General features: G+C 37.9%; 3 protein-coding genes across 8 annotated transcripts in view; 1 reads left to right on the top strand and 2 right to left on the bottom strand.

Moving 5' to 3' along the window:
* The window catches only part of EBAG9 (estrogen receptor binding site associated antigen 9), a 19,642-nt gene extending 9,521 nt beyond the window's left edge, over nucleotides 1–10,121 (bottom strand). The window contains exons 1-3 of one of the 3 annotated variants that reach the window (XM_069854537.1): nucleotides 9,945–10,121; nucleotides 3,201–3,376; nucleotides 2,255–2,352 (exon numbers count right to left, since the gene is read on the bottom strand). In XM_069854537.1, coding sequence (XP_069710638.1) covers nucleotides 2,255–2,337 — 83 coding nt within the window. In that variant the 5' untranslated portion in view covers nucleotides 2,338–2,352; nucleotides 3,201–3,376; nucleotides 9,945–10,121. Of the gene's footprint in view, nucleotides 1–2,254; nucleotides 2,353–3,200; nucleotides 3,377–9,944 lie in introns of those variants that run through there. The other 2 variants (XM_069854538.1, XM_069854539.1) reach the window with 2 other exon arrangements.
* Nucleotides 10,122–16,273: 6,152 nt separating this feature from the next.
* ENY2 (ENY2 transcription and export complex 2 subunit) lies at nucleotides 16,274–21,716 on the bottom strand. Of its 2 annotated transcripts, XM_069854553.1 has the most exons (5): nucleotides 21,609–21,716; nucleotides 21,388–21,481; nucleotides 19,408–19,478; nucleotides 17,380–17,454; nucleotides 16,274–16,541 (listed from the first exon to the last, which is right to left on the bottom strand). In XM_069854553.1, exons 2-5 carry the CDS (start codon nucleotides 21,453–21,455, stop codon nucleotides 16,465–16,467), a joined length of 291 nt encoding a protein of 96 aa, XP_069710654.1. In that variant the 5' UTR covers nucleotides 21,456–21,481; nucleotides 21,609–21,716; the 3' UTR covers nucleotides 16,274–16,464. The 2 variants fall into 2 exon arrangements, with proteins under 2 accessions (XP_069710654.1, XP_069710652.1); XM_069854551.1 differs by lacking the exon at nucleotides 21,609–21,716 and having other exon boundaries at nucleotides 21,388–21,602.
* A 589-nt stretch (nucleotides 21,717–22,305) lies between these two features.
* Nucleotides 22,306–68,425, top strand: NUDCD1 (NudC domain containing 1). Of its 3 annotated transcripts, none has more exons than XM_069854545.1 (11): nucleotides 22,327–22,455; nucleotides 29,273–29,366; nucleotides 33,446–33,600; nucleotides 41,831–42,016; nucleotides 44,209–44,392; nucleotides 47,623–47,805; nucleotides 50,296–50,503; nucleotides 57,021–57,165; nucleotides 59,305–59,430; nucleotides 61,651–61,810; nucleotides 65,475–68,425. In XM_069854545.1, the coding sequence occupies exons 3-11, from the start codon at nucleotides 33,493–33,495 to the stop codon at nucleotides 65,765–65,767; spliced, it is 1,593 nt and encodes a 530-aa protein (XP_069710646.1). In that variant the 5' UTR covers nucleotides 22,327–22,455; nucleotides 29,273–29,366; nucleotides 33,446–33,492; the 3' UTR covers nucleotides 65,768–68,425. The 3 variants fall into 3 exon arrangements, with proteins under 3 accessions (XP_069710645.1, XP_069710646.1, XP_069710647.1); XM_069854546.1 differs by lacking the exon at nucleotides 22,327–22,455 and adding an exon at nucleotides 28,483–28,499; XM_069854544.1 differs by lacking the exon at nucleotides 29,273–29,366 and having other exon boundaries at nucleotides 22,306–22,455.
* The last annotated feature ends 3,055 nt before the right edge of the window (nucleotides 68,426–71,480 follow it).

The raw sequence follows: 71,480 nt of genomic DNA, 5'->3' as shown, positions 1-71,480 counted from the left end.
AGAATACAACTGGAAAAATGCTATTTGGAGCTAGCACCTATTAGTTTTACTATTAGAGAACATTCCACCATCAACTCAGAATAGCTGAATTGCTTGCAGTACCACCTCTGCTGCATGCTGGTGAGTGTTTAGATATATTTTTCCTACCTTAAGCCAAATAGATTTTTTTCTTAAGATCAGGCACTATCAATAAACTTTAAAGTCTTATATAATTAACTCTAGACACTTTAGAAGCTGGCCCTTGAAGCTGAAAAGCAACACAGTTTAGGGGGAAAGGAAGGTGAAAACACTGTACCCTCAAACACGTTTGAGACTTCTGGTTCTGCCTGACTAGAGGCTTAACATCTGGCTGATGTCCCTAAAGGAAACCAAAGCTTTGAAACAACTTCCTTGAGGCCTGTACAACATACCTATATTTAACACTATTCTAAAACATCACTTATAATTACATCTATTTTCCTATTTATATGAAGAAGACTCCAGCAAGTGGGTTATAGCAAGCATTCATCTAGCCAAAATGATTACACTGATAAAGGTGAAGGTGGGAGGAAACAGCTTCTGTCATACAACATAGGAAAGAATATGCCACACTCTGCAGCACTGAGGAAGGCAACATACCTCCACTTTTTCTACAAAGGGAACAAGATACTTATAGAAACAGCTGCTTCACAACCATCCTCAGATATGGATTGCTGCTCCAAATGCCAAATGCCTCAATGAGTTTGTTTCTCCTTACTTATTAGCAGCATCCACATTTCTCAGCTGGAGAAGACAACCAGAGTTTTTGAACAAAATGAAGTTTCATCTCTTTATATATTTGTTCCTGAAAACAGTGGAGTCAGGCAGGCTTTTGCTTATGAAAAACAGTTTTAACTACTTAAAGAGATGACTAGCACTATATGTAGGCTTTACACCAACTAGGAAGATGTATGACCTCTACAGGCACTTGTTTAAATGAAAAGCTATTGAAAACTATATAATCTAAATAAGTACTAGATCATACCCATTGAATTAAAATGCACACTTAATTAAATCACATTTGCTGATTATCAGGAATACTCATATGCCAGGGTGCATAACAGGAAAATAAAATTTACCAACCTATAATTTGCAGCTGACATCAAACAGGAGAAACATCTGTAGTTAAGGGACTGAACCAATTTGATCCACTGACTTGTTTATATGAAAGATTTTAAATTTTCATTCTTTCAACTAATTGTTATTCACATAAGTTCTCCTACTTTTTACTACCAAACAGTTCCTCAATTGTTCATTTCAAGGATTTGGTTCATTCTAAAGTTGAAGACTGGAAGAAAATACTATGATTACACCTACTAAGCAATTATCTGCTTATAAAAGCTATCTTAGCATTTAGAGACATGAAGGCTCCGGACAATATAGAAGCTATCATCAATTCAATGTTCTGACTTCTTTTAGAACTTAAACAGCAGTACTCCTAATTTAATTTGGAATTCAAATCACAGAATCAAGGACAACATCTACATAGTTGTATGCAGCATTAAAATATATCTTTTTAAAGGTTCAACAGATCTACCCCCTCTGCTCCTGTACTATTGAACTCTAATATTAAACAACCATAACTCGAGGTTTTTTGAATGATTGTAGGTACTCCATCGCTGCATTCATGGGTCTACAACTCAAACACTAAGCATGGCTTGCAATAGTAAGCAAAATAAGTCTTGTTCAGTAAAAAAACAGCAGTTCCCTTGAACTTCAGTCACTGTTATCCAAACTTTTGAAGGAATATTCAATAGGCAGAAGAATCTGAAGTTTCAGGCAACTGTTTCTTGACAAAGCAGGATAAGAATCATTTACATTTATTATAAAAGCTTACTGACTGATGACTATGTGGATGCTGCCATTAAGTGAACCTCTTAAAAAACAACATATTGCTTGCCAAGTACTTCCAGAAAATGTGGAGAACAATTTTCCTGGAAGTTTGTCACAGCATAATTTTAAATGGCAATTTTAAAACCCTGTAATAGCTGCTTAGAAAACACTTTTAGAGCTATCATAACTCAAAGTATACTCACAACTGCACTACACAGACATTTTGAACTCTGAAGGAATATGCAGATTAAGGAATGAATTTGACTTTGTTTTTATCCATCTTGATTGTTTTGCAGTTAGTAAAATCAGAACTGGGAAAAGTGGTGGGTGGGTGCTGGGAGAAGGAAAGAAGTGCAAGAATCTGTAATTAAAAAGGTAATCAAATCAAATAAGGCATGTTTACCTGCATATTAACTTTTTAATGAAAGATAACACTGCTGCCAGGCAAGTACAGATTTTAAAAAGTCGAAACTGTGTTATGGCCATGGTGAAAAAACCTTCCTGCAAGAGAAAAAAAGTTAAGATGTAGAGGATTATACATCTTTACATAATTCTTGAAGTCAATTTCCTTAGTTGCTGATAAGCAAGGAGCATTCTGTGAAACTATTAATGCAAGAAAAGAGATGAGGTACCTGCAGCAAAGACGCTACCTTCCTATTATCAAGACATTTCACTGATATAAATAACACAAATACCTAATGCATATATCCTCTAAAGAAACAGCAGATAAGCACAGGTAAAGTCACAGTTAAAGATACTTTTAAAGGACAAGTGCAGGCAATCAATTGCCATGTTTTAGACACTAAAAATGGCACCAATCATCACAACGTAAGGAGAACAGAGTAATCATCAATAAAAAGCTCACACTTGCTTGAGTAAGTCTTGCATATGCAAATTACAAATTTAGTTAAATCAAAACCCCAAATTGGCCATTGGAATTTAGTTTCCATTTTAATGGAAATGTACAATGAGAACAAACACTTATTTTAGAACCAATGTCACTAAAAAATTATGAGCAAAGAAAGACACTGTTCAACCTGTGTACACTATTATGAGTTAACCACTAGATCTATCAATGATCCTATCAATCTCTGGCTGAAGCCACTTATGTTGGAAGCTATTTTCAGCTTTAGTTTGATAATCTGGAGAATTTATACTCAGTATAGCACATTATTCCAACAGATCCCCTCAAATAAGTACAGATTGGCTCAGAATAATCTGCTGTAATTCAAGGAGTCCTTTTCAGTCTTCTACAGGTAAAAGTAAAGAAGAGGTTAGGCTTCATAAATAGCTTTTCATTAGATACATCTACACTTGTAACAAGATTTTATGTTGCAAGTTTAACATACCTCCTGGTGAGAAGAGAAGGCAGCCCTGTGACATTTTCCTCAGGCCATGAGTATTCCATGGAAGGACAGCTTGATTTCAAATACGCTATGGCATTTAAATCACTTTTTATATTCCAGGCTTTAAGTTAGGAAGAGTCAGGAAGGTGGATCATTAGGTAGGCTGCTCCAATACTGCCCTGAGGATTTTATTAAAAAGTACATCATGGGATTTGTAAGCTTTATGGAGCTTAGACTTATTTTTTTAATTGGTGCTCATTTGCTAGATAAAGTAACTAGTATTAAACACTGTAGTAACACAGTACTGGAAATACTGCTTCACACATAGTCCAGATAAGAAATATCTGCTACTGAAAAAACATACGGGGAGCTATTAAACAAATATGCTGTTTTACTGTAATATGGAAGGCTTAAGTCAATAAGTAACCACCAAATTAGAGACCACAATACCAAGGTGGAGCTCAGGAGAAAGGTCTCGCAAGACACATTAACTCCTCCTTTAACACTAGTGGTGTCTTAAATTCATTTCATGGGAGACTTAGAAATGTAGAGAACCTTATACAAGAGAGGGTATTAAAACAGCTTTTCATCTAACAGTAACAGGGAACAGTCAAACTTCCCACAAAGAAGCAAGAATAGCAAACACCATCCAACACATTTAGCTTTTAGCTTTAAAGACAGGACTATCATTTTCTATTGTGCTCAAGCAGTTCCTCACCTTCCAAAATAAGCAATTTTGACAATAACTAGGTGACAGAAGAATGTATCAGTCAAGAATTGGAAAAATTCAGAAACCGTGGAAGTTAGTGAAAAAAGAATGGATACCAACTAGATAGACAGTTCTCTATTCTAAAGGTAGAAATTATTACAAACCAACAGTGAATTGGTGAAAGAAATTGTTACTTTTAAAAGAGGCAGCTAGAAGCCATCTACCTGGGATTTGAGGTATGAAGAGCAGGTGAACTGCTGAAATGAGAATAAAAGTACGTCTTTTCTGAAAGGAAGCTTGTTTAGAAGCTCACTCCACTCTTCTCTATCAGAATGCACTCTTCTATTGGCGTGGAAGGCGGGAAGGAAGGAGCAGAAAAGTACCCAACATTAGAAAGAGTAAAGCCATTTCCCCCACTATACAACCACCACACTGGACAGCCAAGACAGACAGTAAATTAAAAAGCAAACTACTGATTGAAAAGGTTAGGAAGCAGCCATTACTCAAAAACTTCTGCAGACTCTATACTATTTGTGCCCAAGTTCAAAAGACTGGGAAGTTTATAAGCTAAATGCAAAACTAAAACCAAAAAAACATTCAAGTGTGTCACATACATGTGCACAGATACATGTACATATAACCCCAGATTTTAAATTTATCTCCATTCTTTAATATATCAAACTGTATACTGTATTGATTTCACAAATAGAAGTTAAGCAACTGAAAAAAACATAATCTACATGGTCTGGCTGACAAGCTTGCGAAGTACCCTGCTGACAAGATTAGTAACCAGAAGCTGATCCATTTTTCCTAGGTCATTCCTGTACATGGGTGACTACACTTCCAATATTATCAGTGTGCCTGCTTGGCAGAGTTCAATAGTTACTGTCATTCCCATGACAATCAGATAACTTGTGCCTCTCCACTTTGTGTATGTCATTTAAAAATTGCAGAGTTCTAAGTCACACACAGAATCCCATATCATATTTGTGTTAGAGCTTAGCTTCACTTCAACTATGGCAGCACTAGGTTCCTTCAAGGCAGTAAGTACTGCCTCTTCTCTGAACTTTGATTGTAGTCTTCCCAAGTAAGTTAAGCTTTGTGCATTGTCAGATGCACAACCAGAGCTTTAGCAACAATATACTATCAGCTAGCCAAAGTAGCATTAGCAATCCTCCATCTTTGAAAAGTACTTTAATCAGTCTATCTGTGCTAATTAAGAAATGAAGCAGTATATATACACATTAATTTTGGCAATATGCTAAAAGCTGTTTAAAATAGAATACTGAACCAATTATTGGCTCAAGATTAGGACAAGTCAAACGTTCACGTGAGTGCCTGAAACAGCAACAATGCAAATGCTTCAAGTGCTAAGGACTACACTACCCAAAAAGAAAAGTTAAAGGAAAGCTAAAGGTTTTAAGTTTTATTTGGTGCCTTTTGCTGCTGTTTTTGTGTGCCCTTAAGGGTTGTTTTCATTAGGTTGGTTTCTTTCTTTTTTCTCAAAAGAAAAATTATATTCTGAAGCAGTTGTATGAATATAAATGTATATTAATGGAACCATAATATTTCTTGAGTTCACTGCAAACTCAATTCACCTGATACCATTATACTAAACTTTTTAATTGAAACATTCTGTTCTTGTCTTCTGTCTTTCTCATACACCGGAAGGAAGCGCAGGCATATATCTTCCTTATCTCACAAACGGAACAAATACTGAACAGTGTAATGCTAGATGGCAGGGCCACAACTTTCTTCTTTTCCTTTTCTTAAGCTTTTTCCTGCTAATCAGGCCCAGAAGGAATTACAATTATATCAGAAGCTGACTACAACAAAGGACAGCACGAAGACGTAACACAAAATGTCAATGCTCCAGCAAGAATCCTAGAACATTTGTTAACCGATGGAGGCAAAGGTGAAACACTGGACCAGAATTCAGAAAACATGATAGAGTTGTCCTTCAACCCTTATGCTTATCACGCCACACCTTTCCACTTTTAAATGGAATAGAACCTTCTTTCTCCCATACTGACACAGAATCATAAAATGGCTTGGGTTGGAAATAAGCTTTACAGGTCATCAAATCCAACCCCTCTGCAGTGAGCAGGAACATCTTCAACTACCAGGTTTTTGAGCCCCATCCAACCTGACCCTGAATATTCCCAGAGATGGGGCATCTACCACCTCCAAGCAACCTGTTGCATGTTTCACCACCCTCAGTGTAAAAAACTTCTTCCTAACTTCTTCCTTCTAGTCTAAACTTCTCCTCTTTTAGATTAAAACCGCTACCCTCATCCTATTGGTACAGGCCCTGCTAAAAAGTTTCTCCCCATCTTTCTTATAAGCCCTGTTTAAGTATTGAAAGGCCTGTAAGTTCTCATCAGAGCCTTCTCCAAGCTGAACAACCCCAACTCTCTCAGCCTCTCTTCGCAGGGGATGAATTCCAGGCCTTTGATCATTTTCGTGGCCCTCCTCTGGACCCACTGCAACAGGTCCATGTCTTTCCTGTGCTAGGGATCCAGAGCTGGATGCAGTATTCCAGGTGTGATCTCACCACAGTATAGCTTCTAATGCATTACATTTATCAGACTTACTGTCAACTGAGCCTTGAAGTTCCATTACAACACATAAATAAGCAAATAAAGCAGTACGTGAACCCTAATTAATTCTAGCAGTCCCTGCAACTGTTTTGTAACAGACACCAAGTTTTGTTTGAGTTTGACTTGCATAGCTCATACTGCCTTCCACTGGTAAAAAGTCACAGCAATTGCTCACATGAAGATGAACACACAGAAGGCATTAAATTATGGCAGCAGCAAACACCTTGGAGCCAAGACAGAAGAATGAGGCAACTTACTCCCAAAAACGTTTTATGGATCCATAAAGGAAATACAGAGAAGAGAGGGAAATTTCAGAAGTTTAACTGACATATTTTTACACTGCTTTCAGCTTGCAGCAGTGGCCTGGTTAAAACTCCTGGCATCTCTGACTTCACTGATGCTAGCCAGCAAATCATCTGTGCAGCACACATAGTCCAGCTGAGTCAGTCAAACAATGGTGCAACAAGCAGGACTCTCACTAGCCTCCATTGTAGCATGTTGTCATCTGGAGAAGCACTTCCTCTTTCACACTTAACCGCACTCACAGACACCACTTATGCAATATTTCATGAGACAAAGACAATCCTAAAGTAAAGTTGCCTTGTGACATTAAAACTGCTTTACAGACTTGTTTTTTCCTAGCGAAGTCACCTCCTACTGACATTGAAAAACATCAAAATACTCATAAAACACTTATCCTGTGCTCCTCTGGTCTGTTACAAAGATGAGTGATTTGTATCATGTAGTTTTCTTTAGATATCACCATCATCTGAATGGAATTTCTGTGTTGAATTATCAGTGTTTTGTGAATTGATACATTTTCTTTCACATCAGCTCATCTGTGACTCTGGAATGAGTACATGAAGACATCTTGGAGACAGTGACTTTAACTTATATTAAACACAGCTAGCTAAACAGCCAAAGGATGGCATCTAAATAAAGACTAAAAATAACTTGTCTGAAACTGAAAGGCTTCCTGCCAACTACATATTTACATAAGTAGCCACAAAGAAAGCCTCACCCTCCTAAAGTGAAATGAGAAGTCCACTTCCTAGTACAAAAGACTAACGTGTCCTTAAGTGCTTACACGTGTCAGCAGTAAAACTCCACAAAAGCACCACTGAACCACTATGCTTTCACTAGAAAAGCTGACAAAAACCTACCAAGTACCATATGTTTAGTCCAAAGTTTCAGTGGCAAGGATAGGATTACTTACAAGTTCATTTTGGGTGGAATTTTACAGTAGAATGGCCACAACAATTTTAAAATACCCAAGAAAGTTTATAGGGAAATGGAGCCTTATGAAGTCTAGAAGACAGAGTAAAAGAACTGTCTATTTTCAAGCACACAACCCTTCCTCCAAATTGCACACGTTACAAGATGTGCAAAGACATTCTGCATTTTAAAAGTCAAAATAATGGTTCAGAACAGCATTCAGTCAGGTACTGAAAGACACGAGCAGCATCTCCTGCATTCTGAAGAGAAAAATGACTCTATAACAAGGAGGTTCCACTCCTCTCTTCCCAACTGATTTATGTGTTCGTTTTTCATTTGGTTAGGGTTTTTTTAACCACTCTATATAGAAACATACATGGATAGATTAAATGGCAGCAAGACTGAACCTTGAAGCCATGCTACTATGGCATTAGAGAGAGGAGTGGAATCCAAGGGAAGATTTGGAGACATCTCCTTTATCTGACTATAGGTAGGTGGTCAGAAACGTTCATAAGAGGTACTGGAGTTTCAGCACTAATGCTCCAGTGTAAGCAACCTATCTAGGCAGTTGTAGGGTAGCTAGGAGAGAAGACTACTGGGCCTGTGATGTACAGGAGTTGAATCATCCAAGGTGTTCAAACCTAGGAGGATATTTCACAACTACTGGGAGCTGCAGAAGATTCAAGAAGGAATGTTCATCTCTAACTAAAGACAGTAAAAACAGGGGCATGCTGGGGATTCCTAAGTTCACCCAACACACTGTTATACAATACGTAGAGTTTCAGCTTTTTTTAAAACACGCTACTCCTAGAACCATAAAACTTCTATAGTAATATCACCTCATCTCACTCCTTCCTCCCCATGAAACTGAACACAGCTGCAATCTTGTTAATGTGAACTTGTGAAGTTTTCTGTTCAGAATTAGAGTAAGTTCTATTTCTCAAGGCAAAGTTAATTAAAATAGGAAGTTATATCCACAGACTAATCAGTCATTCTTTGACAATACCGTATCTACAAATGCTATTGCCTTCCAAAAACCAGCATGGAGAACAAAGACTTAAGTCATGCAATCCCATGATACTACAGTACAACGTCGTTCACATTTGCACGAAGCACTTGAGGTAATGCACTAATTCACGCACCTGATTTTGCACACCGAAGAAGTTGTCAGACACAGAACTGGAATTTAAGAGACCCCAGTTCTGTCCCAGTCCCTACTAGCCACCCTGGACTTAAAGTTACCTGTATCTACACAGATATCCAGAGGTGGTAAATTAACACTCTCACTGTTACGACCACAAAATCATCTTGCAATATCTGCTGTCTCCACAAGCACCAGCTGTTTACAATCAAGACAGACAACAAGACATGCTGTGCAAGACAGCTTAAAGATATCTCTACAGGGCACATTTGTATTTCTAGACTATTCAAAGCACGATAAAGCAGCAAGCTATACTGTTTTTCATTACATGTGCAACTGAGGCACTTACATTGTGAATTCATGACCATGAAATACTGTCCCACCATTCTACAAGCACAACTCAGGCTCCAGTGTTGTTAGAGACAACATGGAAGCAAGATGGTAGCACTTAAGTTTTCTGTGACCTGTTAAGCCATTCTCAAATCTCTAAGGATATACAAATCAACTTTCATGTTAACCGTTACACGATTTGTCAGTCAGTATGAACAAGAAAATATTTCAGACTATATAACCCAAAACAGCAAGGTCCTACAGAGACCTAGAAACACCGGAAAACAAGCTTCACACCCCACCTGTCCTCCTCCACAGGGTACCAAGCCTCCCAGTCCCCTCAGCGTTTTTCCAGCCCAGGAGATTCCCCCCACCTCCCCTGCCTCCACCCCAGCAGGGGCTGGGGAACGCAGCATTTGAACGAAAATCACAGAATCACCAGATACGAAAAGACTTTTGAAATCATTAAGATCCAACTATACCTGTCCACTACTAAATCAGACCTCTAGCATTTCATCGCCCCATCTTTTAAATCCCTCCAGGGATGGTGACTCCACCACCTCCCTGGACAGCAGTTCCAGTGCCCCATATCCCTTTTGGGTGAACAAGTTTTTCCTAATGTCCAATCAGAACCTCCCCGGGCGCAGACTGAGGCCCGGGGGGGGGGGGGATGATGTCAGGCGCGGCGGCGGCCACAGCGCCCGGGGCGTCCCGAGCGCGCAGGGGAGCGGGGCGAGGCCCCCGCCGCTCACCTGCCCCGAAGGGGAGGAGGGCCGTCCGAGGGGCGCGGGGCGCCAGGGGCCGAGGCGGCCGCTCCCGCAGCCTCCGCCCTCGCCGGCCGCCCCTCATTCAAAGACGGGCGCGCTCCGCCGCGCCGCCACCTCCCGCGCCGCCATCTTGGCCGCCTGTCACCTGGGAGACGGACCCGCCCCTTCCGGCCGCGCCTCTTCCCCTCGCGCCGCCAACCCGCGCTCGCGCCCGTGCCCGCCCCCCGCCCCTCAAGCCCCGCCCCCGGCCCCACGTGACCTTGTCTGTGAGATGCTGGAAGATTGCAGGGAGAGGTGATTGTGAGGGAGGTTGCGGCTGTTCAGCACAGATCACACCTAACATAAGGCATAAAGGTGTCTGGAAGAACAGTATTTGAAAAAAATATGCTATAAAAACATGCTCTCAAGAGTGACTTTCTAAAAGAATACAGTTACGTGGATGAACTTTAGTTTAACCGAAAATATTCCACTTAGAATCATAGGATCATAGAATCACCAGGTTGGAAGAGACCCACCGGATCATCGAGTCCAACCATTCCTATCAAACACTAAACCATGCCCCTTAGCACCTTGTCCGCCTGTGCCTTAAACACCTCCAGGGAAGGTGACTCAACCACCTCCCTGGGCAGCCTGTTCCAGTGCCCAATGTCCCTTTCTGTGGAGAATTTTTTCCTAATGTCCAGCCTAAATCTCCCCTGGCAGAGCTTGAGGCCATATACACTTCTTGTAATAGTAACTACTTTTAGTATCGCATCAGTGTTGTTGGGGTCCTGCTTATGTGGTTGTACTGTTGTTCCCATGTGGCTGGCCAGATGCTGAGCTGTAAACCTGGAAACTACTAAAAAAAAAAATGTGCTGAAGTGGCTTTTGGCAGGGTGCAGCCTTGGCCGACGGCTTGGCAGCAGGTCCGTTCATTCTGCCAGGTGCTTCAAAAAGTGCTTGTGCTGTCAGCTGGCTGGCCTCTGAGTAGATGTATTCATTTACTGTTGATGGGCAGAAGAGAAGGAGGGAGATGTTAAGTAATGTAATGTAACGTTTTCCAGAGCTCTGCGTGCACTCTCAGTTGCGTTACATTCCATGGGCTCAGTAGATGAGGTAAAGGGATGCTCTGTCCCTTTCTCACTGGGAGGCCTAGCCCACTTCTAGGAAGGCACTGACATAAAGTCCCTTCAGCTCCAAACCATACCACCCAGTTCTTCCTTTCCATCCTGTAGTATTTAGCTATGAAATAACCTTGCTTGATTTACAGGCACAGCCTTTCTTCTGTTCCTTAAGTAAAAAAGAATTCTATGCACTAAATTCAAGTTAATAGAAGATGGACCATACCATAGTGTTAACATTCAAATTCAAATCCTCTAAACATTAGGAAAAAAAATTCAAGGAAAGGGTCACTGGGCACTGGAACAGGCTGCCCAGGGAGGTGGTTGATTCACCTGGACAGGTGGATGAGGTGCTAAGGGACATGGTTTAGTGTCTGATAGGAATGGTTGGACTCAATGATCTGATGGGTCTCTTCACACCTGGTTATTCTATGATTCTATGATTCTATGATTCTATGAAATACTTGAGTATCTAGCATGCTGCTTTATAAAAAGAGCTGTATACGTGGACACACTTGTGTGTGCATGTGTGTGTACATGATTTGCATTTAGGAAAACAGGAGAGTGCATTAGCATGGAAAGATAAAGTGATGAAGTTTTCTTGGGGAAAGCATTTAGGAAAGCAAAGGATTTTCCTTCAGTGTTTTTTTTTCTTTTTGAGGCAGGGAGATTAATGAAGCTGTTCTTTGTTCCTTCATACTTCAGCATTTGTTAGAAGAATTTCTTTCTATCAGTAAAATGTGAGTTTGCCAGATCTATTAGTCTCATTTCAGGAAGTATTATTCTAAAATTGAAAAAAGAACTTAGCAGGAAAAAAAAACCCTTCTTAAATTAATCATGAATCCTCCCTTTTCCCATTTTAAAACAAATCAATTCAGAAAAAAGACATTTATTTATAGCTCAGAAACTTCAAAACTCAAGTTCTTATCTGAGCATCTATGTGCCAAGGGTCTGTTGTAAGTGTTGAGAGCTCCGAAAATCTGACTAAAGTCAATGCCAGCTTCTGACAAACTTTATTGTCTCACTAAAATTTGGTTTGGGACACCTAGATCCAGTTTTATTGCAGGGGGACACAACTAGTTTTGATATAATGTAACCTCATATATATATATGTTCTAGAGGAGACAAAATCAAAGAAGGTAAATGAGGAAGTGAAAGAAATAATTTTTTTCATTCTTTTTTCAATTTTTCCTGTTTACCTCATGATAGTGAGGAAGTATTTTAAGTCATCTTTATCATTGCAGCAGTCAGTAGGCAAGAAAAGGCACAGATAATTCTCTTTCTGATCTTTATTCAACAGAGGGAGAATAGTTCTATTTCAGCTGTCGACTATTGGATGAAACATGCCCTTGCAAAAATTGTGTAAGAAGGTATGTTGAAATCTAATACGACGTACTCAAATGTTAGCAAACCGATCCAGGATTTGGGCAGAAGCTTACCTCAGTCTGAAACACACATGAAAAGGTTAAACAGGTTAGCTAGATAGGAGCATTTTTCAATACACAGTTGAAGATTTTGTTATGCTTAACTGTTCCTGCCACTTCTGTTGTAGGTTCCGAGGGCACTGCATGACATCCAGTTACACCTGTACTGGGGTTAATAACTTCTGCTTGTGTTCAACTAAAGCAGATTTTTTTCTTTATGGAAACTGTAGTCCTTATGATTCATTCACCCTGGAAAGTGTTAGAAAATAGCATTTAAGATGCTGCGTAGCATTTCCAGAACAGAAGAGTTAAAAAACAGAGGATGTATACAAGTCAGTGAACAGCTCTGGGCCTTAAACTTTTGGGGATGCCTGTGTTCTTTCTGTAACGGAGCAGAAGTATAAACACAGAGTATTTATTATGGTGTTTCTTTCTGTCTGGAAGAAACCGAGCTGCTGCTGCCAGCTCCAGGGAATACTCATAGGCAAGTACTGTATTTCTGGAAAGTTTGAGTAGCTCCTAGCTAAGGGAGCTCATCCAGAAAAGCATTGAAAAATGAAGAATCTACCATATTGCTTCATAATTTGTTCCAGTGATTAAGCAGCTGTACTTTTTACATATTCCATCTTGTTTAACATTTGAATTTGTCTGAATTCTGTTTTCATCTATTCTTTATGCTTTTCTCTAGCAGATTAAAGCATCCTTTGTTTCCCGTTTTCTCCCTGAGGAGGTTCTCATATACCGCAACCATATTTTCTATCTATCAGATTTCTTTTCAATAAATTAACACTGGGAGATGTTAAAAGCTGAATCAGCATTGCTAGCCCTCAATAACTCTTTTTTCTCTTTTCAGTATTTCATTTTTTCCTTTCTCCTTTCAAAACTGCAAGGTGTATATCATGAGTGTCAGTCTCACCGACACAGTATGCGGTGCTAAGATTGGTGTTACGCTCATCTCTGTTCGTGTACATTTCAAAGGTCCCATGGAAGCAAATGATGAGCCTTTCACTATGAACTCCAGCGTCATTGCTTTCCAGGGAATTATGCATTGCTTTTGCCCTCTGTACTAGATGTAAAAACTCAAACCTGCGCTGACTTTGTTCACAGGCAGTTGATGGGAGCCAGCCAACAGAAGAGGCCACGTTGCTCTGCCCTTGTCAGTACTCACCCACAGGCTGCCAGCCACAGATTTATCAGCAGTACCTTGGTAATTTGCCTCTCAAGCAATGATTGAAATAATAGATAACCTCTTAGCTAGTAACACCAACAAACAGAAATCACCAGGTTTTTTTCTTAGAGGGATATTTTTTATGACCTACTACTGGACTCGATGATCCGGTGGGTCTCTTCCAACCTGGTTATTCTGTGATTCTGTGATTCTGCAAATCACTTCACTAGTTATAAGGTAAGCATAAAAAACACTTTTAAGAATAATACTGTTGGAATGGAAAGCACTATGGTAAATGCAGAATGCACTAAAGCAAGATTAGGTCTTTTTGCATTCTAAGCAGCATGCTGATTAACCTATTCATTACACAAAAGGGGTGAAGTATTAATTATTTATGAGAAAAGGATTTTATTTTTCCTCATTTTGGGCTCCAGTCATTACAAATTTGGCTCTGCAGCCACAGCTGTTTCTTTTAGAAACTGAATAGCTGAGAAAACAGGCCAAATATAAAAAATTCTGATTGCAGTTGCAAACATTTAGAAACTTAAAGAAAGCCAGCAGGTAAAAGCAATGGATATTTTTGATTGCTCTCGTAAGTTAAGTAAGTTAATCTCTAAGTAAGTTAAAGCCAACTATCAAGGTGTCAGAATCACTGCAATTAAACATATTCTGTTATATGAAAGAAAAGATGAGGACACAGGCTAGGGACTGCAGAGCTGTCACCCCAAAGGACCCTCCAGAGAGTAGAACTGAGAAGCAGCAAGGATACTTCAATAACACTGATGGACTCTTACTGGATTTAAACAGACTTCAGACATACTTGCTTTCCAAGTGATAAAGGTACATACTAACAGATTATGGCAGTAAACAAGAATAAAGAATAATGGGAAAAAAAAAGAATGGGAAAAAAAGAATAGAAAAAATAGTAAACCCCTGCATTGATTATAAGGTTCTATCTAATATGCAAGTTTGATATCTCAGCAGAATTTCTTGGTGATCTTATTGTTTTATAACATTTTTTTTTTACTGGACTATGTCAATATGGAGGAGTATTCATGGGGAAATAATTATCGAACAAATTAGAATCTAACCAGTTTCACTTCATTGTGTATTTCAGAGCCCTCAGGGCCTGACTAAGGGGGAGGCTGAGCTTACATTTCTCTGTTGGTCTTTCACTGACGGCAGTAGGACTATTCAATTCACTGTCAGATAAATTTGGATTAGTGTGCATCCAGAGCTATACTGATTTACTCTGGGTGTTATCTGACCCATTATTTCAATATCAATTTACAAAATCCTTTTATTTTATAGTTTGTGATCCTCTGCATCTGAGAACGAAGCCTGCAGTTAAAATTACGACACCACTAAGGAGACCTATTTATTTCTCAAGAAATCATCTCCCATTGCTGATTTCAAGCCAAACCTAACTTCATTCTTTGAAGATCCATCACCTCTGATCAGTCTGCTCCAGTGTAATTTGGATCTGCATATGTTGTCAAACAGGATTTTGTCTTAGATACTGAATGGAGGCTGCACTGGTGTGTTTAACAGAACTTGTTGCAGAAACACGCGGCGATCAGCTGTTGGCATGGGAGAGCCGCGAGTGTGTCTGGAATACAGTCACTCCTCTTCCTGTTGGGCCTCTGACTGCTCTCGCATTTTAATCCAGGTTGGGCAGAACCTTACAACTTATTTTTGGAAGCACGTGAAAGAGCTGTTTGTCAAGCCTTTAACTTCAAATTGGTCAGCACAACTAGAAGGTAATTTCATTTTCCTAAAAGGAACACGCTGCCCAGGGGAGTGATTAAGTCTTAGGCTGAAGGCATTGGGGTTGTTCAGCCTGGAGAAGACAAGGCTCTGGGACAATATTATAGCAACCTTCCAGTACCTGAAGGGGGCTACAGAAAAGCTGGGGAGGGACTTTTTATAAGGGCATGTAGCGATAGGATGAGGGGGAATGGATATAAACTGAAGAGGAACAGATTTAGACTAGACATAAGGAAGAAATTCTTTATGATGAGGGTGGTGAGGCACTGGCACAGGTTGTCCAGGGAAGTTGTGGATGCCCCAACCATGGAGGGTGTTCAAGGCCAGGCAGGATGGGGCTTTAGGCAGCCTGATCTAGTGGGATGCATCCCTGCCCATGGCAGGGGGGTTGGAACTGATGGTCATGAAGATCCCTTCCAACTCAAACCATTGAATAGTTCTGTGATCCCTGGAGTTATTTAAAAGATGTGGTGTTTAAGGGCATTGTTTGGAGGTGAGCTTGGCAGTTAAAGGTTTACAGTTGGACTCAATGGTCTGAAAGGTATTTTCGAGCCGAGACAACTCCATGATGCTCCCCTGCGCAGTGTGGGCAGACAATGCTGCTGAGCCACCCCCAGCCTGGCAGTGGCCAGCACGGCCCCAGCTGCCCCGGGAGCCCTCCCCGAGGTAGCAGTGCCTGTTCTTTTCCTGGTGAAAAGCTGAGGGGCGCAGGGCTGGGGAGCTTGTTAATCACACTTATTTTTTGAAAAGCTGATCAAGTTTGCACAACTGTATAAAATTTGGATTATTAAAAACTACAATAGGTTACATCACACTACAGTGCACTGATAGAGAAAAGAGCCTTAGAACCATAAGTCCGCAAAAATTTTTATTAAAATAACACCAAGTTTAAGAAATTAATGCAGTGCAAAGAAATTTCAACTCATCATACAAAAGAAAAAAAAAGAAAAGATTTTCCATCCTTAAGTATGCAAACTGCATCCCAATCCTGACATAACTATCATAACACAGAAATAGAAACACTGTATGTCAGATGAACATCAAAGTTAAAGACTGGCATGCTGGGCAAGGAAGGTTCTTATTCTTTGCAAGAGTTCTTTCTTTACACTGTCAGGTACCAAGGCTGAAACACAAATAAAGAAGTAAAAAAGATAAAATGGGAAATATACCAATACCAACCTTTTACAACAGCTACTTCTATTCTTTGTTTTTATTCTTGCAATTCTGCTAATACCTAAAGTAAATTAAGGTACTTGATTTTCCTATAGCACATCTAAATTTTTCCCATTTTAAATAGGCTAAAACTGAAGTCTATTGATATTGAGAACACTGCTGTTATTGGTAGTTTACTGAGCCATAGTCAAGAAAATTGGAAAGTTTGAGGGAAAGGATTACTCAACAGTAAACAGGATTGTATCACCAGAAACTAGTTTTGTTATCTTACCTTTTTTTTCTTCGAGAATTTAAGACCAAAAAACATCTCAGCTATGACTTCAGAGTAAGGGTCTTCAGCAAGTTAAATCTTATTAGAGAGTCCAAGAACTTTATAAAGACGACTATGGTATTTTCTTAAGAGATTCCATTTTTCTATATCTGTATGCTATGGCCTTTCCTTTACCCACTTGCCACTACACTAGTAATGTTAGTTCAGATTTTCCATCTTAAAATGAATTAGAATTTTAAAACATCTCTGCTGCATGCCCCAAGTATTCTTGGTACCATTAAGTCAATTATAAAGATTAATACAGACTCATAACTAAATAACGTAACCTGCAAAGATAGTCTACACACAGAGCTCGTGACAGATTTTGAATGGCTGTACAAATTCACGTTTTATTTATAGTCAATATGAAGCTTTTAACATTCTTCCTTGAATCCAACAGACATGTCCAAAATATTAATGAAATACGAGTAGGTATACTTATTGACATACTACCACATCCGTGTTTGCATTCTCTTACCTCTGCCCTTGGGTGTGATTTCTGCCACCAAATCATCAACAGTAACATGCTCTAATCCTTTTTCTTTAATGACATCTGGGAAAGACCAAGACAGATATTTTAGGTTTTTTAATCCATTCATTAGAAGACAAAACCTGTGCCAATGACTAAGAGACAGAACCCTGCGCACATAGGTCATCAGGGAGATGAAGTAGTTTGTGACCTAAATGTGGGTTATTAACTCAGTACCTACACTGCATTGTAGAGTAGATTTAGTCTCCCATTTGTACTATAGGCTTAAGGATTGGAACTTGTCACTACCAATGTATCTTGATCAGCTCCTATTTTAAAAACTAAATTTTAGAATATTTAAGCTTTATCTGCTTTAATATGCACATTACCCGATGTGCATATTACTGGAGTGTTGTAACAGTTCACAGGTCAGTCCACTCATCTCTTCAAACACATTATTGACATAATTGTGAGAAAGAGATGCCATTGGAAAAAGATTTTGTAACATACAACAAGGGAGAGCACAGAGACACTAAATACTTACTACTCTTCCTAACTCTTCCTAAACAACACTGCTATATATAGTCAACAAAGTAAGAGAGATACCTGAAAGAAAGGTATACATCTACAGCAAAATAAATGCTATTATTAATATATACTATATGATTAATAAATACCAGTATTTAAACAATTGTCTACTTAATAGTGCCTTGAAGGCTATTGAAAAATGAAGAAGTTGATGCTAAGAAATGTTAATTCAGTAGCAGAAACCCAAGTATTTTGTCTGAACATAAATGTTTTTAACTGTGTGTCAGTAGATGAGACAGATCATCCCCAAGACACTAAATATGTTTTCTGAACTGACACCACATGAACTATTTGTAAACCGTTTTTCTTGGCAGAATTCCCTGTAAAAATTAATCCTGGATTGCTCAATTATTAGCCCTAATGTACAATGCCAAGAGGCTCTAGAACAAGCTATCAACCCCAAACCACACTCGCCAAAACCACAGAAACAACAAAACCAGCCAGCAAAAAGTCCTCTGTCCTTTCTTTTGGAGGTTATTAGGCCCTTAACAGGGACAAATGAATCTACATTTTGCATTCACAGCAGCTGCAGCTACAGTTCAAAGTAAATAATTTTACAAAACTTTGCCTTAGCAGAGTAGGAAATGCATAGTTGAGAAGGCAGATGAACATCCCTTTTGCTGTCTGTACTGCTGAAATGGGTGATCTCTGGCTCTAGCATCAGGCAAACAATTACAAGCATGAATCATTTTAGCCTTCTCTGCAAATCCACCCATGAAAAAAATTTAACACACTCAGCCCTAAAAAAGAAAAACTGTAATGAATATCCATTTGTCAGGCACAATGGACCAAATCAGAATTAAAACAAAAGCTCAAGGAACTTACTATTTCCTTCAAGGAAATTTCATCACGTTGTAATATTCCTGGATGCTTAAATACTATTTATAATGGTTTGATGTAATTTAAAAGTCAGTAAATTGTAGTCATGCTAAATATTTAACTCAAAACTAAAGATTCTGGGTACTTTGAGGTTCATCTGCTTGTTTTCTCTCATCAAAGTAGATGATCTTATTTTCAGGAATTGTATTCAGAAAGAGTACAAATGCACTTCCTTCTCTCCCATAGGTAGACAACAAAGTTCTCAAGCTTTTAAGTTGTGTACTACTGTATTTGTTCCATTTTCCTTTATCTTGGTTTTTATTCTCCTGTGGCAAAGAAGTACTCTCTCTCAAAACAAAAAGCTGTTACCAGCATGAATATTCAGGCAATCAATTCCAATACATTTCTCAGAATCTTAATAAGGGTAAGATCAGAGAAGGAGTTTCAAGATTTTTTTTGCCAAAGTGGCAAGATGCTTTCTTGCATGAAAAACCAATTGCCAGGGATACTTCCCTTTTGCCCAAGTCTCATTTAAATTGACTCTGAGGGAGAAAAACCTTTATTCAAAACTCTTATTGGGCCAGAACCTCAGCTGATTACAGAGGATATCAATTATTTGACCACTGTTACCTTTGCAATGTGCCTTCAACTGATCCTTCCAGCCGCATTCAATTAATTTGGCTCTCAGCAACTCCTTAAGGCTGTTAAGGCAATAAACAAATGTTAGGAACAGCAAACACTCCTGAAAGCTTAAATATGCATCAGTGTGAAAGTTAAGCCTACTTATAGCAGAACTCCCAGATCAGCAGCAGAACTAGCTGAACAGTATGTGAATCATAACCTAAACAAGTACCAATTTCAGTTTACCATGTTGGACTATGAGGACCCAGCAGCTCATAAGTTAATTCATAGTATTTCTTCGGGCAGCATTGAGGCTACAGCCACAAAGAAAAGACAGAAGTCCTTGGTTCACTAGAATTATCCAAGTCTACTCTGTTTGTAAATGTATACTAACTTTCAATGTTAGAATATTTCACCTGAAACCAGGCCTTCAAAATAAATAAAACCTCCCCCACTCTTCTCTTAAAGGAGAATTCTGTAGTAATGCCTTCAACTTCAGGCTTCTCTCTCCAGTTATGCTTTACCTCATCTTGGGTGAAGACAAAGGGATTGTGTGTCTTATCTTCCTAAGCGTAGTTAACAATTATAAGCATAAGCCACAAGGATTCAAGCATTAAACAGAGAAGACGCACAACAGCCTGCACAATGACACATCTACTCGACACAGCAAAAGAGAATATTGAAAGCTAGATAAAAAAGTGGAAATTAATATTGAAAAATGGAAGGGAAACCAAAAGCAAATTGTGATACAATAAGCTCTAACATCTTATATCCTTTATTCCATCAGCTAGCACGCCTACTTATTTTGTACCATCCTACATAACTAGCAAAATTCTGTTTTCATTTGTGAAAGGACTGCAGGAAAAGGCTGAATTGAGTAGGTCTAATCCTTTTTACTCAGAGAACTGTGTATAGGGAAGATGAACTGATGACAAAAAGGAGAGTAACAATACAGGCGAAATTCACTGCTTCTGGATATTTCTTAATTCAAGAATCATAGAATAGTTTGGGCTGGAAGGAACCTTAAAGATCATCTAGACCCAACCCCAAGCCATGGGCAGGGACACCTCCCACTAGATGGGGCCCAAAACCCATCCAACCCGGCTTTGAACACCTCCAGGGATGGGGCAGCCACAGCTTCCCTGGGCAACCTGTACCAGTGCCTCACCACTCTCATCATTAAGAAATTCCTCCTTATGTCTAGTCTAAATATGCCACTCTTTGGTTTATACCCATTGCCCCTTGTCCTATCACTACAAGTCTTTGTAAACAGCCCCTCCCCAGCTTTCTTGTAGCTCCTTCAAGTACTGGAAGAAATAAGAATGCTCTGTTTCTGCTCATAGTACAGCTTTCAAAGTTTTTTTTATAACACAGCTTTTGACATCCCCTCAATCTCTTCTTACTCTTAAATTAGAAAAAAACAGGTCCCAGTATGATTTCAAGAAACTGCTTTCACTGCTGAAGGTCTGTGCAGTTTCCAAGTCACAGCCAGAAAAGTAGAGCACACACCGTTAGTCTACAAAAGGTTACAGTAGGAACAGGGCTATGTGATGGCCTAGGAAGAAGACTCTTTCTCATGCTGGCCTTGAATGATGAAGTGCACGGCGTTACAAAAATGGAACATACCAGAATAAGAAAAAGCTCTGAGGTTCATAAGCCAACCACCTCATCCTTTGTTTTCCTAGCTTATATTTTCCACAGGCAAAAAAAAAGAGTCCTGAGGGTTTTATATATCTATCTAGAGAATCATAGAAAGGTTTGGACTGGAAAAGGCTTTAAAGATCATCTAGTTCCAACGACCCCGCCACGGCCAGAGGCTTCTTCCACTAGATGAAGTTGCTCTTATAACTTTATAGAACACGTACGATACTTTCACACGCAGATTTCTACGAATTCAGAGTTACCTTTGCCCCATTTCACCTCTCGGTACAGTTCACGTTTGAGAACAGGTAAAGTCCCTCCTCGGCGCGGGGGAGGACACACACTCACCGTTCTCGCTCTCCCGTTTCTATCAGCTTTTGGTTAATGGTGGCTCTCATCTGGGCATCCTTATTCATTTTGGAACACTAGGATCTCGCCGCACCTACGGAGGAGAGCAGAGAGTTTCGGCGCGTACCGGGGCCCCGACACAACACAAGGAGGATTCGGGGGCACCGCGACGCGAGAGGCCGGCGGAGGAGCGAGCGCGCAGCCCGGAGGGGCCGACCCACCGCCGGGAACGGGAGTCGAGGACGGCGCCGCCCCCTCAGCGACGGCGGCTCCCGGGGCTCGGGGCGGGGCTCGGGCCCGGACTGCAGCTCCCAGCGCGCCCCGGAGCTTTGCTGAAGCTTGGACTACAACTCCCAGCGTGCCCCGGGGCTCAGGCCTGTTCTGGGGCCCTGACTGCAGCTCCCAGCGGGCGCCGGGGCTCTGCTAGAGTTTGGACTACAGCTCCCCGCGTGCCCCGGGGCGGTGCTTGAGTGGGACTGCAACTCACAGCGTGCTCCGTGGCGCAGGCCTGTTCTCGTCTCCAGACTGCATGTCCCAGCACGCCCCAGGCTCATGGCGCCATGGACTACAGCTCCCAGCGCTCCTCGGGGCGGTTCCCGAGCCTGAACTACAACTCCCAGCGTGCCCCGAGGCTCAGGCGTGTTCTCGGCCCTGGACTGCAGCTCCCAGCGTGCCTCGGGACGGTTCTCAGGCTTGAATTGTAGCTCCCGGCATGCCCCGGGGCCGTGCTCAGGCCTGGACTACAGCTCCCAGCGAGCCTCGGGGCGGTTCTCGAGCCTGAACTTTAGCTCCCAGCGTACCCCGAGGCTCAGGCCTGTTCTTGGCCCTGGACTACAGCTCCCGGCGTGCCCCGGGGTGCGGCCCTGGCCTGCCCCTCCCATCGCACGCCGGTGGCGCCGTTCCCGTGATGCTGTGCGGGGCCTCCCGCGCGCTTCCCGAGGGGCCGTGTGATGGCGGGGGTTGCCCACTGCTCCCTGCAGGCCAAGCGCCTGCTCTTGGACCCCAAGTTCGAGGGCTACAAGCTGTCCCTGGAGCCGCTGGCCTGCTACCAGCTAGGGCTGGACGCGGGTGAGGAGCTGGGCCGGGGCCGGGTGCGGGGCGCCCGCCGGGCCTCCCTTTGCCCCGCGTAGCCGCCGCTCTCCCGAGGGTCCCCACGGCCCGGCGGGCCCTGAGGCGGGGGAGGCCTCGCTGGGGCCGCGGTGTTGGAAGCGGAGCCTCCTGGAGGCCGGCCTTTCCTCTCGACCTGGCATCTTGGCTTGTATCAGAAACGGCGTGACCAGCAGGTCCAGGGAGGTTATTCTCCCTCTGTACTCGGCACTGGTGAGACCGCTCCTCGAATCCTGTGTTCAGTTCTGGGCCCCTCACCACAAGAAGGATGTTGAGGCTCTGGAGCGAGTCCAGAGAAGAGCAACAAAGCTGGTGAAGGGGCTGGAGAACAGGCCTTATGAGGAATGGCTGAGAGAGCTGGGGTTGTTTAGCCTGGAGAAGAGGAGGCTGAGAGGAGACCTCATTGCTCTCTACAACTACCTGAAAGGAGGTTGTAGAGAGGAGGGTGCTGGCCTCTTCTCCCAGGTGTCGGGCAACAGGACAAGAGGGAATGGCCTCAAGCTCCACCAGGGGAGGTTCAGGCTGGACATTAGGAAAGAATTCTTCACAGAAAGAGTCATTGGGCACTGGAACAGGCTGCCCAGGGAGGTGGTTGATTCACCTTCCTTGGAGGTGTTTAAGGCACGGGTGGACGAGGTGCTAAGGGGCATGGTTTAGTATTTGATAGGAATGGTTGGACTCGATGATCCGGTGGGTCTCTTCCAACCTGGTGATTCTATGATTCAATGATCTTTTTCGTTCTAAGCGACTGCAGGGCGGCTGTTTGTTCCCTAACGCGGCCTTGGGGAGTCACAGGGGGCTTAAAGCCGTATGTCCCCGTGGGTATGAACTTAGTTTCTAAATGTTGGTGCCGTGAAAAAGCCAAACTCAATAATTGATGCCAATTTGATTAGCAGGTATTCCTTTAATGCGATGCTGGGGACACAGGGAATCGTTTCACCTAATGTGTATCCATTGATGCTGGTTGCGGGACTTGTATACTGGTTGAACGTACCTATTCATATAGATTATGGGAAATAGAGGTCGAATTCCGATAAATATTGACTAAACATACATATCCATATAGATTCCAGGAAATGTGTCACATATTCCTTATATTCTGAAAACTCATTATCATATCTTACAACCCACTCTCATATGTACATCACAATTTCTTTGTGTCTTCAGAATCCTCTGGTGCTGTTCCCTCCTTCATCATTGTATCCTCTTGGTGAGCTGAGGTTTGTTCTTTGTTTCCACCTTTTCCTCGCCTTGGAGCATTGGTCAGACATGAGTTTCTTTAAGAAACAATACTTGACTTTTTGCTTGTTTCATCTAGTAGACAAGTGAAACTCCTGTTACACCCGCATTCTTTCTCATTGTAAGCTGGCCAAGATTCACTTAAGTTTATTCATATTATTTTTATTATTGCTTAAGCTAATTCATTACCTTAACATAATGATTTATTCCTTCAATGAGTAAGAAAACGTGTGCTAAATCTGGTGTTGACTTGTGCACATGTGGTGGGGCCAGATGACAGCCAAGGTAGTAGAAAGTGATTGTGTTTAACGTGAATACACCCAATTTAGAGAACTCAATGTGAACTTAGTATCCTTTACAGACTAGCAAATTAAACACCTTTTCTTCTTACTTTGCCCACAGTTCAGAGGTGGATGTTCAGGCTATTCATTCTGTGCTCCACTTTTTCTGTTAAGCATTATTAGCATTTGAGGTATTGATCCATTAATGGATGAATTTGCCACGTTCTCAATTCACTGAGAAAAAATGAACACAAAGTTATGTTGGGAGTGTGCCTACAACCTCAGCCATGCCCCCTGGAATCTCTCAGCGTTCTGCCTTTATTGATTAGTGAAATTTAGACCTTTTGTAAGGTGGATGAACTAGTTTCTTTTTTTTGTAAAGCTGGAGTGGTAGTATACAATTTGAGTGGACTGAGCTCTACCTCTGTGTACTTACGGAACAATATACCTGTCTACAGAGTTATTTGTTATGTGTTAACTTTAGTTTTGTGCTGGATGTAGGAATGGTTGGACTCGATGATCCGGTGGGTCTCTTCCAACCTGGTTATTCTATGATTCTATGTACTGTATTAATAGTGAATCAAAAGCGTATGTTTGCTATAGTAAATTGTCACCAGTAAGATGGAAGTTGTATGTAAATTATGTATTGAAAGATGAGTGAATCACAGAATCACTAGGTTGGAAAAGACCTCCAGGGTCATTGAGTCCAACCATTAATGAGTTAGGTGATACTGTATGTATCTGTGATAGAACTCGGAAAATCTAATAAAAGTAACATTTTCGTTTACATAGTTTGACATTTTTTGCTGTAAGATTGATGTAGTGTCACCTTCTTAAAGACAATCCAACTGTAAGTGAGCGTGTTAGGTGTGTGCTACAGCTGTGACGTAGATGGTAACAGCATAGCAAAGGCACAGTCCCTTATTTTGTCTGTTATTTGATGATCTCCTTATGTTCAAACAAGGTATGCGGATCTTAGATAGTCAATTGTGAAACTATACTGAATGGATGAGGATTACAGTTACAATATTTGAATGATGAAGTTGCTAATGGAGTGATGCATCTGGTTAGTTCTTATCCATCCTGGTCTTTTATGTGATAGTTACAGTAGCTTGTGTGATAGAAGATTGGTGTGTACCTGTGTTCTTTTCTTTGTCCGCTTCCCACAGTACAAAGACCCTGACATCATTCCATTTTATTTGCCCTACTAAATCATTACTACTAAGTCACTCTCTTCCTTTGCTTGTGTGTATATAGAAAGAGATATCAGTCCACTGGAGAGTGGAAAGCCTTATTTTTTGTTGTTTTTTTTTTTAAATCAGTGACCTGAAATATAAACCAAGCCAGGCCCAACATCTGTCTTCTAGATCATAGAATCATAGAATCACCAGGTTGGAAGAGACCCACCGGATCATTGAGTCCAACCGTTCCCACCAATCTCTAAACCATGCCCCTCAGTAACCTCATCCACCCGCACCTTAAACACCTCCAGGGAAGGCGAGACAATCACCTCCCTGGGATGTTTTCTTTGTCCGTATTTCCACCTGCTCTTAAGCCGTACATGTGGCTCACTGCCCTTGCTGCTTTTGTTCTGCTTACTTCAAGGCAGTTTCCTCGCAGCACAGAGGTGTTCTGTACCTGAACTTTGTATTTCCTGGTGTCAGTGGTCTATGTGTTAGACGGAGGCTTTCTTCCATAATTTGACTTTTATATTGTACAGGAGTAATGGGTTGAGCTGTAGAGACCATGGATGGTGTTTAGGCCATGGCTTTTTCAAACCACTGGGCAGGAGAAGGAATTAATACTGTGTGAGAAAGTCAAGGCTGGTTTCCACAACATTTGCGAGCAGCTTAGAAATTTTGAGAATGTGATTAACAGCTTGATACTTTGTGGATTATATTTGTCACTGAGTGAAGAGTTTGATTTTTATTTCCTTGAAGTGGCAGTGAGTAAAGTACAATAGCTGAAAAGAGAGTCAAATGTTTAGGAATGCTATCAGCATGAGTAATTTGTCATTTTTTTTCACTACTGTGTACAAAAATGTGGTAGTAGAACCTGGAAGGTTAATGTACAAATTTTTGTATTGAATTTTTTGTTTGTTTTCCAGGAAGCTATTTCAGGAGTGCTTGTCAAATGACCTGGGATTTGGAGTTCTGCCTGTGTGGCATCCCAAATGTTATGATAGTAAGGTGAACATGTAGAGTTTACAGTACATGGAATACATGACAATAGTAGAAATAGGTACTCATTCCAAAGTAGAACTGAGTTACCTCTGCTGCAGTTGAAGTATTTGTGCAGTCCTATTATAAACTTGTGTATTAAGCATTAGAATATTAATCTTCTTTGTCAGTGTTTTCATCTGGTCTTATATTTATCAATTTTTATGAATTTCATTACTAGCTGTAAAATGACCAAACAAAATTGACACATGGAATTGATGCAGGGTTCTACTACTGGTGGATAGCAGCACAGGGTGTTGTTGGATATCTTGTGGTGGTTGTCATGCTTGTGTGGCCTACAGTGAGCTTAATTTTCTGACCATCTTGTAAAACTTAATAGTCAGTTCTAGTTTGCCTTGAACTGTCAAATGGTGGGTACCAAAAATTTTCTGTGGTCTGATGTGCAGCTGAAGCAGAAAGAAATTTTAAGCATTAGATTTGTAGTTGAGAAGTATTTTCTATTGAATTTCCTAAATGTATGGTCATAGTGAAGGAGAGTGGTGTGAAATTCTGCTATCTTACATTTCCTTTTAAGTACTCTGATTTGCATGTTCTTTTATTTCTTCCTTACTCCTACACATTCTGTCCTGGTTAATTTAAACTTCCACAGTCATTTCTTTTATCTCTCATCCTGGTAACATGTCCCACGCTATTATGTGTTTAATTCCCAAGTCTTCATCCTAAATTATGTCTATCTTTCTCCTTATTTTCCTTAGTTTATTTTATTAACTTATTTTCCAATGCTCCCTTTGTATTGAACTTTCTAATGCCTTTCTTTTAGATCACTGAAGCTTTGGGAGGGAGGAAAGCAACTCGCTTGCTGTCACCTCTTCTTCCCTGCCCTGATCTGATCTCTGCAGAGCCCAAAGCAGTGCTTGTGGGGCAGGTCCTTGTCTCCAGCAAGGACCATGTCTAAGATGCATGACATTTTTAAAGGAATGAGAGCCTTGCTCTTGACTTCCACTGGTCAGATATAACTTCATTCCTTTTTTTTTTTTTTTTCCAGAGGCCTGTATTTATTAAAGTGTGGGTATCCCTCATCATGCCTTTCCTCTCTCTTACCTATTTGGTAGAACCATTATAAACATGATATAATAACATCTCAAAGGCATAGTAAACATTCACTCCATGGAGGTCCTGTTGCAAGATAGAAGAATATGCAGAGAATGCATTCCTTTGATCACACGCATTTATATTTTTTATCAGCTTTCTTGGAAAATAATGTTAATAAATAGCTGTTTAGACTAGAAGGCCTGTACTTCAGTGAAAAGCAGTTGCCCACTTACTGTATTTTAATTAAAAATTAGTCGCCTCTTAGTAATGCTGCATGGAAAACGTGCATTTGTGTCTCTTTATGGAGCCAAAGGCACCGGTATGTTTTGAAGATTTATAGAGAATTCCTTTTGCATTTCCCATTTTTATTTGAAAAACTAAATATGGAAAAAATCTTTGAAGAAATAATATATGGGAAATACTAAAACTGTGAGCCACAGCTTTTTCAGGCATTTACTGCTGTAGCTCATAAATCTAGGTTTAGGTCTCAGGTACACGTGTCTTTGTTCTTGGGTTTTACTTACTTTCTCAGGAATGAAAATTGTAAGGTAGAGGTGAGTTGTGCCTTGTAACTGTTGCTAAACAAAATAGTTGTTGCAGCTACCTCAAGGCAGCTTATAAATCAAGGCATTGCTTTAGTGATACTTTCACAAACACCTTGCTAGTTTTTGTATGTTGTTTGTATGGTATCTGTCAACCTGTGTTTTTAGCAAGCTATGCGTTTATTAAATAGTCAATTTTTGTGTTTGGTCTATTAACATATTTACTGCAGTGAAATAAACAAGTTTTGTACTTTTACTCAACAACAGTGATGAGATGATGCTGCCATTAACAATAAAACATATTTGTTAATATTAAAAGAAGATAATGAATTAATGGAGAGTTATAAGACTCTTTGAATGTTGATTCTGGAAGACAAATTAATGTAATTTCTTCAACTAGTAGATAAATGTGTATGAAATACTAAATTGCTTCCACTGGGTGGCATTGCATAACAACATATGACATACAAGCATGTAGCATTCAATGCCCCAAACTAATATGTTGATAAAACTATATTACATATTTTCCAGTATTGTAAGTTTATTTTGGTGTATTCAGTAAAATATTTAAAAATTGTGGGTTTCTCACCCTTTTTTCTCTACCCCTCTTCCCCAGTTTTGCTTTATAGTGTCTGATGGCAGAAGTTAAGACTTCGCTTTTCCTTTAAGGTGTAATTCCCTTGATTGTGCTCTTTATTCAGGGGAGATTTTTTTTTTAATGTGCCATATAATAAGATCCAATTAGATTAGTGACATCTTACTCCTGTTCTTGCCTTTGAGTTGCTTTGTATATAGTGGTTTTGCTTTTAAGTAAAGGTGGCGTGCGTGAAAAATATTTGCTTAATTGCCTTTGATGTATTATGAGTCAAATTGCTTTTTTTTTTAAGCATGGAGCTGCAGATAAATACAATTCTGTAAAAGTAGCATAATTTTCTTTGTACTAGTCTGAAATATCACACCTAACTAGAGTTGTTGGGAAATAATAATGAAAGCTGAGATTAAATTTATACATTCTGTATACTTGCTTTCTTTTCTGGTGTGACAGTGTAGAGTCAGTGTTCCTGGGTTGTAGTAGTGCATATTTATTTATCAGAAACTTGAAGGAGACCATGTATCCTTCTGTTGAATATATCTGTCATTAACTGTTGCTTGTTAATTGACACAAAAAGATGAAGCTATTGAATTAGTCCTAAAAAAACCCAAACAAAACCAAAACCACCACCCCCAGCCACAAACAAAACAACAAATCCTGACCAAACAACCAAACAAAACCCTCCAAAATTGTGTGACTAAATGAGGTGATGGTCTGTTGAATTATTTCTTCTTTTGCCTTTATTTTAACTTTTCTCTCTCTGAATTTACCTTTTTGAAAGTCTTCATTTCTCCTCTCTTTTTTCCTTCATTTTTTTGCACTCAGCTCTGTTGGTTTTCTCATTTTTCTAAGGACCATCAAGAAAACTTGAACCTGGAAGGCTGTAGAAAGGAAGGAATGAACTTCATCCTAGTGTAAAATCTCCTATAAACTATCTGAGCATATGGTATGTGATAGCAGATGGTATTTGCACACAGATTTCACTTCATCACAGCATAAGTTTCAATTAATTGAGGATGGAATAGTTTCTTTAATTACTAGTTCTTGTCAAGGAGCTATATATACAGGATACATTCTGCAAGCAGTTGATAACCTTATTTGAAGTGTTTCATGACAGTACAGTACACATTTGTTTGATTTTCTGGTTTAAAATCACCTATAAATTGTGTATTTGCTGACTTCTGTTTATGAGGAAATAATTGCATGTTGCAGTTACGCAAGGAATTTGAATCCTGACCCCCCCAGTCTGGATTCCTGACCTCTTATTATTCAGGGTTTGTCAGGACAACATGCTGAAAAACTCAAGGTCAGAGAATTTATTTGTGGTCTTCCAGCCTTTATAAAGCTTATCACCTTACAAATGGCTAATCAATAGCATATTTTTCCAAGAATTTTCTTGAAAGGTTATACATTTGCTTTAGGAAGTGTCTAATTTTGACTGTTTTCAATATTTGTGTGTGTGTGTTACAATTCTGACAGTAGCAACATGTCTAGGGGACCAGAGGGGAGAAGTGGAGAAAGGAAGCTTTATGAAATAAGACAGTTCTAGATTTTCTGTGCTGAAAAAGCTCTACACGATTCCATATGTGTATCCTAGTTTAAGAAGATCAGTTAATGTAGGCGTAAAGGAGTTAAATTACATTTACTGGGTTTTACAGCAAATAATAATCCTGGATTATATTTGGTTTTGTCTTTAATTGTTTACAGGATATTCACATCATCTTGTCGTGCTGGAAAAAATATCTCTATGATAAAGTTTGATTGTACAAACAGCTTTAAGACACGTTTTCACAATAAATCCTTCTAATATCTTTTACAGAGTAATTTACTGTAAAGTATTCTAATTAGTTAAACTAGAAATTGGAATGAGTAGCAGTCTTTCACTGTTATGACAGGTGTATTTTCCTTTATTGATTTTCTAGTTTGTTTTGAAGGGCCATGACTTGGGGGACAGTAGTTTGTTAACTGTAAAGGTGCTGAAGGCCCTCTTATGTGCTGAATATGAATAACAAATTGAGCTGAGTAGAATTAATGCTGTTGGTTTGCAAATATCAACAGTGATTAGGAGAATAATTGCTAATTATGCTGTAATTTTGCAAGCATTTTGTGTAGTATGACTGGATTTTATTATTAATCCAGCAGCATAATCTTGCACAGTTTCCTATAGGCACTTTTGTGTTAATAGCCAGCATCACTGATGGGGTCAGTTCTTAGCCATCTCGTGACTCATCTGATTTTGGTATTGTGATGGCTATGTAGTGGTACTTACTGCACTGCCAAATGAACTACTGTTTGCAGGAACTGGTGTTCTGACAGACTAGAATAAGGTACTGCTTCTTCAGTAGGTTTTAAGTAGATGCCAAAGAAGAGTACAAGAAATCTGAGGGAACTGCTGCATAGAGTTTTGGATGGTCCCTGTCACGGAGGTAGATGGAAGTGAAATATTAGAAATAGCTTTTCTCTGTTTTGGAGCAGAAAAGAAGAAAGTGGAAGCTGAAAAAGCAAGAACTAAAATAACATAACTGTTACTATGAGAATAATTAACCCTGAGGTGCTTTCCTCATACTCTGGGTTTGAAAGCTAATCATCATGGGCTGACAGAGTTTACTTGTGACTTTCTAAATGATTTTGCTTCTTGTGTGATGTTTGAAATAAACCTCCTGGAGGGAAGCCAAGAATCCTGGTATGACTACTGGAGAGTGAACTTAGAATTCTAGTCTGAAAGTATTTGCAGAAGAATGGATTAAACCTCTGATAACGTCTTTGCCAAAGCTTGTATTTTGAGATATTGGGACTACAGCTGCTTGATCTCTGTATAGATAGGGAATAGAAAGAGCTGTAGCTAGTTTAATAAACGCTTGTCAAGTCTTAGAAAGATAACTGCAGCTGTGATAAGTGGTAGCTGAGGAGATGTTTTCTATGTAGAAAAATCTTAACGAAGCGGATGACTTGAAGTAGTATGCTTATTGCATTGAAGAAGGTACTGTTTTAACAAACAGCTATTCTTTGCAACCTCTTTCAGTTAGAAAAAGCTTGGTGTGATATTTTGATGGTGTCTTGGACATTTCTCAAGATTTCAATCTCAGTGGGAGTGCTAGGAACATAGGTTTTTTTGGTTTTGTTTTTGTTTTTTTGCTTTTTTTTTTTTGTAATGTCCATGTATTGATATCTTACTTCAGAATTTAAGACTATAAAATCCACATAGTTAGATGGGATATCTCCTGTGGCTGTTCTCTTGGAGTTACTGTGAAGCAGAATTTTTTTCCCATACTGTAATACTATGTATGTCTTAGGAATGATTCATACTTTTCTCAGGCAGACTTAAACCTAGGTTTTACTTATATATTGCACGTCTGTTTCATCTTGTGAGGGCTATTGACAAATTGGGTCTGAACACATGTTGGGCAGAGATAGTATAGGCCCCTATAAATGGAAGTTCCACTGGACTGGAGGCTGGCTGATGTTGTGCCCATCTACAAGAAGGGTCACAGGAAGGACCCAGAAAACTACAGGCCTGTCAGTCTGACCTCAGTGCCAGGGAATGTCATGGAGCAGGTGATCTTGAGTGCTATCATGAAGCACATGCAAGAGAACCGGGTGATCAAGCCGAGTCAACATGGGTTCACAAAAGGCAGGTCTTGCCAAACTAACCTGATCACCTTCTATGACAAAGTGACTCGGCTGCTGGATGAGGGAAAGGCTGTGGATGTGGTCTTCCTGGACTTCAGTAAAGCGTTTGACACAGTTTCTCACAGCATTCTGCTTTGGAAACTGTCAGCCTCTGGCCTGGAGAGGTGCACACTCTCCTGGGTGGAAAACTGGTTGGATGGCCGGGCCCAGAGAGTGGTGGGAAATGGTGTGAAATCCAGCTGGAGGCCAGTGACAAGTGGGGTTCCCCAGGGCTCAGTGCTGGGTCCAGCCCTGTTCAATGTCTTTATCAATGACCTGGATGAAGGCATTGAGTGCACCCTTAGCAAGTTTGCAGATGACACTAAGCTGGGTGGAAGTGTTGATCTGCTGGAGGGTAGGGAGGCTCTGCAAAGGGATCTGAACAGGCTGGACCAAGGGGCTGAGTCCAGCGGCATGAGGTTTAACAAGGCCAAATGCCGGGTCCTGCACTTGGGGCACAACAACCCTGTGCAGAGCTACAGACTAGGAGAAGTCTGTTTGGAAAGCTGCCTGGAGGAGAGGGACCTGGGGGTGTTGGTTGACAGCCAACTGAACATGAGCCAGCCATGTGCCCAGGTGGCCAAGAAGGCCAATGGCATCTTGGCTTGTATCAGAAACGGTGTGACCAGCAGGTCCAGGGAGGTTATTCTCCCTCTGTACTCGGCACTGGTGAGACCGCTCCTCGAATACTGTGTTCAGTTCTGGGCCCCTCACCACAAGAAGGATGTTGAGGCTCTGGAGCGAGTCCAGAGAAGAGCAACAAAGCTGGTGAAGGGGCTGGAGAACAGGCCTTATGAGGAGCGGCTGAGAGAGCTGGGGTTGTTTAGCCTGGAGAAGAGGAGGCTGAGAGGAGACCTCATTGCTCTCTACAACTACTTGAAAGGAGGTTGTAGAGAGGAGGTTGCTGGCCTCTTCTCCTAAGTGACAGGGGACAGGACAAGAGGGAATGGCCTCAAGCTCCGCCAGGGGAGATTTAGTCTGGGCATTAGGAAGAAACTTTTCACGGAAAGTGTCATTAGGCACTGGAACAGGCTACCCAGGGAGGTGGTTGATTCGCCTTCTCTGGAGGTGTTTAAGGCACGGGTGGATGAGGTGTGCAGGGACATGGTTTAGTGTTTGATTGGAATGGTTGGACGTGGTGATACTGCAGTGGCCTTCAGTGGGGATGACCTGCTTTCAAGTTTATGGTGAAATTTTAAACTATTTATAACAATTGTATTTTTTTTCTTCAAATAAATCAGATCTAGGACTAAAGATGGAAGAATTATTTTAAATTGTTTGTTTAAACTTTAAATTACTAAACTAGAAATAAATAATTGCTAAAATGGTCTTTTTTTTTTTCTTTTTTTCCCCCAGCTGTAGCAGAAGTGCAACTTCGTGATGATCAATATACCCTTGACCACATGCGTGCTTTTGGCATGTATAATTATCTTCACCTTGATTCCTGGTACCAGGATAGTGTCTACTATGTTGATCAGTTTGGAAGGGTTATGAATCTGGCAGTGACTCTGGTAAGAATACATGTTTTCTAAAAACGTACTGAATTTGAAAAGGTAGGAAGTAGATAAGAAAGGAAATATGGCAAGGAGGATTCACATACAAAAACTGGAGGGAGCTATTGACACATAGACAGGTAAGTTAACAAAAACGCAGTTCAGCAGGAAGGATGAAAGGATTCTAAGTGAGGTTTCTGACGTCTTTTCTTTAATAGTATTGCATTAATATTGAAATAGCACTGCATCGGCTTTCGTTTTGGTGAAGATGGACATATGGTGACAAGCTGGAGAAAGAAGTAAACACCTCTTTTTTTATTGCTAGCTGTTTCTTCTCTACTTAATGTTTATTTATTTGCTAATTTGAAAATCCAGTCATTGTAGATATCAGGAGAGAAAGAAGCTGTTTGCATTAGAATTAGAAATTAAAGCCTCTATATGCTAATAGGTTAAGCTGGGCATCACTCATTGGAGGCAAGAAGATGCTGGTGTTGTTGCACAAACTCAAAATACAGTGTAAGCAAGCTAGACCAAATCTGAAAAACATGACAATTCTCTGCTTTTACACTCATGTTCTTAAGTAGTCAAACTTTGTATTTCTTTTGAGACATTTTATTGCGTGACTGCACTAGTTTCCATTGCAAAGCCATTCATCTTTCTGGAGGGGAAAGGACATGGCTTTATGGACACTATTTCTGGTATGTGCACTTGTAGTGCTTGGTCATTATGGACTTGATTTTGCAGCTATTACAGTGTCGTTTTAGCTTTGAATGTATAATTTAGAGTAAGATTATCTCTCTGATGATTTTGGCCTGTACCCTGTTGAGCAATCAATATGCTTATGGTTTTTAACCCCAAAGCAGGATTTTTTTGTTTTTATGACTTTAACTCAATTCTTTTGACTCATTAAGTGTAGCTTCTTAAATGTTCATCTTTGTGGAAGGAAGAAAGAAGTATGTATGTAATTTTATGTAGTTGTTAGCTATTTTAAATAGTGATGCTTCATTCATTATAGATTGGTTGTTTAATGTTTTATGTTGAAAAAGATACAAACATGCAGATACTCCGTTCTCATAATAAGATTTGTTCTGGCAGGAATTACTTAGGGCTGCTGTTTGATTTTTATGTAGAACTGTGGAACATACTAATACTTTTCTTCTTTCTGTAGCTGTTCCTGTTTCATTCATGTGTTCTCATGTGACAGCTTCTTCCATTTAGTGTAATCTGACTTTTGGAATCAAGCTGGTTGATATAATTATACTGTAAGAGTGTTAAGTAAAAGGAATCTTTAAGTGAGTTGAGTGGAGAAGAAAGTCTTTAACCTTTTGTTTATCAAATTATTTGGAGTGATTACTGTGTGCTGCTGAGATGTTTACAGTTTATGGAGTTTCTTCATACTGGTTTCTCTAGACTCCACAGAACACTGCTCTGCAGGCCACAGAGTACTGACCTAAACTTATTTAATTGCTATAACTGACTACATGTAGATTTCAGGTTTGGAAAGAAAAATATGCATTGTCATGCTTCCAAGGAATTTGACTTGTAACCCCATGGGACAAAAGAAAACCCAGAGCCATGAGTGATTAATTAATTTGGTTGTTTTGGTTTTTTTTTTAAGAGAGTGTGGCTTTTGCTGCACAAGGTTCTGGGAGTGGAAATTACTAGGCAAAGGCTAAGGTGGGAAGAATCATGAAATGGTAGTTCTAAGTTTTCCAGGAAGTACAGCTTTCCAGAGGATGGAAAGCTGAGAATTAGAGCTGTTCCTTTACTTTTCATAGAAGATATAGGCAGTTGGAGCCTTTGGCAGACTCTTGCTGAGACAGAATAATTTTCTGGGACTTCTTCCAAATCTTTTGAGATCTGGATTCCCAGTAGGAGCATCTAAAGGAAAGAAGCTTGTCAAGGCAAGCCTTCTGTGAACAGTGGTTTGTTACAATCTGATTTTTTGTGCTTTTTCCTTGTGGTTGGTTAACCTTGACTGACTGCTAGACACCCACTTAGACACTCTTACTCCTCCTCTTCAACAGGATGGGGAGAAAATAAGACAGAAAAGCTTGTGGATAAAAACAGGAAGATTGTTTACCAGTTACCATCACAGGCAAAACAAACTTGATCAGGGGAATTTAAAGATAGAGTAGAATGATGGGAAATAAAGCTGCACAAAGCTTCTCCCAGGAGCTTGCTCCATTGTGGGCTTTCATCGGGCTGCATTGTGGATATCTGCTGCATTGTGGTCCTTTGTGGCCTGCAGGGGAATAATTTGCTTCACCATGGTCTTCTCCAAGCTGCAGGTGAACCTGTGCTCTGCACCATTGTCTTGGCTGTCAGGCTCAGTGACGCCCTGTGGTGAGTCCACTGGAGCTACTTGGAAGTGGTTGTGTGCAGCACAGGGCAGCCCTGACCTCTCCCCACAGAGGCCACCACTCCTATTCCCCACTGCCAGTACAGCACAGACACTGAATATGCTCCTTTATTACAAGGGCATTGAAGTGTATAAGTTTCTTTCTTAGCCGATAAACTAGATAAAGGATTTTACAGCAGGTAGAAATTCGCATTTTGTATATGCACTATGTTGAAATAATAAATATTTTTTCCCTAGGACTTGTGGGTCCATTAGAATCTTTGTTAATATCTTGTTACAAGCTTTAGTTCTACAGTACTGTGAAATAAAAACCTGCCATCTTGTGTCCTAATACGCAGTACAGTGCTGTTTGGCAAAGGAAATATGTTTGCATATGTATAAAAGGAAATGTCTATTCAGAAACATCAACAAGGTGTCTCATTACAAGTGTGCCTGGCCCTGTATTAGTCAAATGTGTATTACAAACAATATTGTTTTCAGCCAGGTATAGCTTAGAAGTTAGCAACGGCCACAATTAAAATTAACGTCAGTTATCTTTAAAACAGAAGATGAAGCAAGTTAACATGCCTATCCTAAATCCAAAGTGAAAGAAAACATAGTTGTGGGGTTTTTTTTAACACTTAATTATTTCTAGTTCTGCTTCCTGGTTTTGTTGCAACTTTATTTCTAGTACAGCGGTGTGTTAATTATCCATAAATCACAAATTATCCTTGCAATTGAAGTATTTTAAAAGATGTCATCTGTGGAGGAAAAAAATATAGGTAATATCTTGCCACTTGCTCAAAATCAAACATAATAGAAGAAAGGAGATGTTCAATGTGCACGGTTTTTCTAAGTTGATAAATGTGTATTCAAGTGGGGATTTTTATACCAGATTAAGAAATTGTTAACCTAACTTAGATGGGAATACTGTATAAAAGCTTTAACAGAGGCCTATTGCAGTTATCGATATTTTTTTTTTTTCATTCACTAAGCCGGCATTGATACTGTGCTTTAAAGACCTAATGGGCAGTGTAGTGACAGGGTTACTGAGTTGGGATTTTTGGGGTTGTGGATTTTTCTTCCATCTGACTTGACTTTTTTAATTGCTTGATGTTTGTAGTACTGGGATATAGCTGGAAAATAATTCAGTGTTTTCTTCTCCAGCAGTTAAATGTTTAGACTTGATTTCTTGGCCTTATGCTGTTTTGGCCAAGACAATTTTTTCTTTACATACAAATAATGGAATTGAGAATTTATGGCAACTGTAACTCTTGTCACACCTAATTGAAATCCTTGATAGCATTTATATTTTCCTCTGAATTGCAGTAAGGATTATATGTGGAATGCTGTTTCCATAACTTTCAGTTAACTTAAATTCAGAACAACTGTTAGTTGCACCAGAAACAATGAGAATTCTCCTTGAAATGAGTCAGATTAAGGAAGTGGGTGAAGTGAAGAACAGCAAAATCTTTTAGACTTCCGTATCAAGGTTCTAAATAGTGGCTCTTTGTTATTCAGAATGCTGAATGTGGACATTTTTGCTCAGTTAGAGAGACGTGTCCAATGCTTAGATATTTTGATTTTTTTCATGGGAACAAAGTTTTGTAAGTATCATGGCTACTTCATGGAAATTGCTGTATAACTTAAAGCTTTTATTATTTTCCTTTCTCTTTTGTTATGTTTTTTTCATTCCCTGTCTTTTCCTTGGAAAATTCATTCTTATTTTAAATCCCTTATGAAATGTCACTTGTGTATGCAGTAAGACAAACTGTGGCTTTAGAATAACATAATTTCTTAACACAACTTAAAAAATTTAAATCTTACAGTCATGCCAGAGAACATAAATAAAATTTCACTACTTAACTATGTAAGGTAAGACATGCTTACTTATAGTGTGTCTTGACTCTGTGGAGTCTGGGTACTCAGTAACAGAGGGGATTTTTTTAAGCTTGCATTTTACATTTTACCTCTTGTACCTGCATGCTGGCTTCTTATCCTGAGCAACTACTATGCACCCAGGCTCGGTCTGCCTGGCTTTGCCTGTGGAGGAACTATCTACTCAGAATTTCTATACAAGTCTCAAACCTGGGCTGCTTAAATGCTCAGAATCAGGATCGTTGTCAAAGACAGGGGAGGCAAACAAACTGCTGAAAGGAATGAGGTTGTTGTAATAGTGAAAGGTGAAATATGGAATAGACAAACAGAATGATAGAGGCCAAAAGGAAGCAGAGTACACTGTCACTGAGCGTAGAAGCGGTCAGAGTTAGAATTAAAGACCAGTGGAAGAGATAAGAGAGAGACTTAGGAGTGAAAAATAGTTAAACAAAGGAAGACTCTTCGTGGAGAAGTGAAGGGGGATGAACTGGTTCCAATGAGAAGCTGCATACATTTTTTTAGTTGCTGTCATTTAAACCTAATTACAGTGAGTAAATCTGACTTTCGTTAAAATAACCATAGCTCTTTTTTCCAGTTCTTACTAGTATAAAACATGACTTTAGTATCTCAGCATCCCATCATATTTCTGAATTAGAAAGATACTATTAACCCCTGTTAAGCAGCTGGTGAACAGAGAAATAGTAAGTCAAAAAAACAGATCGGATTGCAGAAGTTCTGAGGACTTTTTTTCTGCTTCAAGTAAGTCCATCCTTTTTATTGTCAGACTGGGATTGGAGTATTTTCCAGTAAATGCCTAAAGTTAGTGAATGGAAGAAGTTATGAATAAGACCATCTCCTTTCTTGCCTTCTGAGAGGGAGGCTTTGTAATATGTAATGAAGATTATTTTTCAGGAGATGTATTGAGTCCTGACATTCCTTCTCAGTGCTAATAAATCTGATATGAGCCTTAGGAGATTAAGTGGTTGATAGTTGATAATATTTTATTTTGTAAATTACATCCAAAACTATTTGAAGCTAATTGTTAAGATTCACTTTGAAGGATGAAAAAAATGGAGTGTTCTGTAATATTACATAGTATAGCCCTCTAAATTACTGTTAACTGCTGATGTTTCTTCTTTCTGTAATAAGCTACATGGGATTTTTTTTTCCCATAGGCATGGTAGTCATGCAGCTTGCTAATTACAATGGAACACACATTGTAGAAATACTGCCTTTCAGTGAAACCTTAAAATTAAGTAAAAGGAGAGGAAGTCAAAACTCTTTGTATCTAGCGCTTACGGGATTTTCGTTTGTTTTGTTGAGGTTAGGGGGTGGTTTAGTTTTTTTTTGTTTTGCTTTTTAGTTCTTTCATTCTCCCCTCCTAAAGGTGCCATAAATTAGTGGAATAGTACAAGAAGCATAGTGATGCAACTGAATCTACAAAATGACCCTGAATGCTTTCAATAATTAAAAATCAAATTTAAATCTTCCATTGCAGATTTCATAATAGCTCTTGTGCCCTTCTGTAGTACACAGTAATCTCTGGTGCAGATTCAAGTAGGCCCAAAAGGCAAGCAGGCTATCTGTTTCTCGGCTGGTCCTTTTTTCTGTTGCTTATTAAAATTATACTTACCCTAATCCAATTTATCTTGCTTAACTTCAAACTTGTTTTAAATACACATCTGATTTTAATAATGTCTGGAGAATATGAAAGATTCAAAATCCGCTCAAACAGAGGATTGTCAGCAAATGAGACCATGGTGTGCATTGCATGCACAAATGTGCTCTTTATGTATTGCAAACACACGCACAAGTGCAAAGAACTCAGAAATGGTGCTTTCTGTGTGTATTTTTGACTGACATATTTCATAGACCAGAGTGGGTGTGTTTCTTTTACTAGAAGTAGATATGTATATGATTACCCTCACCAAGCTCTCCATTACTGAGTGAAGATAAAGGGGACTGGAGATGCTTAGAAGATATTATAGTGATTTGTGTCTGAAATTCCAGGGCCTGTAGTGAGACACTTTTAAGCTGTAGTAAGAGAAGTGCACTTTGTAGTAAGAGAGTAAGTACGTTTTGCGTGGCACAGAATAGATAAATACTTGTTCTGCCACTCTCCCATGTTTCAACACAAAAATATGCTTCTGTCTTTGCATTCTTTTACATACTTGTAAATATCTCCAAAACTGTTCCTGTAGTGTTTTTCAAATTCTGGTCTTCTAATTTAAAAAATGTATTTCTATGTAAATATCTTTTCATTTTAGTGACAATAATACTGATTGTTATTAACAAGGGAAGGATTTTGTTATTGTTAAGTAGAATTTTCTGATTTGTGGGGCTTCTAAAATAATTGTAGATCAACTTACAGGAAATGAGCACAGTAAAATAAAACTGACAATAGTGTGGTTGAGTCTGTGACCATTAGTTATGTTCTCAACATTATCTATTTGTTACTGGATTAAGAAGATAGATTTGGTTTAAAAAAGGAAATGTTGATCTGTAAAGGCTAGTCAGGCACCTTTTTTTCTGGACATGATTGTTTACTTCTTCAAATATATGTGGGAACATCAGACTCCAAAATATCTGTGAAACCTGTTGTATTTTCTTATGTTTTTCTGTAGGAATACTGTGGGCTCTTAATGCTGCAGCCTGATTTGCTTAGTAATTAGCTGATTGGGCTGTATTGCTGCTAAAGGATGTCCTGACCGTTTCTAAGCTGTGATGCCAAGTTCTTTTCAAATCATAAAGATGTAGTAATTTTTTTTTTCTAACAAGCCTTGGATATTCAGAGATTGCCAACTCACAAAAGGGAGGTAAATCATAGTCCTGAGCTGGCAGCAGTGTTGCTGCTATTCTGCAAGCCAAATAGTGAACAGGGAGTTACACATTTCAGCTGTTTGTAAGAGTGAAGGCACAAGATAGAGAATAATCCCTAAAAGATATCTTGGAAGATATGCCTTTGCACTTAATGATGAAAATTAAAAATCCAATTTACTACACAAAAGCAGTTTATTCTATTAGAATTAGCAGGAAATGAAGAACTAAAGCAGGAGTTCTGGGAGCAGTTACCACAAGTATAGATTACATTGTTAATCTAACATTCATTTTGCAATATTAATCAGTCAGGCTGATGTATGTAAAGTTTATACAGCAAGAAATACTAGGGGTGAAAGGAGTTTATTTTTTTGTAAAATTTAATGCTAGGTATTGTTTTTTAAAAATCCTTATGTTTATTCTTCACTGGAGAATCGTCATCTGTGCACTTCGACTACAGTGTCTGTTTATTCGTGCTTGAGAATTATCTGTGTTTGTAATTTGGCTTAAAAGAACCCCAAAAATAAGATTGCAGCATGCCACTGATAGAGTATGCTAAATAAAATTTTCCTGATGCATGGTATAATCAGAGTGTCATGGAAAAAGTATTTGCAAACATGATACAAATAAATACAGGTTTTCTTTGCTAGCTAATCACAATTGTTACTTCTCCAACTTACTGAACAAAATAACTGCTCTAGGGAAGCTGAGAAATTATATATCGTCTTGGAACATGCCAGTTGTGTAAGAGAATAAGCTAAAATTATTTTTAATTTCAAAGTGAGTCTTTATGAACTAGTTTGAGTATAATTCTGTGGTTTTCATTGCTTTTAAGGTCTCCGTGTATTTACTGAGACTAGAATTAGTTGAGATAACTGATTAGTTATATTGGAATGCCGGGGGAAAAAAGTGAAAAGCCTTTTTTTAATGCAAAATGTAATTAGTGCAGTAAAATGGAAGGCAAAAAAATTGAGCATTATCAATTATAGAATACTCGTGTTTTCAGTAAATAGAAACCAACTTAGTGATGAAATTCCATCACCTTTTCCACATATGTCGGAACGATGCTTGCTACCCATTTTTTTCCAAATATGCTGAACTGCACAAAGAAACCGGTGAGTTACTCTCGAGATTTATTATTCTTCATTTATCCGTAATCCTGAAATTGATAAATACTTCATAAAGTTTTAGTGTGTGATGGTTTGCTTCTAGGACACTGCTCTACAAAAACCAAGAGAAGTTTTCAGGCTACCTACAGACTTGACGGCTTACGATAATCGCCTTTGTGCCTCAATACACTTCTCATCTTCCTCGTGGGTTACTCTTTCTGATGGTACAGGAAGACTGTATTTAATTAAATCAGGCAAGCGTGGAAACAGTGCATCTGAAAAGTGGGAGGTAAGTCTTGCAGTTAAGTTTAAGAATTGTACATCTATAAAAAAATTCTTATTCTTGCATTTCTTCTGAGAGTTGCGCATATGTAATGTGAAGAATTAAGCTGTGACACATAACTCTGTGTCACTGATACAGGATTGTGTTCAAGTATAAAAAAAATTGATTACTATACTAATGACTAAATTAGTGGCTTCTTTATGCACAAAATACCAAAAATTCAAGTGTTTGAAAGGGAACAGCCTTTTGACTAAAGAAAAGTCTGTCTAAGTAAAAGTGAATGTTTCTATGTAGCTGGCTAAGTGCTTCTTTAGCTGAACTTCTGAAAACCGTTTCCTCTTTCCCTTCCCTATTCATATGTGTGTGTATAGGGCACTTTTTGTCCCCCATCTTTTATTGTTTGCTATTTCAACTGGTCTGTGGAATAATGCTTTTTTTTTTTTTAAAGTCTGAAATTATTGTCAACCAAGTGAAAGAGCTACTTTCATTTTTTAAGTTAGAAGGTTTATGTTTTACGTGATGTTTGTCTGTGCTCGTATATTTGTGCTTGAAATATTCCCAATTTATTTTTTCCCATCTTAATACATCCACACAGACTAGAATAAAACTTAAACAAAACTGCTAATTAAAAAACTTTGATAAGTCACCCTGGGGGTTACCTGCAGAGTGGGTATAATGTAAGCAATATTGTTGTGTCCAATATTTCTATCTCTGTGGTAGGGAAATCTTTATACTGTGCGCTTAGGCATCATTAATTTTCCAGAGCTAATATTTTTACTTGAAATTGTTGGTTGTAGCTGTAGTATGGATTAAGGTTTCTCATGATTAAATTGTTTACATAATTAATTCTTTTAAAGAGTCTTGATATGGAGCATTTTTTGTATCTCTTTTTTTTATTAGTGAGCAGCTTCCTAAACAAATAAGGAATTTTTAGTATTGGCAGGAACTCAAGTAGATGTCCTGAAGTGGAAGATTGCAGTGTGGTTGATCAGCAACTTCCTATATATATTTTGAAAGTTCAGTAACTAGGAAAGTGTTCGTCCTGTTCTTCAAATGGTACACATAATTTAAATTCACTTTTTGAGTGTTTGGAGCACCCAGTGATTAGCAGTGATATTAGCGTTCCAACCTCGTAACTCCTCAAACCTTATCAGGCTTCAGTAGCAACAGTTGGATTGAGGGTACTTATTCAGCCACTGCAACTTGAATTCCTTTTCATTTTTTTCTTTTGTTTTCATATGTTAACGTTCTAGTAAATAAGGAATGTTTTATTTCTTTGCTGTTCAGATTCATTTTGTTTTTATCTTCTTGCGTTTTTTTGCTGAATGAATACTTTTTTGACAAAAGCTGAAATATATAGTTTCTATAATAAAACTTCCAGCTATAGGTGCCAGCTGCTAAAGCTCAAGCTACAAGATGTGTAGTCCTTCTGCATGAAATTATTTCATGTTTACAGTGGTGCTTATTAGCCTTTCAGTATGACAGTAATATTTATGTACTCTGCCTACCAAGTTTCATCCAAATATGGATGGACTTTTCCAAAAGGTATGCATTGAAAACCTTGTAACCCTTGCTTCTCCTAAACATGAACATTATACTCTTTCATTTAGTTTTAGGGTTTTGTTTCTTCCTCCACTTCATAAAGCTTTAATAGAGAAGAAGAATTTTTATTTTTATAGATACTAGCCAAATAATGAGACCTTTCCCTCCCCTCAGTAATGGCTGATGATTAAACACTGGCAGCAGTACACCGGAGTTTACCTGGTTGTTTGCACATGTCAAGGTCTGCAAAGTTGTTCAGGGTGGTGAAATGCCTACATTTCCTTCTCAAGTGTGAGACTCTTCCCCAGCTGGTGTCCTGTGTTAATGAATCCTGTTCAGTACACCTGTTGTTGTACCTCTGCTTATTGTAGCAGTAAACAGCCATAACACAGGCAGTTTTATGGTTCTTCGTGCCTTGTGTAACGGGCCCTTACAATGATTTTATAATATAAACAATAATAACTAATAGCATTTCAGAACAGCGGCTTAATAGCCAAGGAGTGAGTAACCAGGAATCTATGACATTTGTGGATTCATATTGGCAGAGAGGTTTGTGGGAAGCGAACTTTGGGTGATTTGATATTTGCTGAAGCCTTTCACTGCTTTCTGAGAAAATGCAAGAATTCCAGTTTTAACTGTCTGGTTTTGTATTCTAGATTGTGTTTAATGAAGAACTAGGAAGTCCCTTTATTATAGCACACAGTGTTTCATTTTTAAAATGTGATACACATACAGTAGCTGTGTTGCTGCTTAGGGTAGAAAAAGATGAATTGGATACAAAAGGAAGTGGATTTCATATTACCTTGGAATGGATTACGATTGCAGAGATAAGTAAAGAAGGTAAGTGTTTTATAGGTGTATTACTGGTGAGTAATACTTGTTTGATTTTGGTTTGGTTTTTTTAGTGTATGAATACCTACTAATTAATGTGTTATCCTAGTAAAGTTTGGCAAAGACTAAATTATCTGTTCAGTATGACCATATATGGATTTAAGTTCTGATTTAGAGATATATGGATTAAATAAATTTGTTTTGGGGAAGACTGTGATACAGTCTCATCATTATCTTCCAAAAAGTGTGATTTTGATACCAACAGAAACAAGACCTTTAACTACTTGAACTAAAGCAGGATGTTACTATCCAAATGTTCCTCAGTCTCCTACACATAAAACATGGATAAGAGTATGAAGTCGTGGATGCCCCCTCCCTGGAAGTGTTCAAGGCCAGGTTGGATGAGGCTCTCAGCAACCTGATCTAGTGGAAGGTGTCCCTGCCCATGGCAAGGGGATTGGAACTACATGATCTTCAAGGTCCTTTTCAACCAAAACCAGTCTATGATGTGTGTTGTCTGATGTTGAAACCTGGGTGATGCAAATAGTTCTAAGAGAGAGAGACCCTGTGAAATTGCCTTTGCGGCCAGCTCAACAAGAGAAAGAAAACTGTGAACATTACTGGTTATATCTTGTAAGAAAAATTAAATCAGTAATACTGCCAGCCTAGAATTTATACTGTATTATGTAATACTGTATGTTTTCATAAACAATTTCTTTTTTACAGTGTGTTTTTTGTAACTTCAGATGAATGTTCATGGAATGAAACTTTTTCCACAAGAGTGGATTTAAACATCTTCCAAAAAATCTTGCCAGTTCTCCAGGATTTTCAAGGATCAGGCAAAATTTTGTAGTTATAGTTGGCAGAGATGTAAATATGAAGACTCAAAGCAATCTTTAATTATGAAGAGAGAAGTGTTTTGATTTCTTCTAAATCAACATCCCACAAATCAGTGATGTATGAACCAGTCTTGAAGATAAAAGCTGTTTTGAAGAATTACAGTACTTTACATCTCCTTTCATCAGTAGGCAATTGCTGTGCTTAACTTTTCTTGCAACTCTGCCTGTGGGTGCAGTTTATCAAATAAGATTGTAGTAAAAATAAGTAGTTAAACAACAAGCTATCTGTCAAATTACCAAAATCTTGTAAAAAACCCAAAGCCCTAGAGCAGAGTTAGATCTCTTGACACCAACAACTGTGAGAGTCTCTCTGATGTCTGGTTGGCTACACAAAGTGATCACACCTACCACTATTGTATTATCAAAGAATGAAGTCTGGAAGTATGAAAATATACCTGAATGGAAGCAGTGATGGCAGTGACTATCAAAAAGTTCATAAAGCCTTAATTAAAAATTTTAGAAGTGTTGATGATTGATTGAAAATGCCCCACAAAAGGTTTGGTTGCACAATGACCATTTGCCAGTTGTGAGGTTTTAGAGCTTTTAAACCAGTGAGCAAATGCTGAGACTTGCAAACAAATGTGATATGTTTCAGTGCACAGTTAACTTTGTTCAGTTAAGTACCAGCTTGTTCAGTGACTGACTAACTGCCCATTACAACAAAGATACGCTCTTTTCATTCATGTATCTAAGCAACATTTCTAAGGTGTACCCTGTTGCCTAGAGTCTTTTGATTGTATAGACTTCTTACTCTGTTTCTAGTTCAAATAGTTGAATCTCTTCAATTAATACCACTCCCCTAGCCTCAACCAAACTTTTTCCAAAAAGGGGAGGCTTTAATTACAGAATCACAGAATCACAGAATAACCAGGTTGGAAGAGACCCACCGGATCACCGAGTCCAACCGTTCCTACCAAACACTAAACCATATCCCTCAGTACCTCGTCCACCCGTGCCTTAAACACCTCCAGGGAAGGTGACTCAACCACCTCCCTGGGCAGCCTGTTCCAGTGCCCAATGACCCTTTCTGTAAAGAATTTTTTCCTAACGTCTAGCCTAAACCTCCCCTGTCGGAGCTTGAGGCCATTCCCTCTTGTCCTGTCCCCTGTCACTTGGGAGAAGAGGCCAGCACCCTCCTCTCTACAACGTCCTTTCAGGTAGTTGTAGAGAGCAATGAGGTCACCCCTCAGCCTCCTCTTCTCCAGGCTAAACAACCCCAGCTCTCTCAGCCGCTCCTCATAAGGCCTGTTCTCCAGCCCTTTCACCAGCTTTGTTGCTCTTCTCTGTACTCTCTCCAGAGCCTCAACATCCTTCTTGTGGTGAGGGGCCCAGAACTGAACACAGTATTCGAGGAGCGGTCTCACCAGTGCCGAGTACAGAGGGAGGATAACCTCAATTAACACCAATAAGTACCAGAATTGCATTATATTCTGGCTATTACTCTTCTTTCCACTTCTTGCTTAGGTCTTCTCAATTAGTTAACTTGTTTGCCAAACTATACCTGGCTTATCCATTATTATCTGTATTCTCCTGTGACTCTGATGTTTCTCTGAGTTTAACATTGAGATCAAAGAGGAACACATTTTGCACTACTGGAGTGGTATAGAGGATTTTTATGGTCGTAATCTGGTCTTGTCTAATGTTTCTGCTAATACGTGGCCAATTTCAAGTGATTTTGTTTAATGAGGAGGCAAAGCATAAACGTTAAACTAAACAGTTCCTTTATCACCTGCAAAAAATTTATCAAGTTATTAGTTTTTTTCTAAAAATGCATTTGTACAAGATGTTCTTTTTCAGAAGTTGATCAATTACTGAGGACTGTGTGGGCAGTTAGATTCTAATAGCAAAAGAACAAACATTGTGCTAGAACCTGTCACTTTACTGGTGTTTTGAGTCATCAGTACCCATGTGCCTGGGAACACATGGGCTTTTGTGCCAGGAACTAACATCTGGGACCTTGCTTTTAAGCAGCAATGTTTTAGAAAAGTTGAGGAAGATAGTAATTTTCTTTCATGAATGAAGTGTTGCCTCTAGCTGTTTCATTCCTTGTCAAGTTTTTACAGCAGCTCAAAATGTATTTGGAAAACTTTTTTGTACAGAAGCTATGAATGTTTTTGTGAATTGCTGGGCTAGCTGTGATCAACAAAGATGTAAGGAAAAAGGGCACTGTCAGATTAATTTTAGGGTCTACTTATTCAACAGAAGATAAATTTCTTTTTAAAGTGCAGTACTGTGATTTAACTGGTGGGATTGCTTACCATTTTTAAGCATAATGAGACTCTCATATTGTCTTCTAGAAAAATATTACAGCTAAGATTTTTTTGTTTTTTAATTTTATAGGTGAACATAGATATGAAATCTTTAAGAGGAGAGTTTTACAAGGAAAATCAGTTCCCCACTATGCAGCAATAGAGCCAAGTGGGGATGGTCTAATGATTGTTTCTTATAAACCATTCAAATTTCTGCAAGATGAAGATGACAATTCAGAAGAAAATGATGTAAAAGTAACAAATGAAAAGAAAGGTAAGACATCTGGCAGATTGTGCTGCTGTCTCTTTTGGCTTAGAAAACAGCTTGTCAGTTTAGCATCTGTTTGGAAACTATCAGTAAATGTTTGTCTTAATATCTGCCTTCCAGATTTTTTTTTTTTAGGGGCAGATTGACTTTTTTTGTTTTCACTGTGGGAGGTTTTATTGTTCATAAACCTATATGAGAAGCATTTTTTTGGCTAGGAGACACTTGAATAATTTTGTTGTCCAAAGGAAAAGAATATTTTGCAAACAGAACTTAGTATTTGTTAGCAGTTGAATTGCTATGGTAGCACCTAAAGTTAGGTATCTGGCTGAAGTACCCAAATTAAGAAGCCAGTCTTCATGGTGAGAGAGAGGGCAGCATGGCACCCACTGACCACGCCAAATCGTTGTTCATCAGAAAGCTCTCTGATGTATAATTTAGTTCTGGCTTTCTAAATTAAAAAACAAACAAATGAACCAAGCTTCAACTTTTTGAAGAATGAGAATCCTGTATAAGATTGTGGGAAAACAGTTCAGAAAAAGTAATAAACTCAACAAAATGTATCTATACTTCTTTTCTTTGAGATCAAAACAAAATTAAGTAAAAACCTATTAATGAAATTTATTTCATCTTAGATATCACTGAACTCTAGAATATGTATGTTTATGTAGTTGTATGGTATTGTTTCAGATTTGATTTTTGCTCCTGAATGAGACATTGGTTAAATGTCTAGCAGTCTTTGTCAATGGTACAAAAATCTGCTTGGGAAACAATACAAAAAGATCAGTTTTCTGGAATATATTAATCTTACGAACTATCACATGTTACATACAATTGTATTAAGAATAGTCTGTATGAAAAATTCTTGCAAAGAAGTTCTTCAGTGCACTGAACACCATAATACAATGTCTGTGCAATTGTCGCTGAATTAGCTAGTTCGAAGTTTTAATAATTTTTAAGAGCTTTTTTGAGTTTTTACTGGGTGTGATTAAAGGAACACAGGAAAGAGCACAGTATCACCCTTAGCATAGCCCATTTCATGCATGTATGTGCGTATACAGTGTTGCCGAAGTCCAAAAATCTGTAACATGGATTACTGTTTGCAGGAATACCTTTTAGAAAACTTCTCATAGTGCAAAAATCTAATGGCAGAGAAAGTACTGACATCTCAACTCCTAGTTTAGAGGGAATTCTAATACCTTCTTAAAAGAGTATTTGTCTTTTGCTAAACGTAATGTAGGCTATAATATTAGTTATATATTTATAGAAAATTGCAGGCATATAGATGTAAGATAATAAAACGAGATGTGCCAGCATAACTTTAATTTTTATAGCAATTTTTACAGCAATAGCTAAAGAAATATTAAGGTAGTTATATTGCACATCAGTATTTTGGCATTAATTTATTCTTTCATAGTCTCCTCTGCACATTTTTGAGAGCTTATGAGAAGGCTGTCTTGAAGATGGAGAGTGGAAGTCCAAGCTACTTTTGCGGTGTCATTCATTTTTCTTCTAAATTAAGAGTTTCAATACCAGATAGAATCTGTGTCAAAGTTTAGAATTTGGAAGGCCATCATATACTAATAGTTTCTGGAAAGTATATTTGTAGCACCTTTGACTGATCTATTATAAACAGGAAAATAGTGATAATGGTCTGCAGTGTAAGAGTGCTTCTGTAGTCACAGTTGCTGACATGAAGCTTAGATCACCTAAATCCTGTGTTGTGCTGTGACAACTTGAGAGCTTCTAAAGGGCCTATCCATACTTCACTTTTCCTCTAAATAGGAAGGTAACGTGTACAAGATTGCTCTGTGTTTTGTGACCAACTATGCACTACCCAGTCATGCTGTCATAGCCTTGCTTTTGTATAAACATTTCTTTTAAAAGGCCACTTCTTGCAGCAATCTTAACACTCGGTATAGATGTCAGGCAGATTCTAGACCCAGGAGAAGAAGTCAAGCATTACGTCTGGGCAGGCAGTTTTATTTCACCTCTATCAGCTGAAGCAGTTGAAGACTACTTGGTTCTCTAAAATAATTTCTTTTCAATAGTCATTGTAGCTTCTGGCAAAATAGGTAAGAAAAAACTGTTCATATTTCTGAATGGAATATTGGAGCATTCAGTGGCTTGTCAGTACTGCTGTACCTGGTGTGTCTACAACCAGATTCTTAAGCATTACTGTTTGGTTACAATTTTTATTTAATGGTGCAGTAAACCTAGAATAATAGTTTATGCCCCTTGTATAACTCTATCAGCGTGTTTGAGTATTGACGTGAATATAAATTACTCTCCAGATGAGGGACACAAATGACCTTGATTGCTAAAAAAATGTTTTTCCATTTTGTAATCACAATATATATTATATAAGTAGTTCAGAGTAAAATTCTATTTCCACCCTTCCACAAACTTCTATTCCGTATCTCCCAGGATTACATGCTGTGGAATCCAGGACAGCATTTGTAATCTAGTTTGTGTTTTTCTGCGTGTTTCCAATTGTAGACCCTCTCTATTACTGGCAGCAGACTGAAGATGATTTGACAATAACAGTTCACATTCCTCAAGACATCACTAAGGATGATATAAAAGTACGCTTTTCCCCTGATAACATATGTGTTACACTGAAAGATCAGCCTCCTTTGATGGAAGGAAAACTTTATTCATCTGTGGACCATGAAAGCTGCACGTGGATAATTAGAGAGGACAAAAGGTGTTGTATATGGTTTTTAGTTTTCATGTTGATAGGAATTGATTTCTCTAAGCATATACTGTATCTGTGACTTCTGGCCTATCTGGGAATGGACTCATTTAATGCTACCCTCTGCATCAGATTCCTTTAAGGAATCTATCTTCTGAGAACCATTCACTGGGTTTTGCAACGCTATCTCACAATAGTTTTTCTTTAGCTAATTGTGAAGGTAATCCCCATCTCTTGCAGCTACTTGATTATAAGCTATATGATCAGCTATTTTCTGCAATGTAGAAAAGCCTTTCCAAACTAATAAATTATTCTGTCTGAGAAACAAAACCACTATGTGTGACTGCTATACTCATGATTAAACCTGTAGCAGACCAGGAATTCAGAGTTTCTACTGTAGAGCTGTGAAGCAGAGATCTATGCAAATGAGGATCCATTGATGATTTTAAACTCCTCACGCTTTTCACATCCTTTGCCTGTTTAGCCAGAGTTAATGTCCTAATTTAATGTTGTCAGTTGCCTTTCCAAAACAATGTTTGGTGGTATGAGCTACTGGAGGTTAACCCATGGGTGTCTATATGGCTACCTGGTTTTTATATTGTCTTCGAAAATAATCTTCTCCGTTCACTTCTGGTTGATCAAAGTGGAAAAGATAATAGGTAAACTGTTAAATGATTTTCATAGTGACAATGTATTTTATAGCTATGAAACTTTGGTGATAAATTCAGTAATATTTTGAAGTTCTAAAGATTTTTTTCCAGGTAAACAGAAACTGCTCCCCCAGGTATCACAATGTTAAAAATAGGTTTGGAAGCAAAGTAAAACTTAATTGGTTCAACGCTTCCCCCCAGCCACATCGCAAAATTTTAGGATTCATTAGCCTGACTTTTACCATGCTGTTTTATGTTAATTATTTCTCTTCTGCTTTCCACAAGTAGAAGATTTTTTTTGTAATAATGTAACACAAGTTCTTCAGGTTTGACTTATAAATTCCATATGCTGTTTTCCTAATCCGTTGTGCACTATGTGTGTGAAACGAAGTTAATCTGTTAACTTCACTTGCTGTAGACCTATAGAAATGTTCATTGTTTTATTTGAGAAGTAAAATTTAGTTGTTTCTGGAAAATAAAACCAACAAACCAAACTAACAAGGAATGGAAGGAGGGGAGGAGAATTCAGAGCTCCCCAAATATCAAACTGACTTTGTTTTGTTTTGTTTCAGAACCTCATAGTTCTAGAATTTTATTTCACTGGTAAAGAATTGCAACCTAATTTCACTTTCTACTCAAACTCTGTATCATTAGTCAAGCCTCGGAGGGTCCTTTTGAGCCCTAAATTGATCTTGGTGACAAGACGTGTTCAACCATTGTTCTAGGGATTTTTGGTGGTATAAATTGTCTACAATATTTGCAGTTGCATCAATAAAAATGTTTCATACCTGGAAGGTGACAATAAGTATTTGGATTAATTTCCACATGTGTTCCTACACATGTAAAAGGGAGCGTGAAATCCCTCTGTATTTGGAAATGTACTCTTCGGAGTTTTTCTGCTGGAGACTTGAAGCTAGAAGCTTGTGTTACAAGCCACTTCCTTTGTTGCAGTTGACAGGTGCAGTGAACACTTATCTGCACCATTTTGTCCTGCCTTCTAGGACATGAACTGAGAGAGCTGCTGAATGCTTAGATACTGCGAAGCATATTCCTTCCACTTATGAGACTGAGTGAAAGTCTTTGCTCATCTTTTGCAGTTGTACCTCCTCTTGTGCTAGCTGGTCAGAACAGCCATAAGTGAGGCACCATCTGAATGGTTCCAAGTAGAACTATAGTTGTGATGAATGAAATGCAGTATGTGCATTATGAAAAACAGGTAGTTGATCCACACTTTATTGCTCTTCTTGTTCTTTGTACTGTAGACCCGTATTACCTGTAAAAGCGCCTTGGAATTTTGAAAGCTTTTTTCACTAGCTGCATCAGTGGGTTTCTATTAGCCTACCTGAGGGAGCTGGGGTTGAAAGTCTGGAACAGACTAAACATTTTCTGCTCTAAGAGGTTTGTGATCGTCCTCCTGAACTTTGAAAAGTTCATATACTCTACAGTCTATAACCTAGCACATCATTTGTTTAACCTAGGGGTGTTTTTAATTATTTGGAAGTCTTGTATTAGTTTCCTAAATATATATATCTCTCATCTTTTTGCAAGATAGAATTTTCCAGATTCTTCAAGTATTCTCTTTGTAATTTCTGTGAATCTAGGTACCCAATTATTTCATCACAATGGGGAAAGTTTTCAAACCAGTGCTAGTCATCTATACACTTGGTAGATATTGTAGCCTTAGTTAATATGACAACTGTTATAATTAATGCACAATCACAAAAGTAGTTCAGAGTAGTAGAAGTGTCCATACTTAAATAAAAATGAACTTAAATCAGTTGTTTTCCAGTGTCTGCTACAGTATTAAATTTGTGATGTTTAATATTTTTTTTTCCTTAAACTTGTTCAGAGCCTATATATGCAGTAGTTGGCTACAGGATGAAAAGTTAATCTTTTTTTAACTGGCTACCTGTGGTACTACTTCTAATATATTGAAGATATTGGATATAGAAGGTAGTGTTGGTTGGTTACCTTCAAAAAAACCCCAAGACTATGAACTGCAGCTATTATGTATTGCTCTGTCACAACTCCAGTACTCTCTGACCAGATTCTATAACATTTTCCATGCACAGAGGACATAATGATCAAATTTACTTATTTGAAAACAATTGAAGTTACACGTGATTTCTGATTTAGCAGAGTGATACAAAACACATTAAAAACTTGGTACAAGTGTGAGTTATGCTTAGCAAAATATAGCAATTGCAGTACATGGTTTTGTCACAGTACTGATGTAATTACTGTTACCAGTCCAAATAATATGCTCCCCATCACAAAGCTGGACATCCGCACCTGCCAGGGAGGAATATGTGGGTTGATGCCAGCTCCAGCCCGTTGCTTTCTGTTCCAAAGGCTTTTGTTGTCTGAACCATGTATGTATTCCTGATGTTGGTCTGGTTAACTTAGGGAGATGCTGACACTCTTTTAATGAACTCGAGGGAGAACACACCACCAGTTGATCCACTCAACTGTTGATATGTGTTTATCTGAGACAAAGGCTGCTCTTTGTGTTGAGACAGGGCTGGCTTCTTTGCATCGTTCCCCAAGCTTCGTGGATACATTGTACAATGTGCATCTCCACCAAAGATCTTCCATTGTAGGTTTGTTGACTGACTCACATTCCATTTCTTGGGGTTTAGTCTATCACAAGCTCTATGGCATGTAACAGACTGAAAGAACCTTGTGTTGATCGTTCTGTTAATGCTGAACTATAGGATTAGTCCTGAACCAAAGAAATTATTTATCTGTAATATAAATGGTGGGGAAGGATGGTACAGGCTGAGGGAGGATGGGGAGTGCAAGGAAATGAGTCAATAGTAAAACTGTTTCAAGCTTCATTATTCATATGGAATTCATGATGGAGTTTGTCTTGGATCTTCCAACATCTAGAAGAAAAGCAATAAGGTCTGTCAGTATGTAATAGGTATTTGCACATTTACTGCTTTTGCTCTCTATTTCTTGAAACAAGCAGGTTTGGTTAAAAGGCTGCTTAAAGAGTAATTTCCTTACATGGTGTCATCAAATGAAAAAAGTGTGAGCTGGAGTTGTTTCTGTGGAAATAGAAGTATTTCCTTTAAATAAGATAAAAATAATTTTTTGTCACTGGGAAAGTTTTGTAGATACTCTGTGATAAAATAAAAATATAAAATATAAACTTTCCTATGCCACTAAGCATATTTGTCTTTTATGCAATCAAAACCAAATCCTAAACATGGAATCACACAAGCTACCATGAAGAAAATTAACTCTATCCCAGCCAAAGGCAGTACATGAGTGCAACAAAAATACTTAAATCTGTTTACCAGAGTTAAGGATCAATTTTTTTTGTGAAGAAAAACTGTCATCAAGTTCCTAATATATTAATGGCAACAGTGTCCCTCCTGGACATGGTACAAGAGTGGGGGGAATTAGTTGTGTCTGCTTCCAAGGCATTTTGAAATATCTTCTTTTGTTCTTTGTTTGGCCTCTTGTTTTCTAATGCCAATTATTAATATTTAGTGTAGTTTTATTTTGAAGAAATAAATACCAGATAACAGTATTTGCTGCTTTCATTGCATGTTTTTGCATTTATATACACTAAACTTACTTATGGGAAAATTTGAGTTCTTTGTTATTTGCTTTTTTACTTTTTGAGTTCTCTTTGATTAATAATCACCAAGTTTTTTCCCTTTTTGCTGTAGATTTATTACTGGTTTTACAGTTCAGTTGTTCTGAATGCAATATAATGTAATAAAAATGATCGTAGATTAGGAAAATTGCACTTTGTTTTTTACCAGGTAGATCATTAGAGCAGGGCAGGTGATTTTATGGATCCCATTCACTTTTCAATAATACCTATTTTATGAGAGTGTGTGTGCATTTCTATTTTCTGTCTCAGAGTCTCAGTTCAAGAAGTTATTTCTACACATATGAAGCTTACTGATATGAATCTTAAAAACAACCTGTAACTTTTTGCGTAGTTCAGATCTGTCTTTGGGTTCCCATTAGACATTTTTGGTCCACAGTTTCCTGCAGGGTTTCTCCTGCAGAATTTCCAGTTAAATTTCCTCTGAGAGTTTTGAAATGCGCAAACTTTAATCCTGTAAACTTGATCCAGCATACAGTAAGTAGGGAGAATACATATTTATTTCAATAACACAGTAATGTTCCCAAACACAGTGTTATGGAAAATAGGGCCATCTAAGGAGGGATTTTGAGAAGACTCAGAGAAAAATAGGCATTATATTAACCATAGCTTTCTGACACCATGAAATCTGAGTTTCAAGTAGAAAAAAGGAAAAGGAAGTTATTACGGTTTCAAGTTACAATTTTTAAATACATGTATCTTTACTACCATTTCCCAAGTGTGGAAATTGGGGAGCAAAGTGTTATACGTTTGACATATTGTATCTTATGCTAGTGTTACATGTTGCTTTGTACCTGACAGTAGTTACACTTGCCATGTAATAGTTCAAAATACAAAGTGAAAAATTACCCGGTAGAGATAATACTGGCCTCTGGGTACTTGCGCAAGCATGATGTCAGTATTTTTCATTATGGCATTCTCTGAACTTCTGTGTGAAGTGTATAGGTGTGTGTACCATGTGAGATTTGTTTATAATAAAACTCTTGTGACATTTCCTGAAGGGCATTCGCAGTTAAAATTTTTGTCAAATTTCGTTTGATAGTCAAATGATTTGGTTTTAGGCAATCCTGTGAGAAGCAGGGAGTTGGACTTGATGATCCTTAGGGATTCTTTCCAACAAGATATTCTGTGATCTTCCTTCAATTTCCCTCATCAAAAATCTTGTCTTTTCCCCAAATGGTAAACTGCAAAAAATAGTTAATCTGCAGAAAATTTAAATAAAGGGACTAATATTTGTCTATAGATGCCACTAATACTATATACTAAAATGTGAGCTTTCAGTTTTTACTATTAAATATGATAGTGAAAAGTAGCTCAGCAGAGTAACTACTTTTTATTACTCATTCAAGTGAGCAATACTTCATGAGTCTCAGGGTTCTGTTTTAATGGGAAATACTAATTGCATACTTCAGTGTAATAAGTTGCACTCAGTTCTTAATGTTGGTACCGCAGTACCACTTTAGATCTGTTGATTAAAAGTATAAAACTTGCTCCAAATGTCTCCTGTATGTTATTTCCAATACCAATGTAATTTCTTCTGAAACTAATTCAGACTTCTCTCAGTAGTTATTGGTATTATGCAGGAGTTAGTAGTTTAGTAGTAGAAGGTTTTCCTATTCTGTCAGGTGAAAAACTGTCATTGTAGGCTCTGTATCTAAAACATGAATATAATAAAACTAACTGGATTTATTGTTATATCCGTATGTTGGTCTAATTAAATGGAATTGCTCTGTTGGTGTATCAGGCTGTCTCTTATTTTCTCATTATTTAGTTGTCTATTCATAATGGTTATACCAGATTCTCTTAAGTTTGTTTTTCTTTTTTACAGGTTATAGGAATCCTATTAAGTCCTATTAGGTTTCAAGTAACCTCTGTAGTAAAATTCTGTCACTTCTCAAATAGATTTCTTTGCAGGTGATCTCCTATGGTATTTAAAGGATTTTAATAAGACTGCTTCAGGGGAAACTGCATTTAGAGTGAAAACTCTGAGGGCACTTACATGAATATGTGCTCTTTGTTCTTATGCTTTTACAAATTCCTTGTCCTTGGTCTGTATTTCTTTAGCATATTTTCCATTAGAATAGTTTATTTTATAAATTAAGTGCTAATGTTCTCTGTTATGTGATTTTCATTACGGATTCAATTTCAAGAGGAGAAGTGCTCATATCTACATTTAGAGCTAAATGTAGGTGACTAATCAGAGAAATGGATGCAGCGTTTTCATGTAGTACTCTGTCTTCTATTTGCATTTTAGCTTGGAAATTTCTCTAATTAAGAAAAATGAGGGACCCCAGTGGCCAGAGCTAATAATTGGTGACACTAGAGGGGAATTCATTATGGACTCTTCTCAATGCTCTGAAATAAGTGAAAGCCTGATGCACCTTACCTCCGAAGTAATGGTAAGGGGATGAAAAATAAAATAATTTATAATTTTTGTACACTTCCATGTTGTCTTTTCTTGGTGTCCTAATTTGCTCTTCATTGACATAGCTCATCAGTTCACTTACTATTTCAAATCCTATCTCTACATTCATTTTTAACTGAAACTGTTAAACTATTCACAACTTTAGTGCCATTATACTTCGAACAGTAATATTATCTTCAGGGGGAACTGAGTTTAGCTTACAGAATAATGTCTGTGCACCAAAAGAGAAATCTGATATAACATGGACATAAATTTTGTTCCCACCACTTGTTACATGGCAGTTTGTTTTGAAGCAGTTGATTTAAGTGATTTTTGAAGAATGTCTTTTGTTTTTATCAGTAGATTAGCAGCACTTTTATACTGTCTTCCTAGAGATACTATACTTGGCTTATATTGACTGTAGGTTTAAGTAGTACTTTTAAAAGGAAAATTTAGGAAAGTATAAGCATGACTCATGAACTTTCTGTCATTGTTTTTATACTGAGAGTCTATTGAAAACCAAATGAAGTGTAATTTTTAACTGCTGCTTGCTTGATACTTCCCCTTTTATTTAATTAGAAAGTGGCATCTCATCTAAAACTTATGAAGTGTGACTCCCCGTGGATCTCGATATATTAGTTTTGGATTATTTTGTTTTTTATTAAGGCTGAGAAGTGTTATTAAAATAAATTCTATAGAGTGCTTAAATTGATTTCTCTTCTCTCCCCCACACTACCTATGGGAAGAGTATTGCAGTCCATCTTTTGACCATAGTTTTACTGGGAATTTCAAATTTATTTTCTTTTGTAACTCATGCTGACCTTGAAATGATGAATTTTTTTTCTTTCATCACAACTTTTCAGCTTATGTGAAATAATGATTGTGTGAAAAAGAAAAATCTTTCCTTAGGTAACTTTAATTGCATAAATGCTAAGTACATTGGGATTTGTTTCTTTGGTTTTTGTTTTGTTTATTTTTTGTTTTCCTGTAGAGGAGAGGTGAACCCCAAAGTCTAGCCTCGAAAGAGGTAGATACCCTGTTCTATGTCTTGTGCATTAGTTTGCAGTTTATGATAATTATAATAGTTCTGTTTTCTGTCATTTAAGTACATTTCTCTGCTATCTCTTCTCATTTGATTTCTTTGAAATTAAAGTGTCTTAGCAATTACAAAAATTGCATTGATCTCTTTCACTTTATGGACTGAAAAAAAAAAAATATTCTTAATCTGATGAAGTGGATGAAGAAACATGCAGAACTCCTTCCTATCAGATGAATTGAGACTTAGTGCGCTGTTTAATCTTTCCTTACACATTCTGTTTGACTGCAACTGACATTATATTGGCTGTCAAGATAGTGTCTTTGCTGTGCAAAAAGGAACATGAATTCATACTTAACATGGAAGTGTGTATTTTTGCCTTCTGTTTAGTAAAGGTACTTTTCTGTTACCATGAGGTTAGTTCTCTAAATATATTACAAAAGTAGTGTAGATTGTTGTTTTTTTTAAAAAATGATCCAAGGAAGATGTCAGCAGCTGAAGCAAGCTGTTTCTTTATGAAGTAGTGTTATATCTTGCTGTTAAATTACTAGTAAAAGTAAAGGATTTTCCTTTTTTTGACTTGTGGGATGTCAAAAAATACATGTGCTTTTTCCTTGTTTTGAGTGCATTGAAAAGTACGCATAACAGCATTAATTTTAAATAATTATTAGCAAAGCTGAAAGAGGGCATGTACTTCGAGCTACTTACAAAATTAATTAATCGACTTGATAACAGCATTTCCAATGGCAATTGTAAAAAAACTTAGGCTAATGTAAATTTACTAAACCTGCCTAGGTTACATACCTTCTGCATACGTACAGAAGGGAATTTATTGTTCATGATTTAGTGTCTTATGTAATCTTTCCTTAAACTGAAATGGATATTTTGTACCTGCCACTGGTGCTGTCCTCCACACCAGAAATGGTTCTGTTCATTTTGGGTAGCATATAGCTTGATCTTAAGCCTGTAAGGATATTCAAATGATTCTTGCTGTTCTATTGAACATTATGTTATGAAATAGTGTGTGTATGTATATATACACACATATATATTCACTAGCTCGTATTTTCAGTGTAGTTCATTGTCTTTTTATTTCAGAATCCAAACCCTGAAAAGGAAAAACCACCTTGTAATGCACAAGAATTGGAAGAATGTGATGCTTTTCTTGAAGATAGTGCTAGCTTGTGCAGATTTGATGGTGATACCTTGAAAATCACTCATGTAGTAAGTGTTGCAATTTATAATAGAAGTATTTTTAAATAGTGTGTGTGATGTCGAGTTCTATTATCAGAACAGAAATCTGTGCAAGGTCTTAAAACCACATGAATTTCTTCTGTAATGTCAAATCACGGTACCAACAGAAATTATCAACCAATATGTGTTCTTCATTGTCATTTTAGTACAAAAACAAGGCTTTTATTCTGATTTAAAAAATAGATATGCTTTCACAAGCGAGCCAGTTGAAAAAGTAAAGTTATGTCAGAATAAAGATAAGAAAAGGTTTCTTTTCAGTGGCACAGACTTCTTTTAGAATCTTTAGCTTGCTTTTTTTCTTGGTAACTTTTTAGATAGCATGGTAGAAAGTTGACTCTTTTTACTACCATGCTGGAACATAGATCACTTGATGATACTTATTTGTCAATCACACTGGAAATAACAGATTGTAAACAAAATGCTTCAATCAGAGATGTGATCGTTGTAAGTGACCTTGACTGACAGCAAGTCAGAACTTGATCTGGTCCATTAGGTAAAGCAGGAAACAAAATAATCACGTGAAAGAGTCACAGATTAAATTGTCATCTTTTTGTATTTTTTGATGTTTGGGTTTTTTTCCAAGATGTCTCTACTACACTTGTAATAAGCATTGATGTTGCACCTCAACTCTACCTTGTGTCATGCAAAGCGCCTAGAAGATGCCGTTTTGCACAGAAAATGCCATAGTTACAGGAAGATATTTTGAATCAGTTCATAGCTTTCCATTTCTTGAGTAAAGCTCTAGAAGTTTTAAGTCCATGGCTTGCAGATCTTTGTCTCTTGGGGTTTTTTGTTCAGTCTGTTTGGTTGTTTGGTTGGTTTTTATTTTGATGTTATTTTTATTAAGTGTTTCTTTGCCTCTCAGTTGGTTAGTAAATTAGTAACTCTCATTTTATAATTAATGGAGACTGAGGATTCTTTCAACTCTCTTGTAGTTTAAATAGAACTGAAGAATTTGTATGCCTGTTGAAAGGCACAGTAATAGAAGGCACTTTTGCAGTTGAGCCATTAGACTTGAACTTAATCAGCTGAAATAATTATGTTAGATCTGCCCTAGTCTGTATAACCTCAAGTAAACAAATTTCTGGGTCTCAATAGCTGTAGTTTCTGTCCACTGGATCTTATGTTAAGATTAAATTAAGGTCTTAAAGGCAGAGACCCCATCCTGTGACATTTGTATAATGATAGCATAAAAAGCTTTCTGTTCACAGCTATTGCCACAATAAATGTGTGGCCACTGTTTCAGAACAATTAGTCAACAAATGTCAGCATCTGAAATGTTCATTTAGGAATAATATATTGTACTATGTGTTAAGATATAATCCTGCATTTTGCTGTTGCAGACATAGGTTCTGGATATAAAAAGTCCTTCTAATGTATTTGTTCATCTTGTAACATGAACAATTTAGATTAGCTGTTGAGTACAAACAGAAATTCTAGAGAATTCCTTTCTTGATAGACCTTTAAGGGAACAGATTTTATTTTAAGGGAACAGTTCTTTTTCCTTTGAGCATTTGCAATTGACTTCCTTTAGAAGGCTTTACATAGAAAATATGTGCTGTTTTATTGTTTATTCTTCATATTGTTCATTGAGGTAGCAGGGTATGCCGGTCTTGTCTGTCGTATATAATTGGTCATTCCTGGTGAATAGAAGTGGTTACTGAATGTCTTTGGTTATCTAGACATATTTGATGAAGAATGTACTAACCTGGAATTTAGTAATTATTTGATTGTGAGTAAATAAATTCTTGACATTCCATGATTTTAGTATTCTAACTAATCTTCCTTCCAGTCCTTACCAACTTCTACTGCAAAGGGGCAATATTTTCTTCCCCGTTGGCACTGCAGGAAACCAGATGTGATTCTCTTTAATTTATCTTTTCTAAACATGGGAAGTTGTAGATTAGGATCCCCTGTACTAGAAAACCATTTCTATACAAAATGCATGCCTGTTTGTGTACTGGACATAATGTTTCACTAAATACTGTCCCAAGAAACTTAATTGCATCTGCTTGAAATATATTAACTACCTGTGGCTGTTGATCAGTGGGAGGCAGCATAATGTATTGAAGCATTTTGTCAGCTACTAAAAATGAAGCTGTGATCACTTAACTTTGACAGTACCTGTGACAGAATCTACTATTTATGCTTTGAATCAATATGTTGTATTTCTTTTTGTGTTGTTTTCAGATTAATCTTGGAAGCAACCAGTATCTTTTCTCAGTTGTTGTGGATCCCAGAGAAATGCCATGCTTCTGCCTGAGGCATGATGTTGATGCTCTTCTCTGGCAGCCTCACTGTGATCAACCAGAGAACATGTGGGAACATATTGCAACTTTTAATGCTTTAGGTAGGAAATTACCTTCTATGTCTAACTGAGACATTTCTGTTTGAATACTCTTAGTATGGATTCTGTTGATATTTCACTTAATTAAATTTGAATTGAAAGATATTATAATTCTCTTAATAGCAACATGCTAGCTTAATTTTAGAAATATTCAAGCATAAGAAATAAAATATTTATGCCTTGGAAGGGAAATAAGCCATTTCAGACCACATGCAGGATGCAGGCTCAATACCACACTGAAAAAAGGAGAGTTCCTTGCGTAAGTGAATTTGAGATAAAGACTTAAAGGCACGATCAGCACCTTAACACTTACACAGAAACCATCAGGGAAATAGCTGCAGTTCATGAATGGTGTGTCTAGGTGTATATATGCTTATAGTAAGATGTTTCAATAAGTGACCTTTAGATTTTTCTTATCTCATTGTACCTGATAGACAGGTCTGAAGAACTGGACGTGATTGCTCACTGTTTCTTTTTTTATAAGAGCTAGGAGCATCAAATGATGCTGGTACAGAGTAGGTTCAAAAGGCACTGAAAGAAATGTTTCACATATGCTCATTTAAGATATGGAACCCTCTGCGGCAAAACTTTGTGGACGTGGAAAGTTTTAATTAATTTGGAAAAAAAATAAAATTCATCGTGTCTGGAAAAAAGTCATTTGAGAGTATAACTGTGCCAGCTCTTGCTCAAGAAGCCCCACACTATTCTGAAATTACAGGCTGCCAGAAAAGCAGAAAAATTGTGAAGAGTAGTTAGTTATTGCTGTATTCTTACAATCAGGACTAAGATTTTTTTTTTACCCACTGTTGTGAGCAGAATCCTAAATCTTAGAAGCAGAAAGTACTTAGAAAAATATGGATGCAAGAATAAGAAGTGCCCTATCTGATCAAATAGGATGGTCCTCATAGCCCAGTATTGGACATTTCAAGTAAGATACAGGTAAATGGGTTTTCATGAAAATTAATATGGTCCAGAGTTTAATTTTACTGTAACAACTATAGTTTTCCTGTTCTGTAAGTGTTCTCTAAACTCATACCTTCAATAATGCCTTGAGTATGACAATTTATTCCCTCCCCCAAATTAATTTGTTTGACCACACCATTCTCAGTCTGGGCCCAAAGTGAAAGGAAAGATATTAGCTCTTGTATGGAACTCACATAAATTACCATAACACAACTGGTTTTTAATGAGTTTTTTCAATTTATTTAGTTTTGTAATATTACTTGTTTTTTTAATAGACTGTTATTTTTACTTAAGATCAAATTAAGCTGTAAGCATCTTAGCAAATCATCTGACAGAAGAGAATAATTTCACAATTTGTTCTTTGTTTGCTCATTTTAAATTTCATTATGCTTGGAAAAAAGCGGATGATAAAGATTAAGGTGCTTTTTCAAATTACTGTTAGTTTCAAGTTTCTATGCTGACTTTGTAGTACTGTTTTAAAAACATGTTGCTATTTTTTTGAAAACAACAATAAGGAAATTCAAATAGTTGTGTGCTTTTTGTACCTCAGGTCATAAAAAACATTGTTCCACTACTTCTTCCTCTTTATTGTGCTACCATTACAGTATTGTATTGAAGTTTACACTTTGTACTAATATAGTTCATGTTAGTGTGCCAGTGGTGATGTAAATTATCAGCTTGTTTATCTACAACCAAATTTAGAAATACTTTGCAAGAGCTAGTAGTAAAAATTAGTATTTTCTGGATTAAAAGGCTGGTTTTCCAAAACTTACAGTATTCATATAAGCAATGGTCTTTCCTTCTTCTTCTGTTTGAGCCTCTGGAATTAGTTTTTAACAAGATGACAATTGAAAAGTAAATATTTGGAATTAAACCTAAGGAAGGAATCAAGTTTTTGTTATATATACCTATCCTAACAACTTTATGTTGGAAGAAAGCAATTGGTTTTGAACTGACCTTTGGCTGCTAATTTCTAATGATTTGCTGCTGGTTGAAGGAGCAGTTGCATGATCTTGCCTGTTCTTACCACGGTTTACTGAAGAAGCCTGCATATTTCACTGATTACTCATTAGTCTTGCTGTAGAAATCCCCTGCTTCTAGCTGGGTTGTATCTATAAACAAGAAAAATAAGACAACAATGACATTTTCTAGATTTGTGTTTTTAAAAAAATAGAGCCTACCATTTTCTTTTTGTGAAATCCCATTTAAATACAAGCCACTTGGCTCAAATGCTTCTTTTACATGCAAGCCTACGTTAAATCCTGCTTTTATTTTTAGTGCCAGTGTTTAAAGATATGGATTAAAGTTATACTTGTAAAGTTTTTCTGGCTGTCCTAGTATTTCCCAGTACAGCAATCATGTTGATAGTCTGTACGTATATTTACTAATTGTTTTGTGATGAAATCTGTCAAGTTTGATTTGAACAGAGATCATGTTTTGAGGACAGAAGCAAGCATTTGTAAATTTAAAAGTCATAGGGCTAACATTTCAAATATCCCCAAACAACCAAAATGCCCTCTAGGTATGAAAATACCTTGTTGTAGTGTGACTGTACTGGTGTGTGTTAGCCCTGGTGGACATCTAAGCACCCCACAGCTGCTTGCTCCCTTCCCATTCCCCATCCCCGCTCCCAGTGGGACAGAGGTGAGAACAGGAAGACCAAAAGCAAGAAAGCTCATGGGTAGAGCTCTTAGTCAATTTGGGTCTGCTGTCCTGGTTGTGTCCCCTGTCAACTTCTTATGCATCCCCAGCTTACTAGGGGGCAGGCAGAGTTAGAGTAAAAGAAAGCCATGAACATTGTGCAAGCGCTGCTGAGAAACAGCCAAAACAATGTGTGTTATCAATACTGGTTTAGTCACAAAGTCAAAACACAGCACCTTATGGTCTGCTATGAAGAAATTTACCCCCGTGTACTTTGACGTCAGTCCTATGATAATAAGGAAAGAGAGAGAGCCAAAAAAAAAAGGTAAACTCTAGGATGCTTGCTCTTCTTCGAGCTGCTGTTTTTCAGTGATAACCATTGTCAGGCATTGTGAATGGAAATAAAAGCAAATAACCTTTCAGAAATACTTAAGATCACTTTGCAGAGATTGTGTCTCAAGTCTCTTTACAAAAGTGTGAAAGGAAATCAACCTGAAATAGTTTTGTTTTCTTTTCTTTTCTTTTTTTTTTACTAATAGAGTTCTATAACGGAAAAGGTAAGTCTTTCTCAGTGAATATTAACAAAGATTACAGAGTGTTGAAACTAACTTGTTTTTTTCAGTCAGTTCTAAAGAGAAGGCAAGTTTTAAGTATCTATTCAAGGTTTAGGCTCAGAAATCTTAAATTGTAAATGTAACTGCAAGCTAGGGGACGAGAGGAGAGGTGAGGGTTATTGTGCTTAGACAGCTAATATTGGGCCAAAATGCGTGTCCATGTCTTGTGATCCTGCTGAGAAAGTAGAAGACCTTGTGTGGCGGAGATGGGGATAGATGTGGGAACGGTATCTAGCTTTACATAACACATGCACCCAAAACACCAGTAAGGAATGTGTACAGAACAAAGCTTATTTAACGACAATGTATATCTCTCTCTGTCTTGCTTTCTTTTTTTGTTACTGCTTGCATATTACTTCTAAGCTAAGGTTGATTTTATCTTAGTAAGTTAGAGTGCTGTCAAAACCAATATATTTCTTCTCCCTTCTGCTTCTTTTTGGGCTATGCAGGTTATGTCCAAGCATCAAAGCAAGACAAGAAGTTCATGGCTTGTGCTCCTGATTACTCCTATGCTGCTCTTTGTGAGTGCTTGCGAAGAGTTTTCATCTATCGTCAGCCGGCTCCTCTGTCCACAGTTCTCTACAACAGGAAGGAAGGAAGACAAGTAGGACAGGTTGCTAAGCAGCTAGTAGCAACCCTGGAGTGCAATGATCCTATCTTAGGCTTTCAAGCTACAAGTGAGAGATTATTTGTTCTCACAGCAAAAACCTTGTTTTTAATTAAGGTGAACTCTGGAAATTAATTATTCAGTATATTCTGCTATTACTTGTGTTACCAATTTGTTAAAGAACTGGCTGGGTGAACGATCTGAGAAGTTCAGTACATTTTTGCTGGAGTTTAGAAAGATATTTTACAGGGGTATCAAAATTTTTCAGTAGAATTTGTAAGATAGTGAGACAGTTTTTCAACTTTGCTGTCACTGAAGTAAGCTTCTACAGAGCAATGGGAAAATGTCTTCTGCACTAACAGCTTTCTCAGAGCAATTGTCAGAGGCTACTATTGCATAGTAAATAGATTTATCCATTGTTTTTTCTAAACCGCTGTTTGCCATACTTCTGAGTCTTGGGAGTTGACTTCTGGTTTTAAATGCCACTGTTTACTTATGAAAGAAGTAGTCAGATAAAGAAAATAAAGCCTGGAGTTATAAATATATGATGTGCAAAGTAAAGAAGTGTGTATCATAAAGAAAAAAAAATCCCAAATTCATAACCTATTGGCCAAAAAATGATTTTAACATTTTGATCTTTAGTAGTATTGAGTGACATGTGAATGGAATGAATGGTGTATTATGTTCCTTATGCAGCTAATTAATTCAAGTGGAGTGATTTCATGGTAGATGCAGATTCTAGATTATTGATTTGGGGCTTATGCTTCCAGTGAAATTTGTTCACATTTTAAGAGACACTAGAATAGCTTTTAGTAGGTTTTCCTTGAAGCAAAGTAAGGGTGCATTAGTCAAGGTCTAGTTATACTCTAATTTACAATTAGAAAGTGGCTAGCAGAAAAAGTACCTGTATTGTAACCTGAGATGGGAAATTCAGAAGTGCTGCTTCAGCCTCAGATATCACTGTAAATACTGTGTTATCAGGTAACCATTCTATCTGTGGTGCACAAGTCTTTCTGAAGATTGTTGTTTCTTATTTTAAATCAACATTGTCAGTACAGTTAAACCAAAAAAAAGGGTCAGTTGTTACAGCTCCACCTTGGGTTGGTTGTTTTATTTTTTTTTCCATAGTTTCTTACAACTCCATAGCAAAGAGTGCATAAAAAGCGTGTTGTATACTGGGCAGGAAATCTGCTATGGTCTGTGGTATCGAAGTACTGAGACAGACACAAACACAACAAGTGGCCTAATAGTTTGTGTCTCTTTCAATATTATTTCAGACCTCTGTAAGAATCTGTTGAGAGGAAATAAGTGTTCCCTTTTTATGGACATTTTCCTACTTGTAATTGTTTTGACTTTCTTGTAAATTCTCCAGAAGTGTATCGGTGAAATGATTAAATAAGATACTAAAAATTTAAGAGGGAAATAAGCAGTTGTGGCTTGAAAAAAACCCTCTACATTCAGTAGCTTTTCAAGGAACCTGATTTTCCTCCTCCTTACAGCAGTATTGTATTGCATATCCAATATTGAAAAGTTTTTCCTTGCCTTTACCCAGGTAAGTTAAAACCGACTTTAATTGCAAGCCTTCCCTTTTCATTCTATTTTTCTAAAACTGTCTTGAAAATGTTTTGGGTTTCTGTTGTTCTATTTTTTGGGGGACTTTTTTGGGTTTTTTTTTTTATTTAAAGGCTCAGTGAATGTATTACTGTTTTGTGGCTCTTTTGCATGTAAATTTTTGTTGCTGGGTAATAATGTTAAACAAGCTGGTAGAATTCATGCAGAAGTCCTTTAGAAAAGACATTATGTAGTTGATTACAGCATAAAGGAAGTGCTTTCAGATTTATATGGATATTGAAGAGTGATATGCATATTACTTGGTAACCTGAGATTTAATCACTGGGAACACATAGTTAAGAACATGTTGTGATGTTTGGGGAATGGAGGAATAAAGAGAGTTAGTTAAGGATTTGTAGGCAACATGCTTTTGTCCCCTCAGGTCTATTGCAGGAAGCTTCTCTATAGATAAGAATTTCAGCTTTTCTTTGTCAAATCCTCCTTGCTGTGGGTTAGATATCTGGAATCAATTTTCTGCTGTCTCCTGCAACAGAGGAAGCAAAGTCAAGAAAAAGCCTCTTCAGGGGCTATATTATAAAATGTAACAACTAAAACCATGTGTCTGTTGCAAGGGATTTCTTACTTGCACCTGGGGACAACCGAACAGGGAGAAGAGGTTCATCCTTTCTTCCGTGTTACTCGTCTATTTGCAGTCATGGTGACAAAGGATTTGTCAGTCTCTCTTTTACTTTGCTTTCTATGAGAGTTAAGGACGTAGTATTGTTTAAAAGATTCGTTGCCTTGAGGAACTTCTCATGCTGTTGCACAGCAAGCTACTGTAATTAAATGGCTGCAAGCCACAGGCAGGCACGTATAATCAGCATTTCTATTTCTGTGTTCACTTAATTTTCAGGCTTATTTGTTTAGCATATTTTAATGTAGACCTATGCAAAGTACAGAATGTGGATATTTTAAAGAGATGGTTTTCTGAGAACTGTACTGCAATTTTTCTAGGATTTTAATTCTTGAAATCTTGCATTTGAAGATGCAGTACTTTCTGAGAGGTTCCAATCACGATCTGTTTACAGAATTTCTGAGAAAATATTTGGCTATTATGGACTTGGATTATTTATTTCTTATATTCTTTTTCAGTGTCTTCCTTAGCTGCATATTTGGAATGTATCATGTATTCTTCTACAAGCTTAAATTAATGGAAAAAATGTTGAATTTATTAATAAAGAGTTTTAGAAATTATTTTAAAGGATTTCTTTTCATTTCAAATTTGCATCATTCCTCTGCTTCTGAAACAAATTAGAAAAATAGAAACAAATTCCTTAAAACAGGACTTGTTAAGGAGTTTCTGTTAAGATGAAGTTCCAGTGTGTGTCTGCACTGCAAGGTCTATGTCTGTTGCCAAGGCCTGCGCTATTGCACATGAAGGATTTTGTCTGTATATATGACCTGTGTCAAAAAGTGGTTCTTCATTAGTGAAACAGCAGATCCTGTGAGAGTAACAGATAAGGTTGAAGCTTATATTTTATTTGTTTGCTATGCTTTCTTTCATTACTAGACGTTATTGCCACTATAACTTTTGAATTTTCTTGCCTTCTGTCAATTTGTTTTCTATTCTTATTCTGCAGATTAGATGAACTTGAAGCCTGCAGTCAATCATACATTAGCATGTAATAACAATTTTTACTTGAATTATTGCTTTCTGATTCTGCCACATAAAATACTTCAGATAGGTTTGTGTTTTTTTGAGTTAAACTGTCTGTCATAATATCCCAAACTTACATGCTTGCTTATGAATTAAATTGCTATAAACACAGTGGCAATTGTCAACTTCTGATTCACATTTCAAGATTTTCCTCATTCTGTGGGAGAATAAAATGTGCACAGTCACCTCTGTGATAATGGAATCAGTGGTGTAAAATTTTTTGTGCATTATTGCACCTTCCTGCTCAGTAGGGCAGATACACATAACTGAATTGAAGTAAGAACTTGTTCTTCTTGTCCCAAAAGCAGTGTGATCTTGTGTACCAAAATGTGAGCTGCACTTAGAGAAGCAGGATTGCTTTTGCAAGCTGGTGCTGCAGTTTGGTTTAGAATTTTCTGCAGTCATTCCCATGTGCCATTGATAAGAGCTTTCTGGAAATCTGGTGAGATTTGTTTACCCTCTTCCCCATGCAAGTCATCTGTATTTGTGCTATGCATAAAGCTCAGCAAGGTCAAAAAAGAACTTAGTTGCAGTTTTTGAAGTAGAAAAAAACATCAACCAAGTCTTTTGGTCAGTTTCAAAATCAAGATTTAGTACTGTTTTGCTTGGGGAAGTGTCTACTGGTGTACATTTTTCCCCCTCCTTTAGAAAGGTTAATCTGCTGTTGGAAAAATGACTTTCTTTTAACAAAGATGTTCAGTATGATGAGGTAGCTGGGTATCAATTAAAATCTGACTTTTCTGATTATAGTTGTAATTAACAAGATCAGATGTAGAGCTGGAAAATATTTATCATAATTTTTACTGATCTAGGCAAAATATTCTTTATAAGCCATTCTAATGTGGTTTTGCAATAAAATTAAATCGGCATCTGCAAGGAATTGTCAAGGACAATACAAGAAGCTCAAATTTAATAAATGGGTGATTTGAGTGTCAGTTACACTGTGCTAATGTGAACATAGGTTATCCACTATCTTTTATTAATGCATTACTTGCATTCTGGATGTGCAAAAGTTGTGTATGTATATACTTTTGTATTTTCAGCCACACCTTCGTATGCATTCACATGTATTCATACTGCTCTGAAGTGTTGGGGAAGATGCAGTGGGTTCTGAGGAGGATTGTCTTTTTTTTAACATTACTGACAGCAAAGTGTGGATTCTCCATGAACCTGAAGAATGGAATGGACTCATTCCACGAGTCTGTTGTGAAGCCAGTAGTCTGACCTGGAATAGAAATATTTTACCATATGCTAAAACATGGATTTACGCTTGGGGATAAGTTGTTGAATGTTACAAAGTCTTGATTATTAATTCAAAGACTCCTTTTAATATGCATTATACTTTTGGTTTTTCTTTTCTACTCGTTTTGTGACAAGTTTTCCTGTGATTGTGGTCCCACATCAAAATGTAAGCACCTCTGAGTCTGATGTAAATGCGTTGTAATGTCATGACAAAGGCTTTATTTGAAAACATAAGTTATGAATCTCAGCAGATGCCTTAAGTTGGAAAGATGATGCAGGAGTAATAAGCATTTATTTTTGTCGAAACAAGTAGGATTTACTTGCAAAAGAAATAATGTACTGAATACCAATTCAGTCACTTTGTCACTGATACCGCTGCTGATTGGCCTTTAATGACTTTTTCTCCTCAAAGCTCTTAATTCTCCCTGTTCTATGTGCTCCCTTTAATAAATATAGAGTACCTAGTGGTAATTTAAGATTGAATGATTCACAGGTATTTCCTGAATAACTGAATTAGACTTGCACATGGAGTATCTAAAATATGGGCATGAGGTACAAGATGGATACATCTCATTGTAAAGAGACCATGAACACTGGCTCCTGATTTGATCAGGAGCCAATGACCATCTAAACAGAAAAAAACCCCTGATGCTGTGAAGACATTTCCTTCAGTTGCGATGTCATTCTAAAAAAGAGTCAAAACATGGGAACGTGCAGAATAGGCTTGCTTTGGCAAGTTAAATATATACAGGTTAACTTTTAAAGTCTCCTAGAAATATATGCAATACTCCTTTCAAAGCAATTGGATCAATCAGAAAGAGAATGTGTGTGATCAAGACTTCCTCTGTTCCAATTTTATATGCATTTGACAAGGGTGAGTCACCAGCAAAACTGCCCAGATGCTGGTGTGATTGACATTACTCCTTTTGTGCCGTTGCTTGGCTGATATAACTCCAGTTGCTCATTGCTGCCTGAAAAATTCACAAGTATAATAGCTAACAAGATATTTAAATTAAGTCTTGACTGCTGTTAGCAGTGCAGTTCTGAAACTCTTTGGATCCAATGTGACATCTGTGATAAAATGTAGCTTTTGCTTGAAAGCAAAACCCCTAGAACTCAGGCTGCTTTATTGTTGTTTTACTTTTTTTCTGAGAAGTACATCAGTAACCTTTTTCTCTCTGTTCTTAGAAATCTTTGCATTGTGCCTTAAAAAACAGATGCAAGAGCCTTCGAGTTTGAACCTGGTGTGTCTTAATGCCATGGGGACATCAATGTATCTGTCACTAACTCAGTCTGTGTTTCAGACGAAATTTAGCTTGCAAGTTGTTTGAACCGCTG

Source organism: Phaenicophaeus curvirostris, chromosome 3 (genome assembly GCF_032191515.1).
Source record: "Phaenicophaeus curvirostris isolate KB17595 chromosome 3, BPBGC_Pcur_1.0, whole genome shotgun sequence".
In the NCBI taxonomy this organism is placed as follows: Eukaryota; Metazoa; Chordata; class Aves; order Cuculiformes; family Cuculidae; genus Phaenicophaeus; species Phaenicophaeus curvirostris.
The sequence above is the reverse complement of the archived record's forward strand: the minus strand, read 5'-3'. Positions and strand labels throughout refer to the sequence as shown.

Coding starts and splice junctions, on each gene's coding strand:
- NUDCD1 (XM_069854544.1), top strand. CDS start 22,338: ATGGCGGGGGTTGCCCACTGCTCCCTGCAGGCCAAGCGCCTGCTCTTG. Junction 42,017..44,208: donor GTGCATCTGAAAAGTGGGAG/GTAAGTCTTGCA, acceptor TTTGTATTCTAG/ATTGTGTTTAATGAAGAACT. Junction 50,504..57,020: donor ATAATTAGAGAGGACAAAAG/GTGTTGTATATG, acceptor TTTGCATTTTAG/CTTGGAAATTTCTCTAATTA.
- ENY2 (XM_069854553.1), bottom strand. CDS start 21,455: ATGAATAAGGATGCCCAGATGAGAGCCACCATTAACCAAAAGCTGATA. Junction 19,479..21,387: donor GAAACGGGAGAGCGAGAACG/GTGAGTGTGTGT, acceptor TTGCCTTAACAG/CCTTAAGGAGTTGCTGAGAG. Junction 17,455..19,407: donor GTTGAAGGCACATTGCAAAG/GTAACAGTGGTC, acceptor GGTCTTTCCCAG/ATGTCATTAAAGAAAAAGGA.